The sequence below is a fragment of the Lagenorhynchus albirostris genome, chromosome 20 (genome assembly GCF_949774975.1).
Source record: "Lagenorhynchus albirostris chromosome 20, mLagAlb1.1, whole genome shotgun sequence".
Classification (NCBI taxonomy): domain Eukaryota; kingdom Metazoa; phylum Chordata; class Mammalia; order Artiodactyla; family Delphinidae; genus Lagenorhynchus; species Lagenorhynchus albirostris.
In genome coordinates, this window is record NC_083114.1 from 43,052,264 (window position 1) to 43,110,917 (window position 58,654).

The 58,654-nt window shown below is 53.6% G+C and overlaps 1 protein-coding gene across 8 annotated transcripts; it reads right to left on the reverse strand.

Moving 5' to 3' along the window:
- Positions 1-27,549: 27,549 nt before the first annotated feature.
- Positions 27,550-58,186, reverse strand: ARHGAP27 (Rho GTPase activating protein 27). 8 transcript variants are annotated; one of them, XM_060133422.1, is made up of 18 exons: positions 57,921-58,184; positions 56,849-56,981; positions 54,885-55,621; positions 35,515-35,739; positions 34,901-35,083; positions 34,602-34,682; positions 34,444-34,527; positions 33,984-34,051; positions 33,588-33,678; positions 32,953-33,057; positions 30,278-30,376; positions 29,191-29,308; positions 28,942-29,064; positions 28,770-28,868; positions 28,502-28,579; positions 28,281-28,415; positions 28,018-28,123; positions 27,550-27,911 (listed from the first exon to the last, which is right to left on the reverse strand). In XM_060133422.1, the coding sequence occupies exons 3-18, from the start codon at positions 55,539-55,541 to the stop codon at positions 27,734-27,736; spliced, it is 2,430 nt and encodes an 809-aa protein (XP_059989405.1). In that variant the 5' UTR covers positions 55,542-55,621; positions 56,849-56,981; positions 57,921-58,184; the 3' UTR covers positions 27,550-27,733. The 8 variants fall into 8 exon arrangements, 6 of the variants coding, with proteins under 6 accessions (XP_059989405.1, XP_059989403.1, XP_059989401.1 ...); XM_060133420.1 differs by having other exon boundaries at positions 35,332-35,739; positions 54,885-55,559; positions 56,864-56,981; positions 57,921-58,181; XM_060133418.1 differs by having other exon boundaries at positions 35,332-35,739; positions 54,885-55,559; positions 57,921-58,180.
- Between the last annotated feature and the right edge of the window lie 468 nt (positions 58,187-58,654).

Sequence of the window (58,654 nt, forward strand, 5' to 3'; positions counted from 1 at the left end):
TCCACACTGAAGTCTTCCATTGTCTGGGGACCTCGTTTGCCATAAACATGAGCAGGAGAAACATTTAGGGGCGCGTCTCCCCCTTTCTCACCTGCTTCTAAGGTTTGGAATTCCTTCAACTGAGGACCAAGACTTTCTGTCCACAACCAACATTAAGGCTTCAGATATGCGTACCCCTGGGAAAGGGGGCAGAATTCTCACACCCTGTAGGTCCTTATAGGCTCTTCTAGAGGGGAGGGAAGGAGAGCAAGGGGACCCTGGACTGAGCGGAGAAAGGGGCCACCTGGGGAAAGGGAGGTGTCAGGCCTGATGCAAGCTTTGATGACGTCTCAGCTATATATATAATATATATATATATTTTTTTTGGTACGCAGGCTTCTCACTGTTGTGGCCTCTCCCGTTGCGGAGCACAGGCTCCGGACGCGCAGGCTCAGCGGCCATGGCTCATGGGCCCAGCCGCTCCGTGGCATGTGGGATCTTCCCGGACCGGGGCACGAACCCGTGTCCCCTGCATCGGCAGGCGGACTCTCAACCACTGCGCCACCAGGGAAGCCCACAGCTATATTTTTTATATTTTTCGATCATCATATGTTGAGCATCTTCAAATTTTTCTAAACGAAATGAGACTAATTAGTGTCATTTATTTACTTATTTATTTGTTTATTTGTTTAGGCCGTGCCACGAGGCTTGTGGGACCTTAATTCCCTGACTGAACCTGGGCCCACGAGAGTGAAAGCGCTGAGTCCTAACCACTGGACTGCCGGGGGATTCCCCCCAAGCAGTGTCATTTATTAGTGCTTACCATGTGCCAGGCATGGCGAAGCACTAAGACTTGTCTATTGATCTTCCCAACGATCTAATGAGGCAAGGACTCTTATTTTATCCCCATTTTGTAGACAAGGAAAGCAGAGCTCAGAGAAATGAACTTTCCCAAGGTCACATAGCTAGCGAATAGAAAAGTTGGGTTGAAACCTAAGGAGACAACTTCACAGTCTGTTTATCCCTCTGTGCCTCTGTCTCCTGGGACACCCAGTGAGGCAGAGGCACTGAATGCTCACTGAATAGCCGTGTGCTCCTCCACACTTCCCAGCCTTCCTTGCAGTCAGGTTGGGGTCAAGTGACTAACTCTGATCAACAGGCTGTGAATGGAAGTGATGCGTGTCATTTCTGGACCAAGGCATTAGGTGCTGGTGTCTGACCCTCCTGTTCTCTCTTTTCCTTTAGTGGTGACTATAGTGGCCATAGCTTGACATGGAGGAGCCACTAGGAGGAAGCAGCCTGGATCACTGGTTGTCGTACAAAGACAGCTGTCCTACCTGCAGCTGCTTTGTGTGTACAAGAAATAAGCCTCTGTTGTGTTAAGCCACTGAGATTTGGAGATGAATTTGTTACCGCAGCATGTCATAGCCTCTCCTGACTAATGCACCAGACAGGACACCAAATATATCACTGTTTCACCCTGTTGTCTATTGACAACTTTGTTTTGTGAACAGTATTGTGCCCAGAGTAAGAATGACTGCCCAAAGACAAGCTTCCAGAAGCAGATGGGAGAATACTGAGGGTCTTCCTGAGCCCCCTGAGCAGCAGGGACCTCCAGGCCTGGCCTCTTGCTCTGGTTCCTCCTCTGCCTGGCATCAGGCTTCTCCCTGTTGCTGGTTTCCAGAGCTGCTTGTCTTTGGCACAGTGCCCCTGTCTCCACCCCCAGCAGATGGCTTCCAGAAGCAAAGGCCCAGACACCACTGGCTGCCCTCCAGATGCTGGCCAAAGTGCCTGGAAGTTTCTCTGAGCCTCACATTGTCTTTCAGATGTATCCCTGGGGACGTAGAGCTCTCGCAATCAGGGCAATCACCGTCTTTTGGCCCCTGCTCACCGGGAACCACGGGCTGGGTGTGGCAGGCAGGAAGCTCAGGGCAGGGCTGCCTGCTTTTAGTTTGTACCTGGGGAGGAAGTGGGGGTTCAGGGCATTGGGCTGGCTCCTGGCTGGAGTGGAGACGGCCGGGACAGTGAGAGTGTTCACTCCTCATCCAGGCAGTTCTCAAACACTCATCTCTGAGCATCTCTGCGGGCCTGGCCCTGTGCTTGGTGCTGTGAGAGCACAAAGGCAAGAGGTCCTCGCCCCTGCCTTCCAGGAGCTTCCATCCCATAGGCTCAAATAGGACATTAGCTACAGAAAACCAGAGCACAGGGAGTAAATCAGTCTGGGGTTTTTCAGTTGTAAGTAATATGACCTCTAGAGAGAAAAGATTGTGTGCTTCTCACTTCTGAAGGTAATTCCGTTTCAAGTGTTATTTTCTGAAGTGTTATTTTTTGGAATACGTGTGCGGTGTGTGTGTATGCCAAAATTAACATTGACTCTTTAGATTTTCTGATTGCAAAATTCTAAATACGTTTATCAAAGCTGAAATCTTTTCCTTTCTTCCTCTGTTGGTCCCCTAAGTTAGCTAGTGCCCTAAGTCCATGCTTTGAGTCATCCAAACTGAACCAATCTCAAAAAGGGAATATTTTGTCCTCATGTCTGAAGGGATTACAGCTTCAGGCTTGGCTGGATCCAGGTTCTTCCTTCAGTTCAGCTCAGACAGGTCTGGAGTTTTCCAGTAGAAATGCTTACTGAGAGACAGAAGGAAAGTGAAAGCACAAAGTGTGATTACAGCGTTTAGCTTTCTCCTGCCAAAGTACAGAAGGTTTGAGTACCCCTGACATCCCCACTACACTGGGCTTAACCTCCCCTCTCCCACCCTATAGGCTGAGCCAGAGGCTGGGTGGAGGATGGGCAGGGTCTGTGGGGACCCTCAGGCTCTCCAGCCTCCAGTCAAAGGTGGGATTTGGAGTTGGTCAAACCTGTGTTTGAATTCCTCCTTTGTCCCTAGGGACAAGTCATGTAACCTCCCCGAGCCTCCGTTTCCTTTTCTGCAAAACGGAACGAGTAAGCTCCATCTCACAAGACTGGCAGGAGGATTAAACGGGATCCTGTATGTCACATACAGGCACAGGGTCTGCAATAAATGGTGACAATGATGATGGTGAAGATGATGAAGGAGATGAAAGAACCAATCAGGGAGGAAGGAAATGGCCAGCAGAGTCCTGTCCCTTGGAGCCTCTGAGCTGAGCCTGTGCGTGAGGCCGTGTCATCAGGCTGGGCAGGTGCGGGGGAAGGGAGGCCGGGACAGAGCACAGGGGCCAAGGGCAGCCCCAGCCCCAGACCACGTTCCTGGACTTTGAACTCTCCTTGCCCTGCTGGGCTCAGGGAACCCCAACATGAATACCACTGGGTCACCCTTCCTGGAGATCCCCAAATTAAGGAAAGCGTGGGCCCTGGGTCATGGCAGAGGACCCTGGAGAGTCAGACTGTGCCCACACATTCCAGGTAGTCACCCTCAGAGCCTCGTTTACCCCACTGGTTAGGGGATACCGGTCAGGCTCTTTGGGGTCCCAGGGCTGCCAGAGGAGCAAGCTTTTCACAGGATTTCTACAAATCTCAGGATGGCTGGAATAGACCTGAAGGATGGGGTGGGGCTGGTGGTGGGGCAGAAGGTGGGGTGAAGGCTCAAGCCAGGGGTGACCAAGCTTTACTGCTCCCTTCTCAGTAAAATAATTTGAAGATGTATCCCCAAAATGTCTTTGTTTAGTTATTTATGTCAGTGATATATACTATTACACTAATATATTATGCCCACTGTAAAATATACATAAAATGAAAAATTTAAAACAGTATCAATAGGAAACAAACAAATTATGGCCCATCCGTACAACGGATTACTAAGAATGTAAGAATGAGGTCTTATAACTCAATAATAAGGTAACTAAATTGAAAAATGAACAAAAGATTTGAATGGACATTTCATTAATAAAAGAGATATGAATGGCTAATCAGCATATGAAAGTGGTCAATTTCATTTAACATTAGGGAAATGCAAGTTAAAAACCACACGGGTTCGTGCCCCGGTCTGGGAAGATCCCACATGCCGCGGAGCGGCTGGGCCCGTGAGCCATGGCCGCTGAGCCTGAGCGTCTGGAGCCTGTGCTCTGCAACGGGAGAGGCCACAACAGTGAGAGGCCTGCATACCGCAAAAAAAAAAAAAAAAAGAAAAAAAACACATGAGGGGGATTTCCCTGGTGGTCCAGTGGTAAAGAATCCACCTTACAATGCAGGGGACGTGGGTTAGATCCCTGGTCAGGGAACTGAGATGCCACATGCCTCAGGGCAGCTAAGGCCACGTGCCACAACTACTGAGCTCGCACACCTCAACTAGAGGCCGTGTACCACAACTACAGAGCCCACGTGCCCTGGAGCCTGTGCACCACAACTAGAGAGAGAGAGAAAAAGAAACCTGCACGCCACAACTAGAGAGAAGCCTGCGCGCCATAAGGAAAGATCCCGCATGCCTCAGTGAAGATCCTGCAGTGCCGCAACTAAGACCCGACACAGCCAAAAAAAAAAAAAAAGTCAATTATTAAAAACAAACAAAACAAAACAAAACAAAACAAAAAAACCACATGAGGTAACCCTGCACATCTTCTACCATGGCCTTCTTCAAAAAGAAAAATAATAGCAAGTGTTGTCAAGGACGTGGAGAAATTGGAACCTTCATCCATCACTGATGGAAATGTAAAATGGTGTGGCACTTTGGAAAAACAGCTTAGCAGTTTCTTAAAAAGTTAAACATAGGGGCTTCCCTGGTGGCGCAGTGGTTGAGAGTTCGCCTGCCGATACAGGGGACGCGGGTTCATGCCCCGGTCCAGGAGGATCCCGCGTGCCGCAGATCGGCTGGGCCCGTGAGCCATGGCCGCTAAGCCTGCGTGTCCGGAGCCTATGCTCCGCAACGGGAGAGGCCACGGCAGTAAGAGGCCCACGTACTGCAAAACCCCCCCCCCCAAAAAAAAAACAAAAAAGTTAAACATAAACTTACCACACAACTCAGCAATCCTCCTAGGTATCAGCCAAAGAGGAATAAAAACATGTGCCCACACAGAGACTTGTATGTGTTTGTAAGCAGCATTATTCATCATAAAAAAACCTGGAGACACCCTAATATCCATCCACTGGTGAATGGATAAACAAAATGTGAACTATCCTTACAATGGCTATTACTCAGGGACAAGCTAATTAAACGTGCTGCAACATGGATGAACCTCAAGGACATTATGCTCAGTGAAAGAAGCTAGACACAAAAGACTACATAGCCTATGATTCCATTTCTATGAAATTTCCAGAGAAAGCAAATCCCTAGAGACAGGAAGCAGCTCAGCAGTTGGCTGGACTAGGGGTGGGAATGAGGGTTAAACTGTAAATGACCTGAAGGAACTTTGGGGATGATGGAAATATTCTAAAACTGGATTGTGGTCAAAGTTGCCCAACTCTATAAGCTTAGTAAAAATCATCAAACAGCATACTTCCAATGGATGAATTTTTATGTAAATTGTATCTCAATATAGCTGTTGTTTTAAAAAAGAGGACATTCTTTAGGCATCAGTATATACAGGTTTCCAAGACATATTTTTTTAAATTTTTAATTGAAATATAGTTTGTTTACAATGTTGCGTTAATTTCTGCTGTATGGCAAAGTGATTCAGTTACCCATATCTATTTATTCTTTTTAAAAATATTCTTTTCGGGACTTCCCTGGTGGCGCAGTGATTAAGAATCCACCTGCCAAGGCAGGGGACAGGGGTTCGATCCCTGGTCTGGGAAGATCCCACATGCTGTGGAGCAACTAAGCCCATGCGCCACAACTACTGAGCCTGAGCTCTAGAGCCCACGAGCCACAACTACTGAAGCCTGCGAGCCTAGACCCCGTGCTCCACAACAAGAGAAACCACCACAGTGGGAAGCCTGCACACCGCAATGAAGAGTAGCCCCCACTCGCCGCAACTAGAGAAAGCCCGCACACAGCAACGAAGACCCAACACAGCCAAAAATAAATAAATAAATAATAAAATAAAATATTCTTTTCCATTATGGTCTATCACAGAATATTGAATACAGTTCCCTCTGCTACACAGTAGGACCTTGTGTTTATCCATTCTATATATAACAGTTTGCATGCAAGATGTATTTTAAATGGAAAAATCAATGTACAGAGTATGCTGCTGTTTGCATTTCTTAAAAAAGAAAAGGTGTGCTGCTATGGAAAACAGTATGGAGTTTCCTCAAAAAACTAAAAATAGAACTACCATATGACCCAGCAATTCCACTCCTGGGTATATATCCAAAAAACCCCAAAACACTAATTTGAAAAGATACATGCACCCCAGTGTTCACAGCAGCATTATTTACAATTGCCCAGCTATGGAAGCAACCTACGTGTCCATCAGCAAATAAATGGATAAAGAAGTTGTGGTATGTATACACAACGGAATATTACTCAGCCATAAAAAAGAATGAAAATTTTGCCATTTGCAACAACATGGATGGACTGGGAGGGTATTATACTCAGTGAAATAAGTCAGACAGAGAAAGACAAACACTGTATGATATCACTTATATGTGGAACCTAAAAAATAAACTAGTGAATATAACAAAAAAGAAACAGACTCACAGAAATAGAGAACAAAGTAGTGGTTACCAGTGGGGAGAGGGAAGCGAGGAAGGGCAAGATAGGGGCAGAGGATTAAGAGATACAAACTATTTTGTATAAAATAAATAAGCTACAAGGATCTATTGTACAACACAGAGAATAGAGCCAATATTTTATAATAACTATAAAGGGAGTATAACCTTTAAAAATTGTAAATCACTATGTTGTACACCTGTAACTCACCACCATGCATCTCCAGAACTCTTCTCATCTTGCAAAACTGAAGCCCTGCACCCATTCATCAGTAACTCCCCCAGCCCCTGGCAACCACCATTCTACTTGCTGTGTCTGCGAATCTGGCCACCCTAGGTCCCTTATATAAGTGGAATCATACAGTCTCTGCCTTTTTGTCCCTGGCTTCTATCCATTCGCATAATGCCCTCAAGTCTCATCCATGCTGTAGCATGTGTCAGAATTTCCTTCCTTTTTAAGGGTGAATAATATTCCATTGTCTGTATATACCTTTTGTTTATCCATTCATCCTTCCGTGGATGCCTTGGGCCCCATCTTTTGGCTATTGTGAATACCGTCGCTATGAATACGGGTGTACAGATTATCTCGTGGAGATCCTTGTATATTTACATTTCTAAAGCATGTGACTTGTGCAACTTCTTTGAAGAAAAAAAAGTAAATTAAAATGTAAAACTATGAAATAGAAGTGAATCGAAATGTAGGTTGTACTATTTCTCCCCACATCCCCTTCGAAGGCCCCTGTGTAGCCGTTGGGCCTCCCGGGACGCGCTTGCCTGCTGGAAGGAGTGGGGGGGCACTGAGCGGGGTCCAAGGGGGCGCGTCCTCCCCGCCCCTTGCAGGGTAGCTGCCAGACGCTGGGGGTCCAGCAGGGGCCCGCAGGGAGGGTCTTGCTTAGTCACCGGCAGCCCAGCCTGCCCTCGCCTGCCCGCCGCCCACCCCCTGCCAGGCGATTGGCCGGGCCACATTCCTGCAAGCTGCCTGCTGCGCCCCGGTGACTCACGGCCCAGGCAGCCAGGGAACGCCCGGCCTCGTCCTGGGGCCCCGCAGCCGTTGGTTTTCCTATTTGGAAACTCCTTAGACGCCTCCGCTCCAACCAGCCCCCTCTCCTCCCCGGTCCCCAGCAGGAGGGGGAAGGAGGGCAGGGAAGCCTGGGGACAAGCGCCCTCTCTGTGCAGCGACCCACCGGCCTTGGAGAGGAGCCATCCACACTCGCTTATCCCCAATTCCAGAATCCAAAAATGCCTGAAAACCAAATGGATGGCAAAACCTGCTGAACTGACGTGAAACTAAGTTACAGTCTTTATCGCGCTGAATGCAGATGCTCAGACTTTGGCTACGGAAATGTACGTGTCTGATTACAGGATGCTGCCCCAGGTGCCCTGTAGGTGCTATATAGTGTACATTTCATGCTGAACCTCCTTTCTAGAATCTGAAAAATTCTGAATTCCAAAACCCACCTGGCCCCCAGGATTTTAGATAAGAGACTGTGGATCTGTGCTTTGCCCATTTTACTGAACAGGGTCAAGGCTCAGAGTGGTCAGTCAGAGCTGGGCATGGGCTGGTGGGTCTAAGCCTGAGGTGGTGTCTCTCCCAGATGCTGTCCCTGCAAGGCTCTGCCACCCTCTCTGTCCCACCCCCTCTTCTGTCCCTCCTCTGGAAAACTTTCCTTGTCCCTCCAACCAAAACCTACTGTCCAACTTGGCAAAGGACCTTCCCCTGTTGGGTCCCAGTGCCCACCACTTACGGGCACTTGTTGGGAAGCAAGAGAGTAGAGAGACTCAGCAGGCTGACCCGAGGCTCCAACTACTCAGGACCTAGCTTTGGTTTGGTCACTTTTCAGCTATGTGACCTCATGCAGGTTACTCATCCCTTCTGTGCCTCCGTTCCCTCCGTAAAGGAACATAATAATAATACCCCTCCCATAGGGCTGGTGTGAGGACTGGAGGGTGGTCTGGCGAAGGGCTGCCAGATAAAGTGCAGGACACCCATATTGCGTGGGACATACTTATGCTAAAAACTCATTCACTGTTTACCTGAAATTCAAATGTAACTGGGTGTCCTGTATTTTTATTTGCTAGATCTGGCAACTTTAGCCTATATGTTAGCTAGTATATTAATAATAAATGTTGAACGACATGGGGGGCTTTTTAAAAAATGTATTGAAGTATAGTTGATTTACAATGTTGTGGTAATTTCTGCTGTACAGCAAAGTGATTCAGTTACACACACACACACACACATATATATATATACTATGAAAGGCTTTTTATCATAGTATTTGTATGTGACTAATCTTCCTTACTAGATTAAAAGCTCTTCAAAAGTATTCATTCATTCAATCATTCAGTTTATTTATTGAGCACCTACTATATGCAAGTCACAGTTCTAAGCATTGGGGATAAAGTATCAAACCAGACTTGGTCCTCATGGAACTTCCAGTCTGGCAAGGAAGATGAATATTAAATAACCCAAAATGATTAGTAACCAATTACCCAAAATGATTAGTAACCATTGCGACAAGCCCTGAGGAGTCCTAGCTGCAGGGACTGTCTGTGATGGGGGCCTGGACTGGTCAGGGATGTGTGCCCAAGCCTCACACTTTTCCATCATTTTCTCAGTGTCCTGCCTGGTGGGTGGCTGGGTGGTGGTGCTAATGGAGAAGGGCTTAGCGAGGATGCTCTCGATCCCTGGGGAAGGAGGGTTGATGTATCCATCCGTGCTCCTGCAGGGGACCCATGGATGGACACACCCTAAACCATCCACACTCTTTCCCCATCCTCCCTGTGAATGGAGCAGGTTGGGAGGTGGCAGGTTTAGCTGAGGACCCAGTCTGAGATCCAAGTGGATCTGGGCTGAATCCAGGTCCTTATCTTTAGGCACGTCTCCTTCCTGTGTGTTTTTCCAGTCATCAGGCTCTGGCTGGGGGCTAAGAGAACAGGTTTGGGGTGAATAAGGTCTGTGGAGGCTGGAGAATCAGCTTGTGATGTTACCAGAGGAGAGCGTCTTAAAGATCAACTGACCTGACATTTGATGGATAAGGAAACTGAGCACTCTAGAGGGAAGTGACTTCTGAAAGTCACGCAGATCTCTCCTGGTGGAGCTGCCACCAAAACCCAGGCTGACTCCCAGCCAGGCCAGAACCCACCCCCTGGCCCCACCCCCACCCTCCACTGCGAGTTTACTGCCCTGCCTCCACCGGGGAATCCCCGCGGGGGTCACCTGGGTACTGTGGCCCCCCCCTTCTCCCACATCCCCCAGGCAAGTTTCGGTACGTTTCAGGTCCCAGACCTTTGCCTGCTGCTCCAAGCAGGGGAGCCACTGAAAGCCAGCCTCACACAACAGATGAGAAAGTTGACCTTGAAAAAGTTTCACTTCCTAAATTTCATGGTGGTGACTACAATCTGGGCAGCGGGATCTGACATCCCTATGGCTCCCTCACCAGCTCCTTAAAAAAACCCTGAGGAGTTTGGCCCGTGACCGTTCCAGGCTCACTGAGTGCAGGAAGGCCCTCTCCCTTTTCTCCCCGGTGCTAGGTACTGATTCAGGCCCCCTGCCCTGGAGAAGGGGCTCCCCGAGCCCCTGGAACCATCCAACCAGCCCAGCAGTCCCTGAGCCTCTGGGCTGGGATGTCTGCGGGTAGACAGGACAGAGCTCTCACCTTCTTAGCATCACTCCTCTCTGTCTCCTCTCCAAGCCCACATCTACTGCCTTCGTGAAGCCCCTTCTCTTTCTTTCTTGGCAGCCTGGAGTCATGTGAGGCCCTATGGCCTAATGTGTAGACACTGCCATCAGACATCCCAAATTCACCTTCTGGTGCCACTACTCCTAGCGGTATGTGGCAGTTCTAAAACACGTCCACAAATTCTTTGGCCATCAAGAAGTGGGGTCTATGTCTCCTCCCCTTGGAGGAGAGCCAAACTTACAGAGTATGGCGACAATAGGGTATGGCAGAAGTGATGTGACGTGACTTCCAAGGCTAGGTCTTAAGGACAATCCAGCTTCCTTCAAGTTCTCCAGGGATACTCACCTTTGGAGACCTGAGCTGCCATGTAAACAGTGCGAGGCTGCCATGTTGTGAAGAAGCCCAGACCGTGTATAGGTGTCTGGCCAACAGTCACAGCCAAGGTCTGTGCTGACCAGTATCAACTGCAGACAGTGAGGGGAGCTGTATTTAGAGAGAGAAGAATGAGCCAGAGGTGTCTGCCAGGGATGCTGGGAGCTTCTCAATCAGGACCCACTAAGAGGTGGAACCTTGACTGGCCCCAAATCTGGGCTTACAGCTCGGAAACTCAATGTCAAGGGTCTCCAGAGATGAATGGGCTCAAGGGGAGAGAAGCCCCCCGCCCCGGACTCATAATTAGAGATACTAGCTTTGGGTGCTATTCCCAGCTCTTAAGCTAGCACCCTCCTCCCAGCTCTTAAGCTAGCACCCTCCTCCCAGCTCTTAAGCTAGCACCCTCCTCCCTATAGGCTCCAGCCCAGGAGGAGCGCGCTCGTAAGCAGCATGCTGGAAGGGACCGTTGGTCTGGGCTGTTAAACCACACCAGCTCTCAAATCTCTGTTTCCCTTATTTCTTTGTTTCTTACTTAGCTCTCTCTCTATGAAAGCAGGGGCTACAGGAGTTTATCTGTGTTGTAATCTGCAGCATCTCCGGCGCTTACAACAGTGCCTGGTATATAGGAGGTGCTCAATAAACATTCACTGAGTAAGTAAATGAATGGATGCGTGGATGGTGTGTCTGTCACTGTGAGGCCAGACCAGCTGCAGACTAGGTCCTGCTCCCTCCTCTGTGCAATGGGCGCCATGACGGGACTTACCCATCGGGGGTGTTGGTGGGTGACTTGAGAGGATGGACGAGTGCTCATGCCTGACAGATCACTAACCCTCAAGGGGCAATTGCTGGGACTGTTACCATTATCAGTTGTCACCAGGACATTGGTTGGGTTCCCTCTGACCAGAAAGGCACATTCAGGTTTCCTGACGCCCCTTGGCCCAGGCTCCATGAAGACTCGCAACCTGTGAGCATACTACTGCTTCTGACACTCCAAGCAGCTGAGGCACCTTCTTGGGGCTCCCAGAGTCCCATGTGTACTCAAATCCTAGTTGTGGCACACTGATCACTTGTTGGTCTGTGAAATCCCAGCCTCCCTCCGTACACCGTAAGGATTACTGCTCTGTGACAGCCAAGATGGTGGCTCACAGGGCCAATTTCTTCTCAGTTCCCTCCCAGAGCAGGAGCTCCATGTGGACCTGTCAAGACAAAGGCGGTGGTAGTGTCAAAGGGGTCCCCCTACACACACGGATAAGGTAGCCATGGCCTCTGAGAGGCAGCTTCTTTCTCCACAGCAAACACAGCAGGGACACCAGGGGACCTGGTGGCTAATCGGGCACCCCAGGTTCCGCGCCAAAGCCCCTCATGGTTGAAGAGCAGTTTCTGTGCCTCTCTGGTGCCCACGGAGATTATCTGCAAAGGAGCAGCGGTGAGGAGATGGGGCCTGTCCTCCCTGTGTCCCTCAGCTACTTTCCCCTGGGTCTGCCCAGCCTCGGGGCCCCAGGCCAGGAGGGAACCCCTCTCCCCAGAGTGAGGGAAGGAGGAAGGGGTCTAGGAAAGACCAGTACTGCTGGCCTGGAAAGACCAGTGGTAGAAGCCACAGTTCTGGCAGTTTTGGGGGTTCAAGGCAGTTCTGCAAAAGAATGGATAGTTAACCTGGTCTACAAGCTAGTTAACTTCTCGCCCTCTTTGGGACCTTCCTTCTTCCACAGCGCCCTCTGCCGCCACGACCCATGGCCTCCGCCCTCTCCGTCCCCACCCGGCCTGCCCGGCTGGCCTTTTTGTTCTTCTACTCCAGCTAGTTGGGAAGTCCACCCAGGGTGACCTCAGCCTGGCCCATCTCCGCATCCGGGCCTCTCTCTCAACCCCTTTACAGCCCTTCCTGGGGGCCTCGGGGTTCTCAGGGTGTCCCCCCAACCTCCTGGTCAGGGTGGAGACTTCCCAGCAGCCCTTGCAAAAGGAGGCATCTCAGGGCCAGGAAGTGTGTGTAGGGGTGTGTCCTCCTCTTTCCCTATAGTTTCCAGACCATTCCTCCTTCAACCCCCGGCCCCTCTGAACACACACCAACCGCAGCTGTACCGGCCTCTGCCAGTGCTGGTGTCCACCACCTCCCAGCCACCCCCAACACTCTGGGGGCCCCGATGCCTGTCACCCAGCCTGGCCTGGTTCCCAGTGACTCCCACATCCACGCAGACGGTCCTCAGCATCCTGACCTCCTGGCCTCCAGCCGTTGCTCTCCGCTCTGCCGGCTGCCCACTGCCAGAGTCACCCCTTGACCTCGTCCTCATTGCTGCCAGTGCGGTGCCCAGGTCTCCACCCTGACCTCGCCTCTCATCCTCCCAGCTCACTTTCTCTCGGGTGGGCACTGTCTAAAACCCCCAAACAGGGACTCTCTCACTTTCTCACTGGCCGTCACCCCTGCCCTTTCCCTTCTGTCTCTACCACCTTGGAGCCCATGGTCTACCATCTTGATTATCCTCTCGCAACCACCCCAACTCCCGTTCCCTCCTCCCTTCATCATCCAAGTCTGCTGGAGCCGCCCTGTGGCTGAAGCCTGCTCTCCACTTTCTCCCCAGAGAAGCAGGAAGCTGCTGAGCCAGTCCCACAGCCAGGCTGCCTGGGCGCAGCCCCTCAGAAGGGCACTGGCCTGGCCTGGAGACGGTTCTACTTTCCTGGTGTGAACGCGGACAGAACTGAACCTGTGTGGAGGGTGAAAGGAAGAAAGGATGTGCAGGAAGGACTTGGAAATTTCTGGCCGGAGCAGTAGGGTACGCCGTGGGGCCGCTTTTCTGAGATGGGACAGATGGGGAGAAGCAGGTTTGGAAGAGAAACCAAGGCTTCCTGCAGTGGGTTCTGCCTGTTTTACCCCACACACGGACCATCCATCGTTGCTGATCTCCCACCTCTGCTGCCTCCAGCTTAGCCCCATGGTCTTGTTCAAGCCTCACTCAGGATACATCAGCTCACTTCCTTAACACCTTTCCATGGATTCACATCTCACTGCAGAATTAATCCAACGTCTACAAATCTTTTCTAATCTGGCTGCTGGCTTCCTCCTCTGTCTATCCCTTCCACTCTCCACTTCACCCTCATCGAATATTCCAGTTTTCCAGCTACGCAGAGTGCCTTCCTTCTGCGCCTCCAATGCCCCCGGCACTGTCCCACCTCAGCACCTTGGCACTTGCTGTGCACTCGGCCTGCCCTGCTCTTTCCACGGCTGATAACTTCTCAGATGTCACCTTCTCTGAGAGCCTTCCGCACACGCACCCAGCGCAGCCCCGCCAGTCACTCCTGGTCACGTGACCCTGTTTGCCGTGTCTTTCTCAGAACTTAGCATCACCTAGCATTACGCTGCTGGTTTGTGTACAAATTTACTCTCCGCCACACACGGATGAGGGGTCTTGCTCGACTTACATTCTTGGCAACTGGCACATACTAAGCTGTCAATATATATTTGCGGAGTGTATGAATGGATGGATAGATGGAGGGGTCCCTCTCTCCAGCGTTGCTGTGAGGATGCGCTGTGATCCTGGCTGATCCTGGCTGATCCTGTGAGGATGCGCTGTGATCCTGGCTGATCCTGGCTGATCCTGTGAGGATGCGCTGTGATCCTGGCTGATCCTGGCTGATCCTGTGAGGATGCGCTGTGATCCTGGCTGATCCTGGCTGATCCTGTGAGGATGCGCTGTGATCCTGGCTGGGCCAGGATCACTCTGGAAACTGCCTAATGCTGCACATGGTGGGTGTTCTGCTCCTGCACCACACCTGGCACGAAGTAGGTGCTCAGTAAGCGCTGATGAATGAACTCATGCAACACGAGGCAGGATTTAGGGTGTAGAGGAAGTGCAGATGCAGTGCCCGGGGCAGAGGGAACTCATCAGAGAAAGCAAGCGGGGGGAGGCAGGGGCTCTGTCTGGCCCTCTCCGCCCTGCCTGTCTCTCCGGCCTCATCCCTCGCCAGTCTCCGCCCCTTCCCACCCCAGCTGCATCTCATCCCCTCACATCTCCTGCCCTTTCCCACCTCCAGCCCTTTGTTCACAAAGTGCCCCCCTCCTAGAAAGCCTGCAGAAAGGTCAGCTTTCACTCATCCCGCACATCTTAGCTCAGCTCTTGCCCGATTCCTTCACCGATACTCCTGGAACACCTGCTCTATGCCTGTCCCTGTCCTGGACTTTCAGGCATTGGAAAAACAGCTGAGGACAAGGTGTGAGGTCCCTGCCCTCGTGGAGCTTACATTCTAGTGGAACAGAAAGCAAACTGATCAGCAACCAACACATCAACCTCCTCCGGGAAGCCTTCCCCTTCCCCAGCCGCCCCTGCCCAAATCTGATGCCTCTTCTCTGGTCCCCTGTACCCCTCCCCCACTGCACTCACCGCCCTCTTCTGTGAATTTCTGTCTGTATCTGTCTACACTTAGGAGATAGGATAGCTGGGATTCCTGTCTTTTCCATTTCTTATTCCCACGGATCTGGTACTTGGTGATAACGGTACCTTTGAGTTGAATTTCAGACGCTGAAAAGGTGAGGCACGTTGTTCTGGGCTGAGGGGCTGGCAGGGTACAGTGTAAGTGGCTGCATGTTTGGGGAGAGCATGGGGTGCAGGGGGTGGGGTGAAGGCGGCATGACCGTTGTCACCAGATCTTGGAGGGCTGCTCAGGTTTCAAATGGGGGTCTTGCCGAGGAAACGTGTCCCGATTTACTAAACCGCCAAGGGAGCCATGGACTCGATCACGTGTGACGTCACATCGGAATGAGTTGCCCCATTCAGTTACTCTCCTCCCGTCCTGCACAGCGACCTGTAAAAGCTGAAAGCTAAGTGTCATTGTCTCAATCAGCAAGTTCCTGGCTTAGGGACCCTGTTAGGCTACCAAGAGGTTAAGTAGAAGTTGGAGTCACTCTCGTGGGTGACCTATCCATATAAGGTGGTAAAGGGAACTGGGATGACTTGGGGACATCCTAACCTTTGAGGCTGACGTCATGGTGATAACCACTCACCCACAACGCATCGTGTGGTACCCGTTCTCCACAGAGATGGATGAGGTCCCTAACACGGGGCTCTTACAGGCACGCAAAGGGAACCAGCCCCCGCCCCACCCCACCAGGAAACTGCAGAGAAGTTAGAATCATTTGAAGTTACAATCATTCTTTCGTTCGGCAAATATGTATCGAGGGTCTCCTCCTATAAGAAGGTGCCAACCACTAAAGGAATAATATACCATGTATAGGTAGACCTTGGAGATATTACAGATTCAGTTCCACACCACCACAGTAAAGCAAATGTCTTGATAAAAGGGGTCACACAAAGTTTTTGGTTTCCCAGTTCATATAAATTTATGCTTATCCTGTGATGTAGCCTACTAAGTGTGCAATAGCGTTATGTCTAAAAAAATACTTTATTGAGCTTCCCTGGTGGTGCAGTGGTTAAGAATCCACCTGCCAATGCAGGGGACATGGTTTCGAGCCCTGATCTGGGAAGATCCCACATGCCACAGAGCAGCTAAGCCCGTGCACCACAACTACTGAGCCTGCGCTCTAGAGCCCGCAAGCCACAACTACTGATCCCACACGCCACAACTACTGAGCCCACGTGCCACAACTATTGAAGCCGTGTGCCTAGAGCCTGTGCTCTGCAACAAGAGAAGCCCCCGCTCACTGCAACTAAAGAAAGCCTGTGTGCAGCAACGAAGACCCAATGCAGCCAAAAAGAAAATAAGTAAAATAAATAAATAAATAAAAAATACTTTATTGTTAAAAAATGCTAACCATCATCTGAGCCTTCAGAGTCCTAATCTATTTGCAATAGTAACATTAAAGATCACCATAAAAATATAATAATGATGAAAAAGTTTGAAATATTGTGAGAATTACCAAAATGTGACACAGACACGAAGTGAACAAATTTGTTGGAAAAATGGTGCCTGTAGGCTTGCTTCACATAGGGTTGCCACAAAGCTTCAATTAAAAAAAAAAAAGCAATGTGTGTGAAGTGCAATAAAACGATGTATGCCTGGATATTGTATGTGTTCATGGGTGGGATGGCACAGAGAGGGCGGAGCTAGCCTCTTGTGGGGCCTGGCATCAGGTAGGAAGAGGTGCTTGAACTGGGCATTGAAGGATGGGCCAGTGTGATCACCAGATAGAAGAGCGTTCCAGGGGAACAGCATGCACAGACACTTGGGGGTGCAAAAAGGTGTGATACAGCAGGGCTTGGGCAGGGACAATCAGGCAGTGGGTGTGGCTCCATTTATCAAGGCCATCCTATGTGCCCAGCACTGGACCACGTTGTTCCTCTGATCAAGTACATCACCCTCTAAGGTGATTTATAGATGAAGACGCTGATGCCCAGAGAGGCTAGGTAACTTGTCTGAAGTCCCACAGCCAGTGGCAGAGCTCAGGTTCCAACTCAGGTTTGTCAGGTTCCCAAATCTGTGCTCCTAACCACCACACTGAACTGCTCCATGACATGATGCAGGACCAGAGGAGCCAGGTATGACCATTCGGACTTGAGTCCTGAGAACTCCCTGAACGTCGGCCATTTGCACTCCATCTTCAAGAGACCTGTCGTGTCCTCAGACGTTCATTGTCTGAATGCTTGTCTTTATTTTTTAAAATTTTTCTTTATTTTTAAATTTCTTAATTGATTTACAATGTTGTGTTAGTTTCAGATGTACAGCAAAGTGATTCAGTTATATATAAATTTTTTTTTCAGATTCTTTTCCCTTACAGGTTATTACAAAATATTCAATAGAGTTCCCTGTGCTATAGGTAGGTCCTTGCTGGTTACCTGTTTTATATATAGCAGTGTGTGTATGTTAATCCCAACCTCCTCATTTATCCTTCCCTAAATGCTTGTCTTTAAATGTTTCACTTTTTAAAAACTTAAATTTAAGTAATTTTTTCTTGACATACAACACATATGAAAAAGTACACAAATCAATTAACTTTCACTCACGTTAAAAAAAAGCGCAGTGGTTGAGAGTCTGCCTGCCGATGCAGGGGACACGGGTTCGTGCCCCAGTCCGTGAGGATCCCACATGCCGTGGAGCGGCTGAGCCCGTGAGCCATGGCCGCTGAGCCTGTGCGTCTGGAGCCTGTGCTCCGCAACGGGAGGGGCCACAACAGTGAGAGGCCCGTGTACCACAAAAAAAAAAAAAAAAAAAGCAATTTTTCACTCAGGTCAATAACAGAATATTATGAGCCCTCAGCAGCCGGTCTTGTGCCACCTGCCAGACATAGCCCTGCAGGTAGCCACTCCCTGAGTTGTAACAGCATAGATTAGTTTTGTTTGCTTTTGAACTTCATATAAATGGAACCATTCATATAAAGGCTGTTCTTTTAATGTGTCTGGCTCAACATTTGTGTAGTTTAATTTATTCCTTCTCACTTTTATACAATATTTCATTTTGTGTATATACCAGAATGTTATTTCTCCATTCTACTGACATGTAGCTTGTTTTCAGTTTCTGGCTGTTATGAGTAAAGCTGCTATGAGCATTCTTGTGCACGACCCTTGGTGAACACATGTGCTCATATCTGTTGGGATCATACCCAGAAGTTGAATTCCTGGGTCAGAGGGTAGTATGGAAATGCCCAACATGAGTGGATATGGCCAATTTCCCAAAGTAGTTGTCATAAATTACATCCTCACTACCAGTGAGTCAGAGTTCCAATTACTCCACAGTCCTGCCAACATGTGATACTGAAAATCTTTTTCTTTTTAGTCCTGGTGCATGTACAGGGATATCAAACTGTGATTTTAATTCATACTTCTCTGATGACTAATGCAGTTGAGCACTTCTCATCTGTTCATTGGTCACTTATATATGGCCTTTTTTTTTGAAGTGTTTAAGTCTTTTGCTCATTTTTCTATTTGATTTTTAATTTCTATTCCTTTTTTCTTATTGATAAGTAAGAGTTCTTTATATATACTGGATGTTAGTCCTTTGATAGATATATGATTTACAATCTTTTCCCAAGTAAATTTATTTTATGGGCCATTACTACTATAACTAAAAAACCAATATCACGTGTCATAGATAGTAGGCAAAATACATAAAATAAAAATAAGACAATGTTATTACATTCTAGCTAAATATCTCATGGCTGGCAGAATGGATAGAATCCTGTTAAGAGATTAGCAAGTGAAAAGGAGGTGTTAAAGACATTTGTGGAGACTTTCTCCTTGATGTCTTCAGGAGGTTGGAAAAAATTAGAAAAGATATAATTTTCTCATTTTGCAGCTCCATGTTAATTATTACCCCAGTGTACCCTTTGTCCTTGAGCCTCCTATAATTATGCCACCCACTGTGTGAAGTCTGCACAATAGTTAGGAGATGGTGCATGCGAGGAGGGTTTTCTTTTGTTTTTTTTTTTTTGCGGTACGCGGGCCTCTCACTGTTGTGGCCTCTCCCGTTGCGGAGCACAGGCTTCGGACGCGCAGGCTCAGCGGCCGTGGCTCACGGGCCTAGCCGCTCCGCGGCATGTAGGACCCTCCCGGACCGGGGCACGAACCCGCGTCCCCTGCATCGGCAGGCGGAATCTCAACCACTGCGCCACCAGGGAAGCCCAGCGAGGAGGGTTTTAATGAAGGAGGTTAAACTAAGGGGTTGACATAATAAAACTGATGTTTTAGAAAATCGTTCAGATAACAATGTGAATAAAAAAACAAAAATAGAGGTGAGGAACCTAAGTTAGGAGAAGTTGAAGAAGTCCAGGTGGTAAGTGTCAAGGGTCTAAACCAGGGGTGAGCCAGGGGCTGGGGGTGAGTGTGGGGACTGGAAAGACAAGAGGTAGAATCTGGGCAACGCAGTGGCTGATTGACGGGTTAAGAGAGAAAAAGAAGATGTCTGGGGGACATCTGTGGGATTTGTGGGATTTCTGTGGGATTTCTAAGTCGGACTGGGAGGAGGGGGATAGCAAAGACTGGAGAAGCCAATCATGGGAGGGAGGAGGTGGTGAAATCTATCTGGAATGCGTTGAATTTGAACTGTTTGCAGGACCTCACAGGGAGAGTCTCCGTTTTTTTATTCATTTCACAAATATTCACTGAACGCGTATGGGTGCCAGGGGTACAGCAGTGGATCAGACAGATAAGATTTCTGCTCTGATGGAGTTTAACATTCATGGGAAAGATGGACGGTGGGAAAGACAGATAAGGACCAGCAAAGTATGCACGTGGCTCAGGGCTCTGGGCCATGGGGTGGATTGGGGGCCTGTGGGAGTCAATGCAGTCATTAAAGCTGTCAGTGTGAGTGAGCTTGCCTAGGGAGAGGGACAGAGTGAACTGTGCGGAGGGGAGGGTGGAATGCCAGCGTTTAGAGGCAGCAGGGGAAGGAACACCCTCAAAGTAAACCATGGAGGAGTCATCAGAGGAGGAGGAGGGTGGAAGTGGGTCACAGGAAGAGGGTTTCAAAGATCTTTCAACTGATGCATTCATTCATTTATTCAATCAAACTTTACTTGGTGTCTTCTGAGTACCAGGCTCTGGGGAATCAGAGATGAATGTGAAGTCTCTGGGGGAGGAAGTTGTGTGAACTACAAATGATTAGGCAAGGCTGCACGAGAAATATTCTATTATGGAAGCACAGTTGATGTATGTCGTGGGAGCTCAGAGGATGGGAACTCCCGCTTTTTGAACCTAGTATGCGCTAGGCTTCCTGGAGGGGTGGGCATGGAGCTAGAGAATGGGGGCAAGGGCCTTGACAGAGAAGGACCAGCCTGAGCAAGGGCGAGGAGGTGGAAAGCTGCTTGGTGAGTTGTGGCAGCCAGGATCCACAAGCACAGGAGGGGTGGAGCAAAGCCAGAGGACCAGAAACCCAGGACAGGCTTAAGATCATGCCGAGACAGTGGGCTGAATTCAGAAGGCGATGGGGCCAGTGCAGATTTCGAGGAGAGTGCCTGCCACCAAGGCCACGGGAGCCAGAGCCCCTGACAACGCCCCTTCTCTTCCCAGCCCCCAGCCGTTAGGAGGCGCCCGCACGCTGCACAGCCAGTGTCCACTCTGCGCACTCCACACAGCCCGGAGCGCCCTGGACAAGCCCCGGGAGAAGGGGTAGGCATGTGCTGGAAGACATCTTTCAGAGAGGTATGTGAGAGCCGGGTAGAGTATGGGCGCTCCAGGGTCTTGGGAGCGTTCTCGGAAGAGTGGACGGAGAACTGAGGGCATCTGTCAGAGATGGAGAAGGGTGGATGGGGCAGGAAGTGCCAAGGTCCAGCCCGGTGGCCTGAGCTCCGAGCCACCTCCTGATGGGGAGCCCTGGGCTGACGAAGGGCCAGAGCTCTCTCCCTCCGCACCTTCTCCTAGTCCAGGCCTCACCTTGCCTCCTCCCCCACTACGGGTCATCAGCCTCATCTCCCAGCCTTGGAACTCAGGGCTGCACTGAAACTTTGGGGCTGAGGGCTGGAGGGGGTCAAGACTCTAGGTTCTCTTGGCACACGCCCACAGCGGCCCACAGCGCTAGCAAATCCTCCCTGGTGTTCGGGGTTGGGAATCGCCCTTTGGGCAAAAGACCTCTGGCGCCCCCTACTGCCAGCTCAGCTTCAACGACCCCATCCCTCCTCTCTGCTGCCGACCCTGACCCACGTGGCCGGAACACACCGAGGGCCAGTTTCAGTGGCAGGAAGTGATGAGGAGCCCCGTCAGGACACAGGTCTGGCTTGTGATGTTTACCTGGACTCCAGCAGCTTCCTAATTGGTCTCCCTCCCTCCCTCCTCCACCCACAGCTGGGAGAATCTCTTTAAAACATATCTGTGGAATACTACTCCGTGATAACAAGTAATGAACTATCCGTACTCGCAGTGACTTAAATGGCTCTTAAGCACATTATGCTGAGTGCAAAAAGCCAACCTCAAAAGGTTACATACTTTATGATTCCATTATGTAACATTCTTGAAATGACACAATGATAGAGATGGAGAACTGACAAGATTGCCAGGCCTTAAGGAAAGGGAGGGAGGGTGTGGCTATAAAAGGGCAGCAGAAGGGATTTCTTTTAAGGTGATGGAACAGTTCTGTATCTTGATTGTGGTGGTGGTTATATGAATCTATACATTTAATAAAATGTCATAGAATTAAACACAAAGACATACCAAAAAATAAGTGCATGCCCAAAATGGTGAAATTGAGTGAGGTCTGTAGTCTAGTTGTGTCTAATGTCAATCACTTTTCTGGTTTTCGTAACACTACAGTTATGTAAGTTGTCACCACTCGGGGAAGCTAGGTGATGGGTACACGGGACCTCTTGGTACTATTCATGTGACTTCCTGTGAGTCAATAATTCTTTCAAAATAAAAAGCTTACGAAAAGAAAAAAAAAGCATACCTGGCCATATCACCTAGCTTTTGCTTTTGTTTTTTTAAATACATTTATTTATTTATTTATTTTTGTGTTGGGTCTTTGTTGCTGTGCGCGGGCTTTCTCAAGTTGTGGTGAACAGAGGCTACTCTTCGTTGTGGTGCACAGGCTTCTCATTGCGGTGGCTTCTCTCGTTGCGGAGCATGGGCTCTAGGCACGCGGACTTCAGTAGTTGTGGTGCATGGGGCTTAGTTGCTCCGCGGCATGTGGGATCTTCCCGGACCAGGGCTCGAACCCGTGTCCCCTGCATTGGCAGGTGGATTCTTAACCACTGCGCCACCAGGGAAGCCTCCGCCTACCTGTTTATCTTGTGGCACCTGGAGGGCCACATAGGATGAAGTTCATGGAAGGAAAAGTGCCAACTCCTTTAGTATACCAAGCCCTCCTCTGAGGCTGGCAACAGAAAAAGAATATTCCCTCTTGGAGGGCACAGGGGACTGGACCTCACAGCCCCGATTCTACCTGGGGGGACTCGCTTGTTAATCCCAGTGCATCCCCTCCTGTACTGGCCTGAGGGGGCGCTCTTCCACCTCCGATGCTCTGGTCGCCAAGTGGACAAAGTACCCTTCCCTTAACACTGCTGGGCCTCAGTTTTGTTTGTTTGTTTTATTGTATTTCTCTTTTTAAAAATTTTTTTAACAATCATGTAAAGTTTTAAATCAGGAAATAAACTTTTTTAGCTTAAAAAAATTTTTAAGACACACCAAGCTTCCTATCTAGATATAGTCATGTATGAAAATCGTATCTTAGCACTTTTCTATATCACTTTTAAAAACGGGATCATTTCAATGGCTGTGATCCTCTATATGAGTTAGAAGGCTAATTAAGCATTGAAAGGCAAGTTTTTCACCAGCTAAATATTTAGTCTTATTTCAGTAAGACGTTTCATTTAGACATAAAATTTCACAAAACTACAGCTTGGGAGTGGTATAGCTATCTATTGACAGAGGCTACTTACATGTGTAACACAATAATAAACCTTTATGAAAATGTTTCTGCAGGTATGCTGGTGTCCTCCTGGGTATCACAAATACATCTGTGGGGATCAGTCTCGGAAAAAAGGCTGCTCTGGAGCTCCAGGAAACAAAAGCTGAAATAAATTATGTTTTCAGACAATGCAAAGTAAGCTTTTCAGCTTCCACGATGTTGGGTGAGGCATTATAATGAGCTGGTTGGTCTCCATTTTTTAAAGTGCAGCAAAGGATAACCAGAATGAATTTTCAAGATGTCTTATTCACTTTCCCCTTAAAATGAAACTGGTGAATGGTAGTCAGTGCTTGGCTACTGTTAAGTTTACCCCCCAAAATGTTGATGAATAAATAATTTTTACTCTTAAAAAAAAAAAAGAAGAAAAGAAGAGGGAGAGATGAGCTCCCTCTCTCCCGCTGTGCCATGTGAGGTCACAGCAAGAAGGCAGCCATCTGCAAGCCAGGATGAGAGCCCTCACCACAACCCCACTCTGCTGCCGCACTGATCCCAGACTTCCAGTTTCCGGAACTGTGAGAAATAATTTCTGTTGTTGAAGCTACCGTCTATGTTATTTTGTTACAGAAGCCCATGCTGACTAAGACAGTATTTCCCATAAAAACTCGCACCTGAATGTTCACAACAGCATTATTCATAACAGCCCCAAAGTGGAAACAATCCAAACATCCATCAGTTAGTGAATGGATAAAAAAATGTGGCATATCCATACAATGGAATGCTATTTGGCCGTAAGAGTGAGTGACGTACCTCCATGGACTACATGGATGAACCTGGAAGACATGTAGCCCTTAGCCTAGCGGGGAAGTGAAGGCTATGAAAGCACAATTCCGTTACAGCCAGGCAAGTGTGATGAGGGAGAGAGGCACGTATGAGAGATCTGAGGAGGGGTGTGGGGGCAGGTGTGAGCTGAGGCTGAGAGGAGAAGGAGGAATTAGCCAGGAGAAAGGGAGGAAGACAGGGGACTGTGAGCCCAAAGGCATGCAGGCAAGGAACATTCCGGAGTGTGCTGGGAGCTACAGGCATGGGCAGAGCTGCTGTGCAGAGAGGTGGGAGGCATGGTTGGGGAGGGCCTCAGAGGCCACACACCAGAGTGCCATGGTCAGATGGCTGCTAAGTGGGCGATGGAACTGGAAGTGGAGGAGTCCATCCAGATGAGAGGCTGAGCAGGGGTGGGAGAGGCAGATCCCGGAAATCTTTAGCGGGTAGAAGACAGGGACTTGGAAGCTGACTGGATACGGAAGGGAAGACGCCCTGGGTGCATGGATGTGCTGTGCCCTGAAATAGTGGGAGGGGCTGGCTTCAGTTTTGTTTTAGGCAGTGCGGTGCCTGGCAGCCACCCGTGCAGGTGGACATTTGCACTTGGAACTCGGAAGCGAGCGGTTCAGGCTGGTGACAGAGATCTGAGTGATGCACGTGCAGGCTTGATGACAGTCCCCAGAGTGGAACGGGTGAGCGCCATCAGGGAGGTGGAGAGGAGAGAGCAGTGGGCCGGGGCATCACCATTTACAGGCTGGGCAAAGACCCATGTTGCTGTGAGCAAAGGACAGCTTGTCTAGGAGGATGACAGGCAGTTCACGAGTCCACTCACATGAAGGCTGGGCGCGTCCACGGGACTTAGCAAACAGGTGGACACCGGAAGCCTCTTCTAGGGCAGCGTCAGGGCAGATGCCTGGCTGTCGGAGGACATGGGGTATCTGCTGGGAGGGGGACAGAGGCTGCCCCCTGGGGCAGCCCTTATCAACTGTGTCACTTATTTTTGTCCATCCCCCAACCAGATGGTACTTCAAGAGGGCAGACGCTCTTTCTATATATACGAGTATACATATACTCTTTCTATGTATCTTTGTGTCTCCAGACAAAATCCAGTTCACCCCAAACGTGTTCACTGTGCACCTGCAGTGCTCGCCATGCACTGTGCTCGCCATGCACTGTGCTCGCCATGCACTGTGCTCGCCATGCACTGTGCTCGCCATGCACTGTGCTCGCCATGCACTGTGCTCGCAGCTGAGGGTTTATGGCTGAGCTCAACCTTCTGGTGGAGCTCATGTAGGCGCTCAGACCGTGGGCATGAAGCTCTGGGCAGGCTCTGCCGCCAACCTGCCGTGTGACCTCAGGTGAGTTACAGCTCGTCTCTCCAGGAGTTCACTCTCTGGCAGTAGCTGATTTCTGAAGCTCCTCCTGGGGATAGTATGTGATGATTCTGGGACTTCCGTGCCTGCAGCTGCCCACGTTACTTGCTGCCCACCAAGCTCTTGGCAGGGTCAAAAGCTTGGGGTGGGGTGGGGAGCTGACGCTTCCCAAGACCTTCCTGCCCAAGGATCCTCCTGCCACTGTCCTGCCACAGGTCCCCATTCATCGTGGTCCACAAGGCCCTGTGCACTCTGCCCCGTCAGCCTCTCCAGCATCACCTCCCCCCCAGGCCTGCTGGCTTTGTGGGTGCCAGTCACGATGGTCTTCGCTCAGATTTTGTTCTCCCCACAAGACTTCTTGCCTCAGAGCCTTTGCACATGCTGTTCCCTCTGACTAGACACCTTTCCCTTAATTCCTCACCTTGTTGACTCCTCCTCATTCTTTAGTGCTTGGCTCAAATGTGGCTTCAGCAGAGACATCTTGGCCCCCTGGGGGACAGTCACACCCCAGTGACACACCTTCAGAGCACCCTGTGCTTTTCTCAGCTCCCGTACCAACATGGTTAACCAAGTAGTTGGGTGTTTAATATCCATCCAGTTCCGCCCTTAGACCTGTGAGAGGGGTCTCTGCCCTGCCATGGGTCCCACTTTAGCTCTGGACCTTCTCTGTCTGTGCCTCTCCCACCAGGATGAGGAATCTTTGGCGCCTCCTTGGAGCCCAGGCCCATCCCTTTAGACCATGCTCCTGACAGGTGGGACCCCAGGCCCATTCCCTCAGTGGGTGGACCATGTGGGGTGACCAAGGGGCAGCAGATTGCACTGCTGTGTCCACCTCCCCTTGGGCCAGGATGCTCTGAGGGTGGGGAGATATGGTGTGCGTGGCTGAGAGCAGAGCCAGCTCTTCTCATGCCAGCCATCTGGGCCTGGAATTAGGAAGAGTCAAAGAAGTTTATGTTAGAACCTGGCCTTCGGGGATTCCCTGGCGGTCCAGTGGTTAGGACTCCTTGCTTTCACTGCCTAGGGCGCAGGTTCGATCCCTGGTTGGGGCACTAAGCTCCCACGAGCCGCATGGCAAGGCAAAACGAAAAAACAAAAAAAAACTCTGGCCTTCCAGGTCATCATGAAAGATATTTGTCAAAGTAGGAGAATAGAACACATTTTATTGAACACTTGTTAGCTTGATTTATAGCTTTACGATATGCTGACGTATGGTATGAGGCCTCCACTTCTACTCTTGCCCCAGCCCCTCTGGCATTAGGGGCGGGCTTCGGTCAGCCCTGCCCGCTGAACCATACGCTCCACCAGGGAGGCCGTGTGCGGTACCCCCGCCCCAGAGCACAGTGCCTGGCACAGAAGAGCAGATAATAAATATCGGCTGTGAGAAACAAATGAGATGATATGGTGCAAATGTCAATAAATATTAGCTATTATTGTTTGAACACATGAACGGGTAGGTGGGCCAGGGGGCTGAGACCCATATACTGAGGTGGCTTGTGTACAAGAAGGGAAGGGGGGCTGATGACCGCAGCGTTCACGCTTCCTTTTCTGAGGATGTGCCCTCCTTCCCCCTACCCATCAGGTCTCTCTCCCAGCTCTTCATGGCAAGGTGGGCACCAGGGAGGCCTACCTGACAGCCGAGGCACTGAGAGGGGCTAGGAGCTCCTGCCAGTGCTACTTCCCCTCCCCCAGAGAAGAACAGCTGCGGCAGATTCCCTCTTTGCCTCAGGGACCTCCCCAGGCCCAGACAGAACCCACTCAGCTTCGTTTCCCTGCTTTACCAGAAGGCCATGCTGGGGTTGAGGGGTAGCTGAAAGGATTGATTTCACCCTCACAGGAGGCTGTGCTCTGGTGTGAGAGGAGTCCGATCACCCCCCAGACCCTGAACCAGGCACGTTGCCTTTGTACGCCTCAGTCTCGTCATCTGCAAGACGGCATTACTAGTAGAAATGGTGCATGTCAAGTGGCAGGTGCAGGGCACACATTTAGTGACCAGGAAGAACCCTTGCACAGAGCACAAGTGGATCAGGGAGGGCAGAGGCCCAGAACCCCAACAGGAAAGTCAATGAAGAGGATCTACAGCCAGCCAGTGATTGGGCCTGGCAGGAGCTTCAGCCCAGAGGCCTGGGGAAAGGTAGCTTCAGCTGCCCGCCGGAGGCCCGCTCAGTCCTGTTTCCGCAGCAGGGAGGTTGTCGATTGCTGCTTCATGATGGGCACAGTGCCACGCACGGGCCGGGGACCCACAGGGCCTCCCTGAAGGCCTCCACCAGGTGCAGGCCTGACGAAGCCAGGAAGCCCTTCGGCCAAATTCCTCCTCGCAACAGCGGCCGTCCCAGAAAACTCTCCCCCCACCCCTCGTTCTCGCACACGCACAGTAGGTGGCGCTGTGATAAAGAATAGAGCCCAATTAACCCCCAAACAGGCCAAATCAGAGAAAAAAATAAAATAAAATCACATTTTGCGACCTGCCCACCAGAGATCACCATACCCTCAGAACCGAGAGGTGCAGAACTCGCACGGGCCTGCGGACTGGCGGGAGGCGGAGGGTCTCAGAGATAGAGTCCAGACGCGTGGCTTCCAGCCGCCCCGCTTCTATGCAGGACCACTGTCGCCGCCCCCACTCCCAGGTCCACAGCGCCAGCAGCGGGGGTAGGGGTGCGGGCCCGCGGTCAGTGCGGCGGGAAGACGTCTGCGCACTGCTGCAGGATGAGCTCCACCACCTGGTTCTGAAACACCATGGTCATGGGCATGCTGGTTTCCTCTGTCTCGGGCCGCAGCAGCGTGGGCCCGAACACTATGGCCACGCTCTGCACGGACATGCGGTTCTGTTCTCCGTGCTCGATCACCCTGCGGTGGGGGTGGGGTGGAATCAGGGCCCAGAGCTGGGGGGAGGCGTGCGGGGGAGGGTCCTATCAGGCCCGCCTCCCCATTCCCCTGCGGCTCCCCGGCTCACCTGCACAGGTGCTGGAAGAGCAGCCGCATTGTGTCGTGGTTGGGGGCGGGCAGCGAGCGCACCAGGCTCTGAATACAGCGGCTGCGCTGGGCCTGGTCCTGCAGCTCTGGGCAGGGGAAGGGTCAGAGGCAGAGAGAAGAGAGGGAGGGAAACAGAGGGGGCTGACTTCCAGTATTTTGCGGGGGCGGTCCCAGCCAGACGGGTGCCTGAGGCAGCCCAGCCCCACCCCTACCCCATCCGCCCCACCTCCCTCAGGCGCTCACTGATGGCTGCGATGAACTGGGGGAAGTGCGAGAAGGGGAAGAGGGGCTCGGGCAGCTCTCGAAAGAAGAGCTTCAGGGCGCCGGTGATTACGTGGACGTCCTCCCAGCGTCCGTCGTCCAGGTCCAGACGTTCATCTGCGGAAAGGGGGGAGGGGAGGAAGAGGAGGTCAGCATCCCTTTGCGCCCTCGGGCCTGGGGCAGGGACAGGGGACGGGCCTCACCGTGGTCCACCTTATAGCGCAGCTTCTGGATGGTGGCCAGGTTTCCACTGATGCGGTATAGACCGTCGATGTCCAGCCCTGTAGCGGAGGGAGGCGCTGACCGCGGGTTCGGTGGGATGGCGCTAAAGCCCCTGCTATGATTCCTGCTCAGGAACTCCCGTTTTTTCCACCTCGACCCTGTGCTCCCCGGGGGTTCCGTCTGGGGTCCTGGAAGGAGGCCTTCAGGCTCCCGGAATGCCAGGCCCAGCCGGCCGGCGCACGTACGTACCCCGGGCCTCGACGGCGCGGATGCACTGCTGCACGAAGCGCGGCACCTGGCTCTTCTCGCGCTCACACAGCACGGCCAGCGCGCAGCCGAACACCTGGTCTGGGGGAAAGGCTCGTCAGCGTCGCCTCGCCCCTGCGCCACCGGCGCCCAGCTCTCCGGGTCCCTCCTGTACCTCTGATGTAGCCCTTCTCCCGCAGCGACTGCAGCGTGGGCCGCTTCAGCAGGAACTTGCGGAGCTTGTTCCGGACCTTGCTCAGGTCGCTCTCCAGACCTCCGTGCCCCGGGGTGGGCACGGCTGCCCAACGGGAATGGGAATGCCAGGGCTGGGTCAGTCAGTGGTGCCGGGGTTGGCCCGGCAGCTCTAGCCCGGTCGTCACCACCCCACCCAAAGGATGCCCACCACCCCCTCCACCAGTCTCACCCCCAAGCACACCTGCACCAGACCGTGCCTCATCGTCCCGCCAGCTTCCTAGGCGCTCACTCGACCCAAAGTCCACGGTGCTGCTCTCACTTTCCTCCTCGGGGGGTAGGTCTGCGGACTAGAATCACACAGCCTCAGAGAGGCAGAGCCTTGGGCCAGCTGCATGTCCTTCTGGGATGGGGTGAGGGACCCGAAGTGCCCTCCCAGCAGGCCTGGACTGGAGACCCCCAGGCAGGGAGTTTGCTGTTTCCTTATCCAGGCCAACCCCCTTCGCCTCCACCAGAGAACCCCAAACGCTCCCCTCCCTTGACTGCATGGAGCCCTCCAGGTGTTGGAGACAGTCATCCTGTTCTCCCCCACCTTTTCTTATCCTGACTACCCCTACCGACCTCCCAGTTCCTGGTCCACTTTCCCCATAATTTTCCTTAGCTCCTCTGTACACACTCCAGTAGGTCAGTGTTCCTCAGTACGAGGCTCCCAGTTCGAGCTGGCAGTTTGAGCTGGGGCCGGAGCGCTGCCAACAACCTCACCGGCATCACCTCCCTGGATCTGGATCCCTACCTCTATTAATACAGACAAGCAGGGCGCCCAGTGTTGCCTGGTCCCTTAATAGGGACTTAAGGATCAAAAAGCCTCAGGTTGTTTCCAGGTGAAGAGCTGTCAGAGCGGGCCTACCCCACCTCTACGTATGCAATTGATATATTGAACTTCCACAACAATGCTAGACTCATCAGTTCAATCCTTTTAAGTTCTGTCTTCTGGTTTCAGCCTGTCTTTCCAGCCTGAGGCTGTTTAGCAGAGTATTTACTTTTCTCTGGCCTCAGTGTGGAATGGGACACTCCTCTAGGATATGCCCACCCGGAGAGTCCTCCTGTGCGGCCAACCCCAGAGGCTGGATTCACTTCCTTAAGAAAGGCTAATTTCTTCAGCAGCCCATCTGCATCTGCAGAGAGGGCTACTTACCCACCGGTGCCATGGAGCTCCCAGTGCCCAAGTGGAGGGCCCCACCCGCAGTGGGCACAGCTGCCCTGCATAATGGCTGCCCACCCCCTCCCCACCAGCCTTGGCGGCCCCCAGCTCTGCCTACCAGCTCCTGGATGCCCTGGGCGATGGCCTTGTGCCAGGTGCTGATGATGGCTTCCGAGTCATGCTGGATCAGGTACTCTGAGCCATCTCGGCTCCGCAGCTGGTGGGACACAAATCACTCAGTCATCTCTGGTTCGCTGGGTCTGTCCCAGGGGGGATACAGAGGTAGAGGTGACCTGTTCCTGTCCCCAGGAACTCAGAGCCTAACAGAGCAAGGGCCTCACCCGAAGCCAAGGTATTTCACCTCATTAAAGCGGTAGGTAACAGCGCCTCCGTGTTACAGATGGGCAAACTGAGGCACAGTGAGTGTAAGCAACTTCCTCGTGGACACACAGCAAGGATCTGAGTGCAGAAGATCTGCACATCTGTCAACGGTCTGGTGTGCTTCTCCCTGCCCCATCCTGTCTCTCCATGAGCCACAGAACACGGCAGGCCTACCCAGAGCACAGGCCAGCAAAAACGTCAATGAAAGAAACTCCCGGTGGGAGAGCCCAAAGCCACTATTTTATACTATTGAGGAGCAAGCAGATATTAACAGCCTGGGCTATTTTTCAGCTGACTGCTGTTTCCCTAACAAAGTCTACAAAGAACAAGGTGAGGCAACTTGGATGGATCTCTCCTCAACCTCTGGCTCTGAGACCCAAACGTTCAAGGTCGATGGGAATGGTTGGTTGCCACAGCTCTGGGTCAAATGAGAGTCAGAGTCAGCAAAAACTGTCTCAGACAACAGGGTACAAACTTCCAGAATCAGAGAGGGCTGTGTTTTGGCTGTCTACCTATCTAACTCAGACTTGAATGCTACTTAAAATGCTTTCCAAGACAAAACCAAACAAACCTGCAAGTTCTACCCCATCCCCCTCCCTGCAAAGACTAGAGAACCTTCAGTGGGCACACCTCGTGTGTGCCCACAGATAGCACAACCTCGTGCTAACCTGAACTGACAGGAGCCCTGTCTGTTATCCCAGAGAATGGCCTAACAATGCCTCTGAAACAACAGCCATTACTGTTGGCAGCTGTCTCAAAACATATTCAGTTCATATTTGAGTTTCATACGGAGGCACATCTGTCTAGTTACATTATCAATATACTGCTCAAGACATTCATTCTGTTTACTGCACAGGTAAGCCGAGCTCAAACCAGCCATTCTCAGGGGACTGTTACTGAAGTTTTCTGTGACTCTGGGGTGACCAGAAAGACCAGCCATCCTCAATGATATAGAATTTGGGGCGGTCTCTTGAGAAATATCCAAAGTCACCTACAGGTCACCCCTGAGTGGAGGAAGGATGGCTGCCAGCCAGTGGGAAGCAGGGGCCTCCAGGATTTCCATTCAAGACTGTCAGCCTTCCCGTCGGCTGGAGGAGCTCTCAAAAGCACCATCTGCCTTCCAGTCCTTGCCAGAAAAGACAACTCAGAAGCGTCTCCTCTGAAACTTTCATCCAAAGCTCGGTCAGAGAGGTGACATTCAGAGAGCCCTGTTTGAAGGATGTCCCTCCAGATCAGGAAGGAGCATACCTAGCAAATATGATGTCCCTCCTCAATCTGACGTCCACGGCAGACATTGCTAGTCGCTTACAGCGCTAAGCCTGGAGAAGGCTCCAGACCTACTGATCAGAGTGGCTCATGAGACAAAACAGGTTTCCAGCTCTGCTCTGTGGATACTCTGGTTTTAGAACTGAATGAAGCTGGGTGAATCATCATTAAACGACACACTCAAGCTCCTTGCAGAATTGCTTTTTCTGCGCTGAGATGGAAGCTCATGCTTTTGGGGCTTTCATCAGATGTTAGCTGAAGCAGCCCAAGCGTCCCTTTACTAAACTAGAACGGAGCTGCACACTAGAAACTGATTTCCCTCAAAATCTAGGAAGGTTTCCCCCCGCCCCAATAATAAGAGCCGTGTAACTGATTGCCGTTCTCTTTTCACTCTGGCCACCAGGAAGCCTGGAGGTGATTCTTTTCAGCAACGACAACTTTAGCACCTGTACATCATTCCAATCCCTCTCCGCACTGCCCTCTTCCTCTAACTTGTTTCGTGCGTCCTGGCTTTCAGTGGCTTTTTCCAGCTCACCATATGCCTTGTTACTGTGAGCTGCCTCAAAACATTTGGGGACTGAGGTGAGGGTAAGAGTAGTTTAAAAACAAGACAACACATGGACAGTGAAGGGAAACACAACAGTGAAGACAGTGAAGACAACACATGGACAGTGGCCTGGGGGGGTCTTGCCTGGGCCCCACCTGGCCTCTCTCTTCCTGCTGCAGAGCCTGAGAAACGTGTCCACTACCCTGATTTATTCACTTCCAGTTGGAAGCTGGGCTCTGACCAGCTAGGGCAGGTGTCCCAGCCTACCAGAGTAAGTAGCTGGGGACCCAGAGCCTCCTGTCTGTCTCAGGCCAAAGCAGCTAGGATGAGGACTGTGCTTCTAGGCGTGACAGTTTCATTCCCCAAGGACCCCCTACTTAGGACCAAGGACTCCAGTGAACTCCACTCCTGGAGAGGGAGCTGCAGAATCTGTGATGCCGGAAACACTGTGGATGGATCCCCAAGGTGGAGGCAGTTTTGGTTTTGAGCCCCGAGAATTCCAGCCCTAACTCCCCAGGTCCACCTGCTTGGGGCTTGCTTAGTGAGGGTCCCAAGCCATCAGTAAGCCCCTTCTCCTTCTCCCCCACCCCACCACTCACCTCCAGCACATTCTTCTTGCTGGATTTGTCTTTGGGGGCCCAGGCGAGAGAGGCCCCCTTCAGCTCCACCGTGTACTCGGGGGTGGAGAGCTTGGAAGGCTGCCTCTGCGGGAGAGGGAAGAAGGGTTGGAGAGAGCACGGTTACAGCGCACCCTCAGCTCAGCTTGGGCCCGTCACAGCGTCCTGCCTCCAATATACCAGGCTCCCTTGGCTTCAGGGACAAAATGGGGTCACAGCTCTGGGGGCAGGGGGCCCAAGGGTTCCTGGACCCCAGAGATCCTGGTACTTCTTAACCATGGAGCCTGCAGGCTGGCTGGTTGTTTGCTACCTGCCCACCTAGGAGAGGAAAGGAGAAAGGAGTGCAGCCCCATCTCTGCGAGCGGGTGTGTCCAGTCCCCAGTCTCCCTGCCCACCAGGCTGGAGCTGTCCATCCTCAAGGACTGGTCCCCAGGCCCAAGGTGGCTGGAAGTGCTTGTCCTGGGGTGATCTGCTCTCATCACCCCCTGCCAAGGCCCAGCTCCCTTGACACTCATATTCCACGGTCTCAGACCTAGCCTTTGGCAAGGCTGATGAGATGAAGACCCACAGGAGTCAGGAGCAGACGGGGTGGTCCCTGCTGGGCGCCTGGGCCTTACCAGGCCACCTGCAGTCGAGGTCTTCGAGTCCTTGAAGAATGTCAGGATGCCGCCCTCCAGCACTGTCCACGAGGCACTCCAGTTCTTCTTCCTAGGCGGGGCGGTGGTGGCAGGGCTTGGGTTCAGTCCTGGTCTGAGGCCCCCCTCCCACCCCCAGGAGCAGGGCGCAGAGTTTAAGAACACAGCTTGGGGCACCCAACCGTAAGGGGTGGACTCCCAGCGCTAACACCTGGTAGCCAAGGGACCTGGGGCAAGTCACTTCCTCAGTGTCTCAGGGTCCTCACAGGACCTCATAAAGTCGCTCTGAGGGTTAACAAGAGCCTGGCATATGGGAAGTGCTCAGTGAACGGCATCGTTAAGGCCCACCGTGGAGTCTGGGGGCAGACGGGTTCTCACCGGAGCCGCTTTCCTTTGTCCACCGTCTTGGTTCGATGGAGCACGCCTGCCTTGTCCAGGGTCTTGATCTTAGAGAAAGAAGGGGAAGGAGGAGGCAGTTAAGGGGGGAGCCACGGGGGTGGGGCGGGGGGCGAGAGGCTTGCCTCCCTCTCAGCCAGCCACTCCCCACAGGCTGGGCCTGAGTCTCCACTGAACCCTCTTTGCCGGCACCTGGCCGCTGTTTGGTGGGGTGCCTGCTCCCACAGCAGGAGCAGCAGCAGGAGAGACTTCCTTCCAGCTCCGAGCCTCGCCCAGCTCTGAGCCTGGGATGACCCAGAACCCAGGTTCATTCAGCCCAGGCTAGTGCTCGGGGCTATGGTGGAGACGTGCCTCCAGACCCAATCCCAGCCTCCAGAACCTCCAGAAACACCCCAGTTTTTCTGCGGGGGTCCTGCCTGGTCCTACATGCCCCCTCCCTCACCTTCTCCTCAGGTGGGCTGGCCTGGGCCGGGGTCTCACTGTCCTGGCTGGATTTGCGGATGCTTCGAGGGGCAGGGACAGGGACCTGGGGAGAAAGACACTGTCGTATATAACCGCCCCCCTCCTCTCCCCGGCACTCTCCCTTCCCCACTTGGTTACCTGGGGCAGCTCCCACTGAACGGAGGTGTCATCTGGATTGTAGAAGTAAGGCTTCCCGTGTTGGTCCTCCAACCTCATCCACTGTGGGGAGAGGGATGGTCAGGGACCTAGCTCTCCTCATGATGGGGGAGCAAAAGGTTCCCTCCAACCAGAGGCCAACATAGCCCCGAAGAGTTTACACGGGCAGGTGTGGGTGATTCGGTCTTGGGCTGACTTGGAGCCCGCGCGGGAACTTCAGTTTAGAGTGTTAAGGGGAGCGACCCCGCGGCTGTCTGGGACCATCTGCCCGCTGCCCCTACCTGTTCTTGGGTGTAGTTGTTAGTGTACAGCATCTGCCCATCCTGGCTCACGTGGCAAGACCAGCCTGGAGGTGTGACCAAGGGAGAGGCGGGGCCGGGCTCACCGAAGGAGCCCACGGGGGAATAGTCTTCCTCTGGGTAACTGGTCAGCAACTCGGGGTAGTCCGTCTCAGGGGTGGGGGGCTGCAGGGAGCAGAAGAGTCAGAGGCTCTCAGAGCCAGCAGTGACCCCAGGGGCCCGGCCCTTTCGGTCCAGGCCACGCCCCCTCACCCTAGTTCCCCCGAGCTGTGGGAGACAGAGGCGGGGTCAAAGTCTCTCAGAGATAGCCCCGCCCACCCATGACCGCGACTCCTCTCTCTCTGAGGCCCTCAGAGCCAGCCCCGCCCACCCTGGCCAGGCCCCGCCCTTTCAGACGAGGCCCCGCCCCTCACCCTCTGGTCCCTGGGGCTGCCGGGGCTCAGGCCAGGCTGCATCTCCTGCTCGTCCTCTGGCTGGTCCTCGGACTCGTCCTCCCAGGCCGTCTCGCCCGTCAGCGGGTTGTAGAAGAACACCCTGCGGCTCTCCTCATCCCAGTACTGGCCCCACTCGGTCTCGAGGCTCTCGTGGCTGCCCACCGAAGCCGGAGACGTGGCCGGGCTGGCGGCGCCCTCGGCAGCCTCGAAGGGCGACTCCCAGGTGGTCACGCCCGTGTCCGGGTTGTAGTAGTAGGGGCGCCCGGTGCCCGCGTCCGTGTGCGTCTCCCACACCGAGCCGGTGCAGTGGGCTGCGGTGGCGCCAGGCGACGTGGCCCGAGGCTGCCTCTCTACGTTCGCGTACACGGGCTCTGGGAGGTCATCCACCTGCGGCGGGAGGAAGGAGACGTGACCTTCAGGGCAGCCCCGCGGTCACATCGTCCCCACTCGGGCACTCGCCACTTGGGCGACTTTCAGCAAGTCACAGCACCTCTCTGCCTTGGTTCCCCCAGCTGCAAAATGTCTGCCCTCCCCACCCCGGAAATTGTAGTGAAGAGAGAATGAGGAAATGTTCTTGAAAGTGCCTTGTAAAGTATGAAGTGCCCCAGATGCATGGGACAATTAGATTAATTATTTATCAACAGTAGTAAAATATCGATAACGAAGTTCTCCAGCTGCACACTCACAGGTGTGAATCAAAGGTTGCGCAGGAACAGAGAAATGGCCTGGGCCCAGTTCCTTCTCGCCTCAGGCCCCAGGACACTGGGGGGCGGGGCCCTGCTCCATTCTACAGCCCCCACAAAGAACCCCCAGCCCTCCTTCCTCCTCTGCCAAGAAAGCTCTGAACTGGAACCAGTACTGCCTCCGGTTCCAGATTTGGAGCCGTTACTTCCCCAATACAGGGTTTGCAGGCCTCAGAATCAATCGCAGACAAGAGAAAGAGAAAGAACCAGATGGGAAGGAGGAAGGAGGGCAAAGAAAAGGTGAGCCCCATGTCCCCCTCCAAAGTAAAGTGAGGTGGGCTGGAGGGTCCAGTCACACAGAATATAAGCCTGGTCATGCTTAACACCCTCACGGCTCCCTGCTGGGCAAACTCTAAGCCCTTACCAGGGCCCCAGAGGCCTTCCGTCACCTGCCTGTCTTCCCCCCTATTTCCTGCCACTCCTGGCCCTTGCCTTGAACTTCAAGCTCCAGTAGCACCAGCTTGCTGGAGGCCCCCAGCCTCTCTGCTGTGTCTGCTACAGGCCTCTGCTCCCTCACAACCTGCCCCTCCTGGCTGACTCCTATTCCTTCTTTAGGACTCAGCTCAGGTGTCAGGTTCCAGATCTCTCCCGAGATTTCTCCTGTGTGCCCACCACCCCCAGCCTAGCACCCACCAGAAAGATAACTAATGACACTATCAAACCCCAGGCAGCAGAAGAGCACGAGGAGATTAATACTGTTTTCTAAGAATGCATAATGGTACAAGGGAAAAGCAGATTTCAAAAATGTAAACTCAGTACAATTCCAATTTTGTGTTTTTAGAAACTCTCCAAAATGCTAACGGAGGTCATCTCTGGGTAGGGTAATTATAGGACTTGGATTTGGTCTTGTTTAGTATTTTTCTTTTCTGCAGCATCAAAATTTTGTGCAATAAATCTTTTTTAAAAAATCATAGAGGGACTTCCCTGGTGGCGCAGTGGTTAAGAATCCGCCTGCCAATGCCGGGGACACGGGTTCGAGCCCTGGTCCGGGAAGATCCCACATGCCGTGGAGCAACTAAGCCCATGCGCCACAACTACTGAGCCTGTGCTCTAGAGCCTGCGAGCCCCAACTACTGAGCCCACGTGACACAACTACTGAAGCCCGCGTGCTCTGGGGCCTGCATGCCGCAACTGCTGAAGCTTGTGTGCCTAGAGCCCGTGCTCTGCAGCAAGAGAAGCCACCGCAATGAGAAGCCCGCGCACCACAACGAAGAGTGGCCCCCGCTCGCCGCAGCTAGAGAAAGCCCGCGCGCAGCAACGAAGACCCAACGCAGCCAAAAATAAATAAATTAATTTTAAAAAAATCATAGAGGTTCCTCTGTTGCTGTAACACCTTCACTAAGCTATAAACCAGGGGTCCCCAATCCCCTGGCCACGGACCGGTAGTGGTCCCCAGCCTGTTAGGAACTGGGCCGCACAGCCCAAGGTGAGCGGCGGGCGAGCAAGCGAAGCTTCATCTGCTGCGCCCCACCACTCCCCATAGCTGGCATTACAGCCTGAACCATCCCCCACCTCCCCCCCCCCCGTCCTGCCCCGGTCTTCTATGAAACTGGTGCCTGGTGCCAAAAAGTTTGGGGACTGCTGCTATAAACTGCTCGAGAGGGGAAGCACCTCCCGCTCAAGGCAGCCTCTCACTGGGCCTTGGGCAGGCGCCTACAAAAACATTCACTTGGCCAGCAAAGATCTGCCTGCTCTGTGCCAGGCACTGTTCTAGGCACTGGGAATGCAGCCGTGGACAAATGGACACAAATCTGCCCTGGCGGAGCTGACACTCTAGCGCATATGTGTGTAAATGGTGGTGGGGTGAGGAGGGCACCAAGCAGGGTGATAGGGAAATGCACCGCACCTCAGTGATGACTGCTGCTAACAAGAAAACGAAAATAGAAGGGGGTGTTGCCATTTGAGACAGTGTGATGGGCCCCAGGCATGGAGGGGGCAGGAAGACCTGCGTACACCAGTCCACTCTTCTCCCTCGCTCCACAAGCTCCTGTGTGGCCGAAATGGGACCTTCCGCACCACTTCTCTCTCTGTCCACAACAGCCCTCCTGTGGCATCCTGTATTCCAACCACACTGGCCTGCTGACCCTCCCCCAAACACAAAAGGCATCTTCTTACCCCCATGCCTTTGCTCCAGATGTTCCTGTAGCCTGGAAACCCACCACCCTCCCTCCGCATTCCCTGCTGGTCCAAATCCTGCTCCTCTGCTGGTGCTCAGCCCACAAGCCTCACCTGGGGGAGGCTTTCTCCCTCGGATGAGAAGTCTAACCCGCTGGAACTCTGCTTGTCGCTCTGTTGGGGCCTGATGGCATTCTGCCTTGGTGGTCCGTTCATTGTCCACCCATCTGCCTAACTTCTCTGCCCCCAAAAGGCAAGAGTTTCTTGAGATCAAGACCCAGGATGATGTAACTGACCATAGTTGACCCCCAGGAGATGGTCCAGTGCCCTGAGCCACACAGCCGATCCATCAGAAACACTTACTGAGACCTCCCTGGTGGTCCAGTGGTTAAGACTCCGCGCTCCCAATGCAGGGGGCCCAGATTTGATCCCTGGTCAGGGAACTAGATCCCACATGCCACAACTAAGAGCCTGCGTGACGCAACTAAGGATTCCGAATGCCGCTACTAAAAGGTCCCACGTGCCACAGCAAAGATGTCACGTGCCGCAAGTAAGACCCGGCACAGCCAAGTAAATAGATAAATATTTTTTAAAAAATGCTTTATAACAAACAAACAAAAACAATTACTGCATGAGTACGCAAGTCAATTCCATGCCAAACTTCAGTAACAAACAAAAACCAAACACACCTGATATTGCAGGAGAGACTGGGGTTAGCTTTGAGCAAGAACTTCCTGAAAATGAGAGTTCAGGCACAGGAACCAGGGAAATCCTTGGGAGAACAGGATATGGGCAGCGGGTGGAGGAAAGTGGATGACCGGACACACCTCCTACCCACCCCAGCTGGACCCCAGCGGCCTTGCTCATCCCGGGGACAGGGGCTGGAAGGGTGCCAAGGAAGGAGACAGGCTCTTGGGAGTGGGGAATTCCACGTGGCCAGGCTGCTGGCCCTGGCTCTGAGTCCACGGGGAGCCCCAGGCTGGTCCGGCTGATCGGGGCCTTGTACAAGGAACACGCCCAGCTGGTATAGAGGAGATTTGGGAGGTAGAAGTTGAGGCCCCCCCACGTGACTGTCACCAGGAAGAGAAGACACAGAATTACACTGGGGAGCTCCAGACTGCAAATCAGAGGCCAAACGAGGGCAGGGCAATGCCCCTCGGAGGGAAGCACAGTCTAAGGATTGGAGCTGCCCCAGAGACACAGGCAGCTTTGGAAGGTTGTGAGGGGCCTTCGTCTGAGGTGGGCAAGCAGAGTCGAACCCCTGCTAGGGACGCTGCAGCGCTGTGGAAAGAGCTGGACTGAAGTAGCCCCGAGGCCCTTTCAGACTCTAGAACTCTCTGTAGAGCCCCCGCAGTGCTGAGATAGAGGTACTTCCCTCTCCTGGCAGAGCCTCAGACAGGTTCAGACTGGCTCCTGGAAGCCAGATGGTGAAGCCAGGCCCTCCAGGCCCTCAGGCCTTCAAGGAGGAGCTCTCCCCGGTTAGAGCAGGGCTGCCGCCCCTCCCCCAACTCCTGGAGGCTGAGACTAGATGCAGACACAGCCCGTCAACAGGGGTCTGACTAGGGCACCAGGGGCTCTTGGGCCCCAGATCCCAGTCATGTTAGAGACACAGGGGACACTGAGTGGGAAAGAGAAAGTGGTCTCCCACCTCAGTCCGGAGAACAGAGCCAAGAGGGGCCCGGCTGCACCCATGCCCCTCTCAAATCCAGTCCCCTCCCCTTGCCCACAGGCAGGTGACAGGCCTTGCCTCTCCCCTCCCCGCCCCCCAGCCCCGAAGCAGGTCACCACCTCTCAGCATCCCTATGCCACCCCTCTCAGACAGGCGGGGCCTCAGAAAAGGAAAGAGGAAAGAAGGGAGGAGTCCCACCTCGGTGAGGCTCCCTCAGCTCCTAGTGGGGCCGGAGGATGGAGGCCCACTGGCAGCCCCTGACCCCATAGACCCCTCTGCCATCCCCATCAGAGGCGGGGCTCTCCCCGCAATGCCAGGGTCCCCTACCTGTCCCCGCAGGCCCCGACTCTGCCTCCTGGTCAGTTTGGCAATGATGTCCACCATCCTGTGCCCCTGAGCTGCTGGGATGGAGCCCTGGGAAGGCTTTGGGGGTGGAGCTAAGGGGCACAAGCCCAGGGCTGGTACAGGGCAACAGGGAAACAAGAAGTTGTCTTGCGATGGCGGGAGGCTGAGCCTCCAGCCCATTTCCTGTCAGGGCTGCGGAAATGCTGCCTGAGAAGGAAGCCTCCTGAGACAGGGTGGGGTGGAGTCCCCACCTGCCCCGAGGTAGGGGTACCTCGGGGCAGGGGTATTTTATGTCCAGGGAAACCACTGACCACCCCGCTCAGTGCTCTGATTACCAGGGAGTTCTGAAACCCAGGCCCAGACGCAGACGCGGAGCAGGCTGCACAGAGGACGGCACTGGGCCCGTGTAGGGGGGAGGGGTGGGCTGCACATATGGGGGCCGGCAGAGGGGGCAGCTGGGTGCTGGGGCCTGGGCTGGTGTAGACAGGACAATGAGTGGCCGTCAACTCCTCCAAGGCCCAGGGAGGATGTGATGGAGAAGAGGAAGCTTGTGTGTGTGGGGGGATGTCTCAAAGAGGAAGGGGCCTGGGCAGACGTGGTATCGGAGGGAGCTGGTGTCTGGATCCCTCCAGCCACGCGGAGGACAGGCGGGATTCTGGCCACACCACCATCTACCCGCCTGACCGCCTGGGTCCGCCTCCTCCAGCCTTGGTCACCAGGACGCATGCGTGCACCCTCACCTGCGTGCCCACACACACGAGCAGGTACGCCCGGGCCCCTCCCCCGCCCTCCAAGGACCCAGAGACTAGCCCCCCACCCCACCCTACCCTAAGAGCTTTCTTCTGGCCTCTCCTCTCTTCACCCCCTCACCAGGTGGGTGCTCACAGAGGACACAGCAGGTCCTGGATGAGAAGCTGCGGCCTCTCCTCCGAGCCTTTGGGGTCCATCTTGTCTTTATTAATCCCCTCAGAGGTGCTTCCTCCTCAGCCCCAAGTGCCCACCACCCGGCAGCCTGCGGGCTCGCCCGCAGTGGCTGACCAGGACGCTCTGACCCTCACCCTCCCACCTGCATCCCAGGGCCCTCATCTCCCATTTCAGCAATCCCTCACCCCACAGCCCTGGCTCTCCTTCCTTCCCGGCCCACATCCCCCAGGCTCTCCTCCCCTGCACCCACTGTGGGCTCAGGACAGGGACACCCAAGTCGAGCCAGGCATGGTGTAGATCTGGGGTGTGGAACACCTGGGGAGACCCCATTCAGAGCAAGTCTGAGGCCTATGCCCTACTCTGCCCTCAGGGCTCTAGTATCACTTCACTACCATCCCCTGTGCCCCAACTCAGAAGCCAGCAGCCCAGGGGCAAGACTAATCCCCCAGAGAGGCCTGGAGTCCTCACTTGTCACACATATGGCGCGTCACCTTGCCCCTACCCTGAGGGCCAGGGAATACACACACACACACACACACACACACACACACACACACAGAGCCACCAAGAGAGAAGAAGCCAAGCCCCAGAGAAGGGAAGAAGCTCTGCAAATCCCAGAGCAGCTGAGCCACCAGGGAGGAGCTGGGGTGGGGAGGGAAGACAGGAGGACAGGCGCGGGAACCTAGGCCCTCAGCACGGCCCCACAGGAGGAATTGGGGAGCAGGGTCTCCCTGTGGCAGGGACCAGGAGTGACAGTGGGGGGATGGCTGGGACCACAGAAAAGGCAGCGCCCCGGCCACAGCTCCTCCCCTCTAAGAGGCCTGGCTCCCACGCCTGGGGTCTCCCTCTGGACTCCGGCTCCACACTTCAGGGACCGAGCAAAACCCACGCAGCTCTGGCCTGTCCTGGTCACCGAGGCTGGCTCCTCAGGCCTCCTGCCCGGGCTTCCCCTCCCCCGGGGAGAGGAGGTGTTGACCACAGCGGCTCCCCAGCAGGGTCCTCCTCTCTCACCACACCCTCGCGCCTGGAGAGGCACATGGGGGGAAGGGGACGCAACAAGCCAGCTGCATATCGCCCATCTCTCCAAAACTCTCACAGAAGTATCGGGCCAGGAGCTGGTGCAACCAGAAAATCCTATCAGCTGTCTGGGACCAGAGGCAAAAGAAATGCCCACAGACCAGCGACTGAGCCCAGGGGCTGGCTAAGGGGGGCCGGGGCAGGGGGGACAGGAACTCCTCGGCTGCCTCTGAGCCTGCTCTGTGCCACCCGGGCTGGGGTGGAGGGGGAAATGAGTCGTGATCTTTGTCCCCAGGGCCTTAGCCGTGTACAGAACCGCCCCTGTTCTGGCGTCCGTCCCTCCTCTGAGCACACCTTCTCCAGCACAGAGTCCAGGCCTCACTCCGTATCCACCCCTACCACCGTGCAGTGGGGAGTCATGCCTGGCCCCACCCCCTGAGAGGCACTTAGCGTGAGATTCCAAACACAAGGACCTGGGGTGAGGTTCTTCTCCTGGGTTTGGGGCAGAAGCTCCATTCAATTAAAGGGAAAAGAGAATGGAGCCAGAGTCCAGAGACCTGGCTTCTTGTGTAGACTCCGTCTCAGTGTCTCTCTGGGCAACCCCTGGAATCTCTGGACCTCAGTTTCTTTATCCATAGAATGGGCTGTCATTCTCTCCCCCGCTCAAAGGGTTGGCTGGTACAAAAGAGCCAAGCAGGAACCTGAGTTCCCACCCCCACATGGGGACGTGGGGAAGAAAGCAGGGTTGCACTTCTGCTTTTCTGGTTTGGGGTTTCACTTGGGTGCCCTTGGTTCTGGACTCTGTTCCCAGCCTCTTGGTGCCCATCTCCCGGGTGCTTCGTGTCTCATCTCTGCTTCTCACTCTACTGTCCTGGGAAGGCTCAACCAGCTTTATTAGGTTAACAACTTGCAACCATATCTCCAGGTTGAGAAATCCAGCTGCCCCCCTCCCCCCGCCCCAGGATGGCCTCGGTACACTGAAAAGATGCACACACCGAGTTCATCTTCATTCTCCTCCCCATCTCAGCATCACCTCTGCTGCTCAAGCAGAAACCTAGAATCACCCTTGATTCCTTGTATCACCTGCCTCGGAGCCCTGGCGATCCAGCCTGCGGAAACCTTTCAGAATTACCAGTCCCCAGGTAACACCAGGGTTAGAGGAGCATGGGAACATCACCACAGGGAAGCCAACATTCAGATCTGAAACAGACATTCTACAGGACAACTGGTCTGGTATCTTTTACAAGTCCGTGTCAGGGCAGAAGGAAAGGAAGGGGGTTGTCAAGGGAGATTTAAGAGACAACCGAATGCAATGAACGCATAGGATTGGATCCTGGTTTGAACCGGCTGTGAGAGACTTGTCTCAGGATAATGGGGGAAATTTGACTATGGCTTGGATCTTAGAGGATATTAAAGCATTAATGTTAATTTTGTCAGATATAATAATGGTATCATGGTGATAGAGAAAAAGATCATTTTTGATCATTTTTAAGAGGTGCATGCTGAAGTTTTCAAGGGTGAAATATAATGAACTCTGGCATTTGTAACTTTCATAATTTTATTCTTGGCAAAAAAGATAGAACATGGAAAACGGTAACTGTTGAATCTAGCTAATAAGTATAATTATATTCACTTCAGTATTCTTTTTTTTTTTGTATGTTTGAAAAATTTCATAATAGAAAGAAAAAAAACCCTCAGACTTTTTTTTTTCTATTCTTCATCCTCAGTGTTACTACTTCACAAGGTATTCATTACTTCTTATCTGCAAACAGACCGGCCCTTCCAGCTCTCCCCTATTCCCAATCTGTCATAGACAAAGGAATTTCTCTCCCTTTAAGATACAGTTCTGGGGCCAGGGATTCTGAAATATAGCAGCTTAAACATGCCCTGCTTCTCTTCTTCTCCCAGCTGCTACCCTCTCCTGCCCAAACCAAGTGGAAGCTGGTGCAGGTGAGTGGGCAGGACCTGGCTGGCACAGGTGAGAGGTCCTGAGACAGAGGCTGGGACCCGGGAGACCCTGGTGTAGACTGCCCCTGCCACGGGACTTCACCTAGGGTGAAGGCAGGGGGAGCCTTGTCCAGACCCCTTGCCCCCAGGAGCTGATGGGGAGCCAAGCAGGTGGGCTAAACACCCTCTGTCCTTAAGGCTGGGCCTGCCAAGGAGGCAGGGAGAATTCACACTGGCAGAGACCACCGCTGCTCTAGGGACCCCCCACCAAGCTCACCCCCAGCCCTGATGAGCAAAGACTCATAATAAACTCCACTCCTCTGATGGCCCAGGGGCTGGAGAGAGGTGGAACAAACAGAGCCACCAAACTGGCCACTGCTATCAGACCCCAGTACGACTGGGACGCAGGACACGCTAAAGACGCCATCACAAATCATGGCAGGAAGAAGAACTTGTCAGTAAAGGGGGATGGGACAACTGGAGGACCATCTGGAAAGAAAAGGTAATTAAAGGTGAGTCGACATCTCACTCTGTCCACTCAGACATACCCCCGAAGGATCAAAGATTCAGATGTTAAAAGTGAAGCCATAGGGCTTCCCTGGTGGCACAGTGGTTGAGAGTCTGCCTGCCGATGCAGGGGACGCGGGTTCGTGCCCGGGTTCGGGAGGATCCCACATGCCGCGGAGCGGCTGGGCCCGTGAGCCATGGCCGCTGAGCCTGCGCGTTTGGAGCCTGTGCTCCGCAACGGGAGAGGCCCGCGTACCGCAAAAAAAAAAAAAAAAAAAGTGAAGCCATAACAACAATACTCAGAGAGGAAAATACAAGCAAAATTCTCTTTTAAAAAAAAGCCTTTGTGGGATTTCCCTGGAGGTCCAGTGGTTAAGACTCCGCACTTCCAATGCAGGGGGCGCGGGTTCGATCCCTGTTGGGGAACTAAGATCCCACATGCCGCGTAGTGCAGCCAAAGGTGGGGGGGGGAAGCCTTAGTAACAAAGACTCTAAATATTAATGCCATAAAATAAGTGAGTTATACATTTGACTACATAAATGTATTTTAAGAAAACTTGTGTGGCCAAAAATTACCATTAGCAAAGTCAAAAGACAAACTTTGACAAGGGATTACAGCTCATGTAATAAGACAAAGGGTGATTGTCCCTACAGAAAGACCTCCTGGAAATCAACAAAGAAAAAGACCAATAATTCAACAGATAAATGAGCAAAGGATAGGAACAGGCCATTCACAGAGAAAGAGAAGCAAACAGTCCTCAAATATGTAAAAAGATGCTCATTCTCACTGGAAAGAGAAATGCAAATTCAAGCTACCTTAAGATAATACATTTTCCTGTCAGATTGGCAGAAACCAAAATTTTGATGACAGTCGGTAAGGACGTGGAGAAATAGTCGTGCTCATTTGCATTGGTGGGAGAGCAAATTGGTATAAGCCCCACCCACAGCAATTTGGCAACATCTAACGAATACCTACTGTTTACCCTACTGTTCAACCCAGCAACTGTACTTCTGGGATTTATCCTCGATTTACCGGTACAGGTGTAAAAGATGATTTATTATAGTGTTGTTTGTAATAGCAAAAGATAGGACACAATCCAAGTGTCCATCAACAGTGGACTGGTTAAATGAATTATGATACCTCCCTACAATGGGAAACCATGTAGCTATAAGGAAGGATACTTTCTGTGTACAATCTCCAAGATACACTGTTAAATCAAAAAGGCAAAAAATAACAAGATATAGGACCCTGTGTCCTGCATACTATCTTTGTGTAAGAGAGACAGAAAACAGTCAAATATATATTGATACCAGTTTGTGTTTGTATAAAGAAACTCTGGAAGAATAGAAAAAGAATTAATAAGAGTGGTGACTTTTGAGCCAATGGAGAACAGGGCATGGAAGCAATGGTGTGAGAATTATTGCTATATACTTTTTTTTTTTTTTTTTGCCGTACGCGGGCCTCTCACTGCTGTGGCCTCTCCTGTTGCGGAGCACAGGCTCCGGACGCGCAGGCTCAGTGGCCATGACTCACGGGCCCAACCGCTCCGCGGCATGTGGGATCTTCCCAGACCGGGGCACAAACCCGTGTCCCCTGCATCGGCAGGCAGACTCTCAACCACTGCACCACCAGGGAAGCCCTGCTATATACTTTTTAATATTGCTTTGATTTTTTTTAACCCATGTAAGTATACTACCTGGTTTACGAAAACAAAAACAAAAAACACCTTGAGGCTATTCGAAAGATAGAGGGCTGGAAAATATAATTACAACATGAACAAAAAATAAAAACTCTTAAGGAGATTCAAGTAAGGCACAAAAGAAGGAAAAAAAGGACTATTTTAGAACTTAAAATATATTGTTGTACTACTAATTGAAGGAGAAGAGAGTCACTCTTGAGATTCAAATGTGTGGCCTGGGAGACCAAGCAGAAAAATACCTCAAACCTCAGAGCAAAAGCACATAGAGATGGAAGTAAAGAAGGAAAAGATAAGAAACTGGTGGGATCCAGCCAGGAGCGCTAACATGCAAAGGAAAGAAAAAGTAAAAGAAACAATAATCATGTAACAAAAAGATTTCCCTAAGCTGGAAAAAGACCCAAGTCTACAGACTGACAGTGCTCTGAGAGCTCCAGATGGGCTGCTGAGAAAGAGTCCTCATCACACACATCCTCTACAACACACTGGATTAGGAACCCCAGGGAAAAGCAGAAGCCACTAATGACGAGCAAAGTGCAGCAGGACAACAGATTAACAGGGAGAGAAAAAGGGAATCGAGAGCAACCTGACTGAAGGGGAAAAGAAAACCGCAAGGTAAACCAATAAATGTAAACTAAACCATTAGTGGGACTTCCCTGATGGTCCAGTGGTTAAGACTCCACGCTCCCAATGCAGGGGGTCCGGGTTTGATCTCCGGTCAGGGAACTAGATCCTGCATGCCGCAACAACTAAAGACACCACGCGGCAACGAAGATCCCCGCGTGCCGCAACTAAGACCTGGCGCAGCCAAATAAATAAATAAGTAACAAAATAAAATAAACCATTAGTAATAAAATCAAGGACAGTGTATCAATTGTTAAATGAAATGTGAACAGATTGAATTATCCCATTAAGAGACAGCTTGGGTTTTAAAAAAACAGTGATATGATATGTACAAGAAATACACTTAAAAAAATGATAATGGTTGAAAATAAAAGGATACTGAGAGACCAGCAAGTGCAAAAAATAAAATAAAATGAAATAAAAAGGAAGCATGGCCATATTAATAACAGAAAGGTGGAATTTCAGGTTTAAGCACTAAGCAGGATAAAAAGGGACATGGCAGAATGATAGAAAGGCACGATTTGTGAAGATGGGACGGTCAAAACCTGTATGCTCCCAATAGCATTATAGTTAAACAGAAAAAGCAAAAACTATTAAAAGTACAAGAAGAGGGCTTCCCTGGTGGTGAAGTGGTTAGGAATCCGCCTGCCAATGCAGGGGACACGGGTTCGAGCCCTGGTCCGGGAAGATCCCACATGCCGCGGAGCAACTCAGCCCGTGCGCCACAACTACTGAGCCTGCGCTCTAGAGCCCGCGAGCCACAACTACTGAGCCCGCGAGCCTAGAGCCCGTGCTCCGCAACAAGAGAAGCCACCGCAATGAGAAACCTGCGCACCGCAGCGAAGAGTAGCCCCCGCTCACCGCAACTAGAGAAAGCCCGCGCGCAGCAACGAAGACCCAACACAGCCAAAAATAAATAAGTGTTTTTAAAAAAGTACAAGAATAAATTTACAGAGAGAATTTGAGTGGGAGATTTAATAAACCTCTATCAGAATCAGAACAAAAGACCAAAAAAGAAGCGTACAAAGGAAATGTATCTGAATAATATAATCAATAAACTTGATTTGATACATATGGACCCTTACATCCCTTAAACAGAAAATATATACAGTTTTTGTAGGTCTATGGAGAACTTTGAAAACTTAAAAAGGAATACTTTCCCGGTAAAATATGAAAAGGACAAAATTAACTAGAGAACCAGTGGGAAAATTGAAAAGACTAATTACCACTGATGAGAAGAAGAAAAAAAAAATCTGTCACTGCAAAAGCACCAGGTCCAGAAGGTTCTGCAGGAGGCTGAACTGTAGAAACCGTTAGGATTCACCTCTGACATCCCCTCCCTGGACAGGAGGATTGTAGATTTCCCTTTCGCCTGAGAGATCCCGGGAGGGGGGCTTCTCGGACGTGCCCCCCACAGCACCGTGCAGTGACATTCGCCACAAAATACTGTAACTGTCATTTACTTGTCAATCTCTCCCCCTGGACAGTAAGCTACCTGAGGGCAGGGACCACCTCTGATTTTTCATTGTCTCCCAGAGCCTGGTAACATCACCTGCCATTTACTGAATCAAGGAACGTGGAAGTGAAAAAGTACAGCATAATCGTCAGCACACTGGGATGCCTGTAAAACTCCCCAACATGTAAGCCTAGGAAAGCAGAATGGATGGAGAGAAACCCAAATCCTAAATCATTAGATTGAAGTTCCCCCTCCCACCCCTTTATCCAAATATTTGCAATGGGGTTAAATTATTTTTATAGGGAAACAGGCATTTACAAGTTCAGACAAGGCGAGGAGCACTCCAGTGTATAATGAGGAGTGAAGACGGCTGGCAGGGTCTGGAGGCAGGCCTCTTCTGGGCTTCCTCTCTCCGGCCCAAGTGGGCCCAGCCTCCAGGACAGACATGAAGCCTAGACATGGAGTCCTGGCCTACTCACCTTCATGCTCACGATGGACCTGCAGGCAGGGCAAGGAGAGGATGCAGGGCGGCACCATGGAGCCCAGAGCCTGGGCTGGACAAAGGGTCCTGCAGGCTTCATCTTGCCTAGGCAGTAGCTCTGGAAATCCCCTCAACACCACAATCCTTCCTCAATTTGGAAACAGTGTCCGAATTTTAGCAAGCACCCCGTCGCGGGACCCAGCGCTGGGAGCCCCATTTCCCTCAACACCAACCAACATCAACTGTCCCCTTGCTGATCCACTTAGATCCAGCTCCAAAGCTCCCCAACACTCTGCCGTGGAACCTTGACCACGTTCTGATCATCAGCTACCTCCGGCCATGACCATGGGCTCTCCCATGCCCAGGACCTGGCACTGACTGGCCATCGGGGCTGGCATTCAGTACCAACTGCCCGACCCCTCCCACTGTTGGACCGACAGCTCCAGGAAGGGCAGAGAAAATAGATACAGAGTGAGGCCAGCTGCCGGAGCCCAGGAAGGAAGTGGGGAGGCAGGTGGGCTTGCCGCGGGGTTGTCTCAGGAGGCCTGGGGGCTGAAGGGAACCGGGTGAAATGAGGCCCAGGCTGGGGGAGCGGGGGAATCACCGAGTGACAACAGTCTGCAGGGTGGGAGGTTGCTCCTTTCTGCCTTGGGGGCAGTGGGCAGGGGGGGCTCTCAGTGGGCAGGAATGTGGGGTGAGGATGGAAGGGAGCTCCCCAAGAACCTGCTCTTTCACAAACCAGGTCATAGGTTGGGCAGTGGGGCTCCCGGGCCAGCCTGGGGCTGCAGGTGAGTCATGGGGAGGGTAAGTTCAGGCCAGGTGTCAAGAAAGCAGCTGGGCCACCCCAGGGCAGCTGCCCTTGCTGGGTGGGGGTGGGCTGAGGTGTTGGAAGGAGGGCGTATGGACAAGGGGACTCATTAGGTCCTTCGCTTGGCCTCGGCTCCCCTGTTCTTACCAGCCCCCCGTTTTAGAAGGCCCCCTGGCTGGTCCCAAAGGGGGATCCAGGTGGGTCAGCCCAAGGCCAGTTCCCTTATCTCCATCACAGCTGCCCGGGGCTGCCCCTGGAGTCTGTCCCAGGGAGTGCGTGCCAGGGCTGGGATCCAGAGAGGAGAGTGGGGCACCTGGCAGCAGGGGTCACCGGGTGGGTTCTAGGGTACAGGGAAAGGTCGGGAGGGGAGTCGGGGAGAGAGTGGGAAAACCGCTGTGGCACGCCCCTCCTCCCCCCAGGGTCCCAACTCCTTGGGAGGTGAAAGGTCACTCACGGTTCCTGGCAGAGGAGGAGGGAGCAACGAGGGCCCTGGGGTTCCTTCCAGTCCAGAACCCGCTCAGGTGCGGTGCCTCCTGGGCTGTTTGCATAAGCAGCTGCAGAGGCCAGGGCTGTAACGCCTTCCTCCCTGGGGCCAATGCCCCGGCAGCAGGGGCGGGCTCCAGTCCAGGTGGCCGGCCTGGGCCTTCCCACCTCTGAGTCAGCTTGGGGCAGCGATGGTGACCACACCCTGAAATCCCAGAGTCAGGACGGCCCCCCCGCCCGCCTCAGAAGGGTGTGCTTCTGCCCCCTCCTGGGGCATCTCATTCTCAAGGGGAGCGTTTGGAATCCCTGCCTCCTCCGTGCCCCCATGCCCACGGCTGGGCACATACGGAGCACACAGAAAAGTGAACACTTGGGAATCCCCTGGCGGTCCAGGGGTTAGGACTCGGCGCTTCCACTGCCGGGGCCCGGGTTCAATCCCTGGTCAGGGAACTAAGATCCCGCGAGCCGCGCGGTGCCGCCAAAAAATACCCAAAAGTGAACCCTTGTTTGCCTTGGGCTTGTACTGTCCTTGCTGAGAACAGAGTGGCCAAGCCCGAAAGCCGCCTGGCTGAGACTGAGCCTGGTAAGGGTGGGGTTTGGGGTCTGAAGGCCTGCAGCTGATCTGGAAGCAGCCACCCCCTGGCCGTGTGGCCTTTGGCCAGTCACTAAAGCTCTTTGAACCTCTGTTTGCACTCGGGACAAACGTGGGGGGGTACCCATGCCTGCCTCCCGGGCTGCTGGGAGGATGAGTGTTTGAGAGCCCACAGGACCGTTAGCCCCTTTGGGACAGGGACCGTCATGTTTTACCATGCTTTGTGTCCAGCACACGCTAGACGCTCACTGTGTGCTTCCCCAGCCAAGTGAGTGGTTAATGACGAGGCTATGAAATGCCCCACGTGGTACAGGCTCCTCTCCTGTGGCGGGGACAGTCCCTGCCTCTGCCAATTGTCCTGCCCTCCTTGCCACCATCTCCCCCTGTCCAATGGCCCATCAAGTGGACACTGTTCCTACCCCGCCAATGACCCCATGTCACCTCCATGCACACATCCTTGCTCCTCCTCAGAGGAAGTAGGTCCCTTCCCCTCTGCTCTGGGTCCCTCCCTCCCTCCTTTCTCCTGGGATCTCATCCCTTCAACGACCTCCTCACCATCTTCAGCCTCCCCCTCTTCCTGCCCCTTCACTGAGATTCGGGGGAGTCTCCACCCTAGATCTGCACCCGCATCTGACCACACGGGTCCTCCTCCCTGTTAAGCTTCTGAGAGTTGTCTACATGCTACCTGTGTCCTCACCTTCATTTCTCTGGCCCTTTGCTCTCTGCCTTCAGCAACCCCTTGACCCCTTGACCAGCTTCTGATAAGGTGGCCACTGACCTTCTGGTGGCCACTACCGATAAATGTTCGATGGCCTTCATCTAACTTCCCTTTTCTCTGGACACTTCCCCTCAGCTTCTGGGTCAGCACTCTCCTGCTTTTCCTCTTTGTTCCCTGACTGTTCTTTCCCCTTATGATCCTCTCTCCTCCCTCTGTCAGTCACCCAAATGCAATAGCCCCAAGGCTGTTCAGGTGCTCCTATCCCCAAGTCCACATTCTCTCCATACCCATGGCTCCTCCATCACAGGCTGAAGGTCTCCTCCTGGACGGCAGCCCCAGCTATCCGACTGCCTACTGGACCAGGCAGGGCCAAAGTGGGCACCGCGTCTTTCCTCCACCCCTTCCTCCCCAGTTATCCCAGCTGTGAACAGCACCACTGTCTGCCCCAGAGTGCAGACTGGGAGACTGGAGCTCCTCCTGATTTCCCACCCACCCCCCCCGACCCATCAGCCACCAGGTCCCGCCAAGTCTACCTCCCAAATCTCCCATTATCACTGCGTGCCTGGGAGACCATGAAGGTCCTCGTCATTCTCCAAGGCCCAGCCACAGGGGTTTTTCCTCAATCCCCCTCCCTTCTCTGCTGAAAGCCTTCCAACAGCTGCAGGATAAAGTCCAAATTCCTGGCGAGAGCCCATGAGCCCCGGCTCGTCAAGACACCATCCACTCCCGACCCCAAGCCCCCATTCCTGAGCCCCAGCTGTAAGGCCCCAAAGGTGCCGCATCTTCCCGCACCTCCACCTCTGCCCATGCACCCCGAGTGTAGCTCCGTTACAGGTGGCCTGTGGCAGGCACTGAAGTCCCCTCCTCCCAATCTCCCATCCCAGACAGTGAACCCCTCAGAGCTGGATCTGTGCCTCAGTCACCTTTAGATCCAAAGGCTCACCTGGTGCTCGGCAGGTGTTCAGTCAATTCACATGTAGTGAATGGAGGGGAAAGGTAGGACCTGCTTCTCCTGCATCCTCCAAGGAGAAAACAGGCAGGCTCACCTTTCAGGAAACTACTTCTCTAAATGCTATCTTGAACAACTGAGAGCAGGGTGGGATTTCCTTCCCAGGAGGGAACCACCTGCCCACCCCTGGAGTTTGTCAGGGATGGGGTGTCAAGAGAAGCGCACAGCTGACACTCGAATAAAGCACAGTCACACGGAGTGTGGTATTATACCCATTACACAGGGGAGGAAACAGGACCAGAGATGCTAAGTGACTTGTTGAGGTCACACAGTGAATTAGGGCCAGAAGTGGGACTGGGCAGAGCCTCTCTGCCAAAACCCAGGTGTCTGGGAGACACCCCAGTTCCTCCCTGTACAAGCGCTACCCCCATCATCACCTGTGTCCACATACTCCTAATACACCACTGCAGCTGCCGCAGCTTGAGAAAGAAGGGGCAGTGACCCTGGCTCCTGGGGTGATTTCTCTTCTCAGGAGGTGCCAGGATGCGGGGAGTGGGGTGGGGTGGTGGTGTCTCCTCTCCCTCTTTCTCCCATCTTGGTCCTGGGCTCATGGGTGGAGCCCCTTGGGCAGACCTGCAGAGCCCCGGTTCATGGTAAGGGGGCTGGCTCTCCTCGTCCCTCTTCAACACATTCGGCAAGGCTCTAGGCCAGGCCCTATGCCAGGTGCTGGGGTTCAGAGAGAAAGGCCAGTCCCCCACCTCAAGGATCGAGGAGTGCACCTCCAAGGGCCAGACAGACATTCCCACCATCACAAGGACAGAGAATGTGGAAAGGCCCCGGAGTGTGCCGCCGAGAGCCTGCTCAGTAAACGGAGGGGCGCCGGGGAAGGGGTGCTGGCATCCAGCCATGTATTCCAGAGGAGCTGTCTGGTGGGTTAGCAGAGGCGCTTGGCTGAAGGACTCGCCCCATCCCTGCTCCGCCCCCGCAACTCTCCCAGCTCCGGGTCTGGGTCCCGATCTCCTTCCCCACCCACCGCATGCTGTTCTCCGCTCTGGCCACCAGGGGGCGGGTTGGTCCTTGCAGAAACCTTAGCAAAGGTGGCGTGCACCCGGAGGAAAAGACACCCAGTGGGACCTCAGCCGGTCTTGGCTGACCGCCTACTACGTGCCAAGCACTTCCACGCTTCACCTCGTTTAAGGCTCTCAACGCCTCGAATCCTTTGGTATTGTTCTGCATGTACACAAGAGGGCATCGTGGCCGGGGGAATGAAGCGGCTTGTCAGGAGTTGGCAGGTGACCCAGCAGAGTCAAATTCGAGTCTCTGCCTCAAATCCTGAACACTGCACCATAACGAGACCGGGCGGAGGGAAGACCCAGGAACTCACAGATGGGGACGGTGCCTCTTTCTTCCCAGACTCAGTCCCTGAACGTGGCAGGCATCAATATTTATTGTAATCATATTGGGTCCAAAGAAGGAAATCAGACACTCACAAGCTTCAGGGGTCATCCATCCCCTACCCCCTTGATCTAAACACGAACTGAGACCCTGAGAGAGGAAGTGGATTGCCCATAATTACACAGCTGTCAGATGTGGCACATGTCAGAGGGGGCCTGTGCCCTCCACGCCCCCACCTCTCCCTGAAAAGTCCCTAAACTTGAAGAAGTCCAGGCCGTCGAAGTGTTCTGAGGATGTAAGAGTTTTTAAAAGGTGCTCTTATTTTAAATGATATTTAAATAAAAATTTTAAATTTCCCAAATTTACATAACCGAATTCTGAGGCAAAAAGAACATCCTCGCGATAACTGGACTTCTTTCTGAAACAAAACCATCAAAATTACAAAAAAAAAAAAAAAGGAACTAAAATGTTGGAACCAGTCAAAAAAGGAAGCAGACCCCTGACTTTCACATCCATTATCTCCTCCGACGCCCAAGCTCATGTGAGAAAGGCGAGGCAGGTAGAGCCGGCGGCGGCAGGTCCACAGTCCCCTATTTCATTCTGGATACGTTTCGGAATGGTTCGGATTTTAGAAGGATAACCGGCGCACACACCTGCCACAGGTGACATAACTCTCCCTGCAAGGCTTGGGCAGCAGCCTGTAATCGGGTTTATTTGCACTTCTGCAGCAAAACTTGAATATTCACACTAAATGGGATAAATTAAGGCCGTCCACGGCCGCACATGGTTCAAGTCAAAGTTTGCCATCAGCTGAGTTACAAAAACCCTTTGGGCTCCAGGGAGCTTTGACATTTGGGAATTGCAGCTAAGAGATCGTTAGTAAGCCTGTACCCCTCTCATTTCGTAGTTGAGTAAAGTTAGGCTCGGCGTGAGCGGTCCAAAGCCGGCGGACACTGCTGCTCCGTGGAGCCCGATGCAAGACTGAGCGGGTCTCCTAGCGCCGCCACTCGCGGCGCGCGTAACTCCCTCCCGTCTGCCCGCTCCCGGCTCCCCATGGCGTACCTGCTCCGGGTGCTGCTCCAGCGGCTGGCCGCGCACGTCCTGGATGGCCTCGTAGACGTTTTCGGAGTTGCTGCCCGCCAAAGGCCGCGGGCACAACCAAGAGCCCGCCACGCTGCAGGCCTTGAGGCTGCCCCCGCTCCCGAGGAGACCGGCAGGGGGCGCGGCGGTGCGGGCCAGGTCGTCCAAAGACTGCGCGGGCCGCACAGGTGCCATGGGCCTCGTGTACAGGCAGGCGGGCAGGCAGGGCGCCAGGCTTCGGCGCTGGCTTGCTGCGCCGCGCCGAGCTAGGCCGCACATGGAGCCCGCGCGGCCCCGGGGCTCGGCGGGCGCGCCGTCGGGACCGGCGTGCGCCGACGCTCTCACGAATTGGTAGTCATAGGAGAGCGGTTCGGGGTCTGCGGGACCCGGAAGGCGCGCGGGCGGCTGCGGGGCGGGGGCAGGGTGGCCGAGGGCAGGCAGCTCGCGCACGTACTGCGCCGGCAGGTAGAAGGGGCGGCCGCCGGGCTCGCTGCGCACGTGCCACCAGTGCTCCGTGCTGCGGCGCAGCAGGCGGTAGCGCTCGTTGGGCTGGATGGCAACGCGGCGCCCGTCCTTGCCCGTATACTCGAAGGGATGCTCCACCAGCACGTACACGTCCCCCTCGACGTCCGCCGCCATCGTGGCCGCGGCGTGTCCCTGTGGGCAACGAGGAGGAGGGGCGCGGAGGTCAGGGCCGCCGAGCCGGGAAGCGCACAGCACTAGGGAGACGGAAAACTTGGGTTCGAGTACCGAAGCTACAATCGTTTGTGTACGTTCAGGCCTCAGTTTTCCTATCTCTAAAACGGGGGACTTGGAGAAAATAATCTCTAAGGTTCTCATTCTTACACTCAGTGATGGAATTAAGACAGCCCTTTCATTCTCTTGGTTGATAGTAAAATTCTATCCCTTGGTGGGGAGATGGTGGGTAATACTGGTCCAGCTTTACAGCCAGGGAAGCTTTGGCTCAAAGAGATGGGGGTGATTGCCCGCGATAAAGTCGACACCACGTTTGCCTAAAAGTTGACTGGGCCTCAGTTTCCGCGTCTGTGAAGTGGGAAGAATAGCCCATTCCATTACCCCCGTCCCACCCCTCCCCGACGCTTCCAGCCCTCAGGGAATCGCGTCCTTGGCACCCCGCTCCCCAGGCGTGTGTGCCCAAGGCCCGCGGGAACAGGGTTGGGGCGCGGGCTCCAGGAGCGGCCCCCGCTTTGCTCTAGTCTGGGAGTGTCCCTGCCCTGCTTAGTCCAAGGGCCTTGGCGTAAGGGGCCGCAACTGCCAAGGCCGGGGGAACCGGTTCTCTCGGTTGCTCTTTCCTTCCCCGGCGGCTTTGCCACAGACGTGAACCCGGAGTCCGGCCAGCCCAGACCGACCGGCACCGCCCCCTGCTCTCTGGCTCCCATCTCCACCTCCCGAGAGAGGCTCGGCCTTGCGGCCTGCCCCCCTGCCCTGTGATCTCTACTTTGCCCCATGAGAATGGCCCCTAGGGAATGCACTTTGGGACAGTGACTACCCGTGCGGTGTAACCAGGGACCTCCAAAGCTCTCCTGGAGTGATCACCACAACACGACCCCCTCCACGCCAGCTCAGTCTGGCCCTTGGTATGTTGGGGGAGGGAGTCAGAACCCAGTTGTAAGCCTGCCTGTGTGGCTGGTCCCTCCAAGCCTTTACATCGACCACACCTACTGACCCACAAAGGTGACCTGGGACCAGCACCTGGGAGCTCGGCCTCTTGCTGAGGCTGAGGGATCCAAGGCACAAGGTCGGGTCTGGTGTAGCGCTCCTTCTCCTTCTCAAGCTTTCCCCGATGGGGAAGGGGTGTAAACTGAGTCATTAAGCACACTGGGCCCTGGAGGCGGGGTCCTTGAGCTGACGGGAGCTAAGCCACCAAACCCTAGGGGGGGACACCACTTCTCACCACCTTCCTCTGGACCCCCGCGCTCACTCACGTCGGCAGGGCTGACCTCAAGGAGCCCATGGGCTGGCTGGGCGGAGCCGGCGGATGTATGCAGGTTAGGCCCCTGCCATCTCCTTGGGCGGGGCTTCAAAGAGCTAGGCTGGAGAGACCTCGGGAAGGAGGAGCTGGCGAGGAGAGCAAAGAAGGAGAGGGCTGCCTTCAGTTCCCAAAGCGGCTGTGTCTGGGAGGGGCGAGGAGGAGCCTAAAGATATCTGCCTGGGCCGGTGGGGACTTTGGGGGCGGGGCCCGGGGCAGGAGAAGCCCAGAGGGAGGGGCAGGGGGAGGGAGGGCTGCGACCGAAAGGGCGCTGGAGGGTCGCGAGCGGATCCAAGGGAGGGTAGGGTCCCGACCCTGCCCCGCTCCACCCCTACGCGCGACGTTCGTTGTCCGCGAGCCTCTGCGTCCCGCGGGCGCGCTGCTTAGGGACTGTTCGACCCGGGCTTGCAGTCTTGCCGGGGCGTTCCCAATCCGAGCAAGGCCATTTGCATCCTGAACTGTGCGGATTGCAGGCACTACCCGCTCCCGTCCCATCCACGTCCTCCTCAGGCTCTTTCCGAACGCAACTCGGCCGGGCCTGGCAAAACTTGGAGCGGGGTTCCCACCGCAGGGACGCTCCCCGGAACGCAGGGTCACTGGCTGGGTGGGGAGGGGACCCAACCCTCGGCTCCTTCCCCGACCCTGGGGGAGCGAAGAGAACGGAAGGGATGGGGGAGCTGGGAGGATCCCTGGAGCGCGAGGACGGACCCATCACCAGGAGGTGCACTGCGTCCACTGCCCGGGAGACAGACAAGAGCCACAGCGGCGCCAACGCCTGGGTCGAAGCTGGGGGCCTGGGCCTGCGCCCCTCCTGCCCCGGGACGGAGGGCAGCCCTTCGCCTCCCACCTCCTCCCGGGGAAGGGGAAGATCCGTCCCGCGCGGCCCTCCTTCCGAGCCCGCGCAGCTCAGGCTCCAGCGCAGTGCGAAGGGGCTGGCTCGCGATGCTCCCGGGTGAGGACCCGCCACCTGCGGTCCCCTTCCCCGCCCCAGATCAGCACCCCCGCCCAGTCCGGCCCTACCCTGGCACCTCGGGGTGTCCGACCGCTGGCCTCGCCTCCACTTGTCCTGGCAGCCGCGCGGGGGCTCGGCGTCCGGCGCTCCCTCCTCCACCGCCCTGCTCCCACGCTGCCCTGTTTCCTGTTCAACAATATAGCGAGGGAGGCACCGGCGGAGAGCACCCGGCAGAACTTCCTCCCGGACTGGGGTTGCGGCTCCGAGAGACAATCCCCGGTGTCCTGGCTTCCTGTCCCCTCTGGGACGGGCCAGCGCCCGAGGAGCAGAGGCGCCACCCCTTCCCCTGCACCTCCCGGGATCCTGGGCCACACCTGGCGGTCTCCCGGAGGTGGAGACAGCAGAACCAGGATGGTGGGATGAGAGGGGAGGAGGCCTTCTCACCAACTGCTGGCCAGATTTCCCTCCACTACTCTACCCCACCCCTTTCCCCCACTGCCCTGCCTTGATCCTTGTGGGGGAGGAGGGCCTCCTCCAATCTGTCCGTAGGATAAGCTCAGAGCGGGCTCCTGGGGCTTGAACGCAAGATGCTCACCTTATCTCTGCATCTCAGTTTTCTTTCCTATAAACTGGGGATTATAACACCTACTTCATAGGATTGTTGTGAAGATTAAATGAGATGCACTAAGCAGATGTATTGTTATGATCACGTTCTAAGAACACACATTAGATTAGTTATTACCACTAACTTTATTATGAGGTGAGCTGTCCTCCTCTTTGGGGTTGAATTGAGGTCTCCAATCCCCACTC

Excerpts from the sequence above, each read along its gene's own strand:
- ARHGAP27 (XM_060133420.1), bottom strand. The coding sequence starts at position 55,541 with ATGGCGGCGGACGTCGAGGGGGACGTGTACGTGCTGGTGGAGCATCCC. Across the intron at positions 35,740-54,884 it reads TGGAGCAGCACCCGGAGCAG|GTGGATGACCTCCCAGAGCC; the intron begins GTACGCCATGGG and ends CTCCCGCCGCAG. Across the intron at positions 27,912-28,017 it reads CTCTTCCAGCACCTGTGCAG|GGTGATCGAGCACGGAGAAC; the intron begins GTGAGCCGGGGA and ends CCCCCACCGCAG.